This window comes from Coregonus clupeaformis, chromosome 27, assembly GCF_020615455.1.
Source record: "Coregonus clupeaformis isolate EN_2021a chromosome 27, ASM2061545v1, whole genome shotgun sequence".
Classification (NCBI taxonomy): domain Eukaryota; kingdom Metazoa; phylum Chordata; class Actinopteri; order Salmoniformes; family Salmonidae; genus Coregonus; species Coregonus clupeaformis.
In genome coordinates, this window is record NC_059218.1 from 27,811,079 (window position 1) to 27,872,026 (window position 60,948).

The 60,948-nt window shown below is 44.0% G+C and overlaps 1 protein-coding gene across 4 annotated transcripts; it reads right to left on the reverse strand.

Annotated features, from left to right (window-relative positions):
- Nucleotides 1–17,554: 17,554 nt before the first annotated feature.
- LOC121541689 (endoglin) lies at nucleotides 17,555–59,643 on the reverse strand. 4 transcript variants are annotated; one of them, XM_041850927.1, is made up of 15 exons: nucleotides 59,529–59,643; nucleotides 58,866–59,022; nucleotides 57,996–58,231; nucleotides 39,570–39,718; nucleotides 31,204–31,323; nucleotides 26,334–26,505; nucleotides 25,987–26,173; nucleotides 25,753–25,858; nucleotides 25,293–25,494; nucleotides 24,724–24,872; nucleotides 22,467–22,697; nucleotides 21,912–21,978; nucleotides 19,003–19,110; nucleotides 18,805–18,852; nucleotides 17,555–18,510 (listed from the first exon to the last, which is right to left on the reverse strand). In XM_041850927.1, the coding sequence occupies exons 3-15, from the start codon at nucleotides 58,057–58,059 to the stop codon at nucleotides 18,386–18,388; spliced, it is 1,728 nt and encodes a 575-aa protein (XP_041706861.1). In that variant the 5' UTR covers nucleotides 58,060–58,231; nucleotides 58,866–59,022; nucleotides 59,529–59,643; the 3' UTR covers nucleotides 17,555–18,385. The 4 variants fall into 4 exon arrangements, with proteins under 4 accessions (XP_041706861.1, XP_041706859.1, XP_041706863.1 ...); XM_041850925.1 differs by lacking the exon at nucleotides 58,866–59,022; XM_041850929.1 differs by lacking the exon at nucleotides 58,866–59,022 and having other exon boundaries at nucleotides 18,805–18,859.
- Between the last annotated feature and the right edge of the window lie 1,305 nt (nucleotides 59,644–60,948).

A 60,948-nucleotide genomic window follows, 5' to 3' on the forward strand; every position in this document is an offset into this window, starting at 1 on the left:
AAATAAGTGTAGAGAATTATGCTCTAGTTCATTTAAATTTCAAACAACTACTCTTGTAGGCACTATTCTTTGTCCTTTCTACCACACCATCCTTGTCTACCTGTCAGTTTAACTGACAGGCCATGGTCCTCCCTAAGGAGCCTGATGCTCCTCCTGAGGCCCTCAATCTCACACCAGGTGCTGCATGGTACTTCAGAACTCTGTAAAGTACATTACGCAATGGTTTCATGAAAACATTGATGTTACACCAGACAGAGGAAATGCTTTGAATATGAATGACTTCGTTTGTAAGACTGACCTGCACCAGTTGAACGTCGACAACCTTGTTAATTCCAAATTTGATGCAATTACCTGCATTACGTACAGAACATGCACTGCCTTAAAAAATCCACATGACTTGTACACCCCCACCCCATGAAGCCTATTCAATGCATATTGCACACCCCCTTAATCATAAACCATGTCCGAGTCAGACCTGCAATTCCCAGACAGGATTAGCCCCCCATCCATTTCTCTGAGCTCCCCAATGATGTTCTCCTGCTCAGTCTTCCAGGCCTGTACAACGGTGGGGATAGTTTACATTTACATTTTAGTCATTTAGCAGACGCTCTAATCCAGAGCGACTCACAGGAGCAATTAGGGTTAAGTGCCTTGCTTAAGGGCACAGACAGATTTTTCACCTAGTCGGCTCGGGGATTAGAACCAGCGACCTTTCGGTTACTGGCACAACGCTCTTAACCACTAAGCTACCTGCCACCTCTGATGTCTGAAGTAAGTCCCGGTGCTGATGCACTGAAGGTCGAACAACTTGAACATCCTGATTGTCTGTGTAGGCATGCAGCCGGAAAAGTGGATGGCCCTGGATAGCAGTTGCAGGCTGGCATATTCCTGTGGAGCATTCCCCGATTTCCCCAAAGTCTTGAATGGCAACATGATATCAAACGACAAATTATCAAATGTGTAAGAACTCATTTAACACTATTAGAGCTACACACTACCCACCTCAATTTGATTTTGTGCAAAGGCATTTCTGGCCAAAACACATTTTGATTTAAAAAAAATACATATGTTCAAATGCCCCTCCTGTGAAGTAGTGACGTGCGACATATGCCTAGCTTCCTGAAACGGGTCACAATTAGTGTGTGTGTATTCAATCATTATTCATACTGTATTTGTTATATCTTACCTTTTCTTTGAGTTGGATGAATCCTCTGATGACTCATCCTCCTCAGGGTTCCAGGATCGATCTTCAGTCTCAATGGGTTCAGGGCTGGAGTCCTCGCTTGATTCAGGGATGGCCATAGTGGTGGAGGGTCTGATGTCAAACAGCATCAAAAGACCTGTCTGGACAGCTATAATAGAAAGGATTATGAGACAATCTGAAACCAATTAATAGTTGTATAATGCCACATGCTTGTTGTAGTAGTAGCTAAAATTAGAATCTAGAGAGGGCTAACATGTGGCCAATCACTGCCATTGGTAATTTAGCTTGCATTAATGCAACAGTGAATGATTAAGTCACAGTTTGTACATAATACAATTCCACATAACCACATTGTGAAATATCTGATGAATGGTGTAGAGGCCTCAGGTTAGACTGTGTTCCACGCTGCTTCAGATCCAGGTAGCACACGTGTTTCACACTGCCATGTTGCTAACTTAATGTTAGACATGTCATATTAGCTAGAGAAATGTTAATATGTGCCCTCAAAGCAGCAAGGTTGTATAGTTTCCCCCAGGGCAGAAGAAAGTTGAGCTAGCTTAGCTAACTTAGCAGCCAGATAGTTTTATATTTTCTATGAAATGTGGAATTCCAAGTAGGATGCCTGCTTTTGGTAACTAAGTACTGTAGCTAGTTTGCTATCTTAACAATGTAAACTAGAATATTGCAGCTATTAGCTAGCTTCCTGGCTAATGTAGCGAGATAGCTGGCAACTAGCGACAAATTTTGCATTTAGTGTCTAATCAATAGATAGCTAGCTAAAACCCAGTGCAAAACAAGCAAATGTGAAAACTTGCTACCTTAAAGCACTATACAGAAATCGCTCCGTAATTTCCTGGTTGCTAAAATTCAAATAGTTAGCCTAATTTCAGTTTATGTGATAAAACAAGTAATTATAGTGTAGAGAATCATTGTACCATCTAAACCGCTGTGAAATATATTTTCCAGAATCAAAAATATAGTATTTTCAGATTGTTGAAGCTGGTGTACAAAACCGAAAGTAAAAGACGCAAAAACGATACTTAAGAACTGGAAGCATAGAAATAGCGCACATAGAACATATCTATCGCTTCTTAGACTTGCTTTCAATGAGAATGACAGATCTATAACTCACATTTATATGTGAATTACATATTGCAGCTTTAACAATGTAGCAAAATAGCTGCCAACTAGAGTCAAATTTCGCATTCAGTATCTAATCAATAGATAGCTAAAACCTGCTGCACTAACAAGCAAATGTGAAAAAGCTTGCTACTATCCAACTTACATTTTCTGCTGCAAATGAATTGAAACCAATCAAGCCAAAATACTTGAATGCAGATGTTTCGGTCATTAACTATGTCAACATTCACAGACAACTTTCAACAGATTATTTGTAAGCTTGAGTCAGAGACATCTAAGTGTTAATGTCTCATCTGCTTTATACATCCATTGACATCCTCAAACAAGCAGTATGAATGTTAGCGGACTAAACTCCACTCCATGGTGACGGAAATGTATGATGAACTTCACCAACAGAGTGGAGCAGAGACCAGGCTTTGTGAACTCTAGCTCCGATTACATCGATTCGCCCAAGGTCAATAAACAATTTGAATCATGAAATGCCTACCTTCTATGTCTGTCCTCTGTAGTTGCGTGCCTTTCTTTGTTTGCTGAAATCCATACTTTTTCAATATACAACCACCAACTTTTTGCTTGTTTCTGTTTCTAAAGATGGCAACTTAGCGCGAATGCGCATGTGTCAATTGAATCTCTGATGAAGTAGGTCTAGGTCTCCAAATACTCATTGTCCAGTCAAATCACACAATCTACAGATGGTGTGTCGCCCTGTCAAATTTCGCAGATCATTACAGGTATCAGTTGTCACACCAGCCTTCGTTTTGGCTCCCCCTCCTGTCCAGCTCAGGCGTTCGGCGTTGCTGGCCTGCTGCCGAACTTGCTGCTGGCAAACACCCTTCACTCATCAACAATGATAAGCTGTAGACCACACTATTTACCAAGAGAGTTTTCATCTATATTTTTCATAGCTGTCTATTTACCACCACAAACCAATGCTGGCATTAAGATTGCACTGAATGAGTTGTACAAGGCCATTAATCAACAGGAAAACGCTCATCCAGATGCAGCGCTCCTAGTAGCCGGGGACTTTAATGCAGGGAAACTTAAATCCGTTCTACCTAATTTCTACCAGCATGTTAAATGTGCAACCAGAGGGAAAAAAACTCTAGACCACCTTTACTCCACACACAGAGACGCATACAAAGCTCTCCCTCGCCCTCCATTTGGCAAATCTGACCATAACTCTATCCTCCTGATTCCTGCTTATAAGCAAAAACTGAAGCAGGAAGCACCAGTGATTCGGTTAATAAAAAAGTGGTCAGATGACGCAGATGCTAAGCTACAGGACTGTTTTGCTAGCACAGACTGGAACATGTTCGGGATTCTTCAGACAGCATTGAGGAGTACACCACATCAGTCACTGGCTTCATCAATAAGTGCATCGATGATGTCGTCCCCACAGTGACCGTACGTACATACCCCAACCAGAAGCCATGGATTACAGGAAACATCCGCACTGAGCTAAAGGGTAGAGCTGCCGCTTTCAAGGAACGGGACTCTAACCCGGACGCTTATAAGAAATCCCGCTATGACCTCCGACGAACCATCAAACAGGCAAAGAGTCAATACAGGTCTAAGATTGAATCATACTACACTGGCTCTGACGCTCGTCGGATGTGGCAGGGCTTGAAAACTATTACAGACTACAAAGGGAAGCACAGCCGCGAGCTGCCCAGTGACACAAGCCTACCAGACGAGCTAAACCACTTCTATGCTCGCCCGAGGCAAGCAACACTGAAGCATGCATGAGAGCACCAGCTGTTCCGGACGACTATGTGATCACGCTCTCCGTAGCCGATGTGAGTAAGACTTTTAAGCAGGTCAACATTCACAAGGCCGCAGGGCCAGACGGATTACCAGGACGTGTACTCCGAGCATGTGCTGACCAACCGGCAAGTGTCTTCACTGACATCTTCAACATGTCCCTGACTGAGTCTGTAATACCAACATGTTTCAAGCAGACCACCATAGTCCCCGTGCCCAAGAACTCTAAGATAACCTGCCTAAATGACTACCGACCCGTAGCACTGACGTCTGTAGCCATGAAGTGCTTTGAAAGACTGGTCATGGCTCACATCAACAGCATAATCCCAGAAACCCTAGACCCACTCCAATTTGCATACCGCCCCAACAGATCCACAGATGATGCAATCTCTATCGCACTCCACACTGCCCTTTCCCACCTGGACAAGAGGAACACCTACGTGAGAATGCTATTCATTGACTACAGCTCAGCATTCAACACCATAGTGCCCTCTAAGCTCATCACTAAGCTAAGGATCCTGGGACTAAACACCTCCCTCTGCAACTGGATCCTGGACTTCCTGACGGGCCGCCCCAGGTGGTAAGGGTAGGTAACAACACATCTGCCACACTGATCCTCAACACGGGGGCCCCTCAGGGTGCGTGCTCAGTCCCCCTCCTGTACTCTCTGTTCACCCATGACTGCATGGCCAGGCACGACTCCAACACCATCATTAAGTTTGCCGACGACACAACAGTGGTAGGCCTGATCACCGACAACGATGAGACAGCCTATAGGGAGGAGGTCAGAGATCTGGCCGTGTGGTGCCAGGACAACAACCTCTCCCTCAACGTGACCAAGACAAAGGAGATGATTGTGGACTACAGGAAAAAAAAGAGGACTGAGCACGCCCCCATTCTCATCGACGGGGCTGTAGTGGAACAGGTTGAGAGCTTCAAGTTCCTTGGTGTCCACATCACCAACGAACTATCATGGTCCAAACACACCAAGACAGTCGTGAAGAGGGCACGACAAAGCCTATTCCCCCTCAGGAGACTAAAAAGATTTGGCATGGGTCCTCAGATCCTCAAAAAATTATACAGCTGCACCATCGAGAGCATCCTGACTGGTTGCATCACCGCCTGGTATGGCAACTGCTTGGCCTCTGACCGCAAGGCACTACAGAGGGTGGTGCGTACGCCCAGTACATCACTGGGGCAAAGCTCCCTGCCATCCAGGACCTCTATACCAGGCGGTGTCAGAGGAAGGCCCTCAAAATTGTCAAAGACTCCAGCCACCCTAGTCATAGACTGTTCTCTCTGCTACCGCACGGCCAAGCGGTACCGGAGTGCCAAGTCTAGGTCCAAAAGACTTCTCAACAGCTTCTACCCCCAAGCCATAAGACTCCTGAACAGCTAATCATGGCTACCCGGACTATTTGCACTGCCCCCCACCCCATCCTTTTTACGCTGCTCTACTCTGTTAAGTATTTATGCATAGTCACTTTAACTCTACCCACATGTACATATTACCTCAACTACCTCAACTAGCCGGTGCCCCACGCACATTGACTCTGCAACGGTACCCCCCTGTATATATAGCCTCCCTACTGTCACTTTATTTTACTGTATATATAGCCTCCCTACTGTCACTTTATTTTACTTCTGCTCTTTTTTTCTCAACACTTTTTTGTTGTTGTTGTTTTATTCTTACTTTTTTTGTTTAAAATAAATGCACTGTTGGTTAAGGGCTGTAAGTAAGCATTTCACTGCAATGTCTGCACCTGTTGTATTCGGCGCATGTGACCAATAAAATTTGATTTGATTTGATTTGATTTGAACTCCGGACTTGTCTCTGTCACGGTTTCTGCCGAGGCTGCTCCTTCTCCTTGTTCGGGCAGGCTTCGGCGGTCTTCGTCCCCGGAGTACTAGCTGCCACCGTTCGTTGTTTCTGTGTTCGTTTGGTTTGGTCTGTTTTGTTACACCTGTTTCTCATTTTGTCTTGATTATGTGTCCTTTAAGTTCTCGTTGTTTCTGTCTTGTGTGTAGTTGTTCATTGTCAGCAGGTTTTTCCATGTTCAAGTTTGTGCTCATTTTCTGTAGAGAGTCCGCACTATTGTGCGTGTTTTGTTTTTTACGCTGAGTGCGTTATTTTTCTTGTGCCTCCGGCTCTGTTTGTAGCCGTTCATTCTGTGGACTTTATTAAAGTATTTTGGACTACTTCTGCATCCTGCATCTGATTCCCACACCACACCTACGCCAGCTCTGACAGTCTCGTCATTATTACACACACCTGGTTCCAATCCCCACTCACTGTATATATATATATATACTCCCTCTGTCATTTGTCTTTGTCGGTCATTGTATATGTTGCTTGTTTTCCTGAGAGGAATCTCTCCTACTATTTCCTGATTACTTTATATTTTGTACTGTGGGTTTCGTCCTGCTACTAGATTCAACCTACTTCATTTATTGCATAAAATGTCTGCACACAATGTTTCGGGGCTCTCTTCAGATAGCTCCCTAAGAGTTTGACGAACGAGTCCGTGCACGCGATTCCAGATATCTTTACCTCTGAATAAACTGCCTTTATTATACCATATCCACCCTGTCCAAAGTCTCTACTTGGTCTCAGTTCTCCAGTAAACTTGTGATTATCAACAGTTTCGTCCTGCTTTAAGCTATGGTGCTTTAATAAATTCAGAAGTTCTAAACCTGTGACTGCCTCCTGCCTACTCCTCTCTACACTCCTCTCTACACATTTGTCACATAACTTTATTGACTTGCCGCATTTTCTGTCCAGAGATACTGAGAAATAACAACTAGAGAGAGAAATCATCAAAATATACATATATATATTTTTTGTGGTTGTGTTTGATTAACATGTACTGAAAAGGTATGGATTTCAGCAAACAAAGAAAGGCACGCAACTAAAGAGGACAAACATAGGTACAAGGTAGGCGTTTCATGATTAAATTTTTTAAAAGTATTGACCATAGACGAATGGATGTAGTCAGATCTAGATTCCACAAAGCCTGGTCTCTGCTCCACTCTTTTTGTGAAGTTCATCACAAACTTCAGTCAATTTGGAGTGGAGTTTAGTCCACTATATGAATGTAAACATTGACATACAGTAAAAAGTATGTGTGTGCGTGTTTGTGTTATATCCCATGTAATGCTGACCTTCAACCACACAAAGGCGGAAAAGTCAACTTTGCAATTTACGGACCTAGGACAAATCCTTGAAGGCCACTCCTAATCGACAAATAAATCAATGTGTTCTACTTAAGAATACACTATTTCAAACTGCTCTAATTCAAAAACACATTGTTCCTTTCTTCTCATGATCAGAAGTGATTCATTGAAGACTAAAAGCACATTGCTGCTGGCTTCACATGTGGTGCTCCCTGCCATGCCTGTGAAAGTGCTCGGCCCAGCTTGCTATATTATAATTGCTCTCTGATTCTGTGTGTCTGATGCTGTGTTCATAACCTAGTGGGAATGTGGTAATTACCAGTTGTGAAGTCGTAAATACCAGTTGATTTCACATTTCTCGTTGAGAAACGCTGATTGGCTAATGGCCAACAAGCTATTTCAACCATAAACTAAAAGTACAGCTATCATGTTTGTAAACAAATTAGTGTTCAAAACCATATTAATAAATGGCTTATATAAATTATGTTTCGTTTCACAGCAGCTATGTTCTGCAGTGTTAACTCTCTTATGACCTCAACCCTGCTCTTACAGTGAGGGAAAAAAGTATTTGATCCCCTGCTGATTTTGTACGTTTGCACACTGACAAAGACATGATCAGTCTATAATTTTAATGATAGGTTTATTTGAACAGTGAGAGACAGAATAACAACAACAAAATCCAGAAAAACGCATGTCAAAAATGTTATAAATTGATTTGCATTTTAATGAGGGAAATAAGTATTTGACCCCTCTGCAAAACATGACTTAGTACTTGGTGGCAAAACCCTTGTTGGCAATCACAGAGGTCAGATGTTTCTTGTTGTTGGCCATCAGGTTTGCACACATCTCAGGAGGGATTTTGTCCCACTCCTCTTTGCAGATCTTCTCCAAGTCATTAAGGTTTCGAGGCTGACGTTTGGCAACTCAAACCTTCAGCTCCCTCCACAGATTTTCTATGGGATTAAGGTCTGGAGACTGGCTAGGCCACTCCAGGACCTTAATGTGCTTCTTCTTGAGCCACTCCTTTGTTGCCTTGGCTGTGTGTTTTGGGTCATTGTCATGCTGGAATACCCATCCACGACCCATTTTCAATGCCCTAGTTGAGGGAAGGAGGTTCTCACCCAAGATTTGACGGTACATGGCCCCGTCCATCGTCCCTTTGATGCGGTGAAGTTGTCCTGTCCCCTTAGCAGAAAAACACCCCCAAAGCATAATGTTTCCACCTTCATGTTTGACGGTAGGGATGGTGTTCTTGGGGTCATAGGCAGCATTCCTCCTCCTCCAAACACGGCGAGTTGAGTTGATGCCAAAGAGCTCGATTTTGGTCTCATCTGACCACAACACTTTCACCCAGTTCTCCTCTGAATCAATCATATGTTCATTGGCAGTGGCGGCTGGTGAAAAATATTCTCGGTGGGGCTGTGCCATACTTTTTTTTTCCTGTAACCATCGCGATATATTTTAACACAAACTGCAGGACAGCAGTGCTCAGTGAAACATTCAGTAATTATTTAATGCCAATATTAAAAGTTGGAGGCATTCTTACACAAAAACATATTACACAAACCCAAGCCTTTCATTTGCATTTAAAGTGAACTTTTCACCATTGGTAGTAAACAGGCAACGCAACAGGCATGCTGTCAGAACAGAGTGGAAAGTGGACAATAACATGAAATTATTATAAAGTTTATAGGAAATCTTACACTGTATGAAAGGATGTATAATATAGAAATGGATATCAAGTGGATGAACTCAAACCTTTGACTGGAAGAATAGCATACAGTATTTTATGATCATACTAAATGTGACTAATTGTTAATGTGCTCCAGAACTGCAACAATTAATTGATACAAAACAACATATATACAGTAATATTAGCAAAGACACTATTAAGACTTTCTAGAGTACCATATATAACTGGATTTTTTATGCTAAGGTCAACTATATACAAAGAAACATGCGGCCAGAGCTGCTCTGTGTGTGTGTGTCTGTCATCTTATTTGTACAGGAATTTTGCCCGTCTGTCCTTCTGAGTGGCAAACCTCTCAATGACCCTTTGATTAAAGTCAGGAATGTCCCTGACAAGTTTCTTCTCCATGGAGAGCATGGCCAGAGCGTTCAGAGCGATCCTGTGTCATGCTGTTTCTCAGGAAGGTCTTGATCCTTTTCAGTGTAGAGAAGCACCTTTCTGACTCAGCAGTTGTCATGGGTGTGGTGATGAGGATCTTGAGGAGGCTGGCAGTCTCTGTGAAAGTGCTCTGAAGGTTGTTCTCCATGAAGAACTGGTACAGGGGCACTGCACCACACAAGCCTTGAACTCACTGTTCTCATAGATGAGGGACAGTTTGGTTTTGAGCTTGGCCTTGTTCAACATGGGGTACGCCTCCACGGTTGTTTCAAGCGCTGTATCGGGAACTTCACACTGTGTTGTGGGAACAACTCTCCGTGCAATAGTGTTGCGCTGATGAGGTGCTGGGTGAAGGAGAACCTCTCTTTGGCATGACTCAGGATGGTATCACATACCTGTAAAAGATACATCATCAGCTTTAATTTGCAATTAAGCTATTTTGATGCAAGTGATCCTGACTGACACATGCCTATGTCCAACTCAAGTATATGATTACCAAGGTGCTGATTGTTCAGGGTTTTGGCTACATACTACCAGGCCTGAAAAAAGTTCTAAGGTGGGAAACACTGACAATTACATCACAACTTACCTCTATAGCCAACCTCTGTTGTTCTCCTGGTCCCAGCATCCTCCGTCGCTTGATGGGCTGTTGCTGCTCGTCAGATGCGCTGTCCCCACACAAAGAGGGAATTGAGGCCCTGGGTCCAAAAATAAAGTTTAATTTGATAACTTGCAATCAGACTTCTTAACTCACTGTAATTCCCCCTCAACACACAACCAGTGACTTATATATATATATATAGACAGACAGACAGACAGACAGACAGACAGACAGTGTGTATATACACACAAACTATGTCTAGTAACTGCTTTTAACCTGTGATGTACATAATTAACTGATGTTATTACGTTTTAAAGCCTTTTTCTATTACATTTGTGAGAGGGATGCAACATAATTTTGTTCTGCTGTTCACTTAGCAATAAAGTTAATATTCAATAACAACTAGGCCTCTTCTAGAAATTGACCTGGTGGACACCTGAATAATTATTACAAACTGTGTAGTACTTTCCTGCATTATTATCAACGTCTGATTGTGTCTTCTCTTTCCTTTTAAAATACTAAAACAAATATAATTGTGACGGCTCTATGATAATCACTCACACAAGCACCAACTGGCAGTGGGTGGAAACGTCAGTCGTCCGTCAGCTTGAATGGCGATAAAATCAGCACTCTTTACTTCCTCCAGGATGTAATCCTTAAGCATTGACAGCATACAGTCCAACAGCTCGTTCTGTATCGTCTTTGACGTGCCCTTAAAAACGGTAGCTGTCTTCAGGTGCTCCTCCAGCACACTGTCGAGGGAGGCAACAAAATCCACTAAGCCCCGGAAAATGCGGGGTTGTCTGAGAGTCAGTCTCCTCGTGCCCAAAGGCCAACTCAAAAGCCCCACAGAACTTCACACAATCGATAATTTTGGATAGAATGTGCCTGTTTTTATCCACCTCCTCATTGTGTTTCCTCACCGCAATCCTGTGGCCGTCATCCAGCTGCGTAGCAATGTTCACCCTTCCTAATACAGCTAGCTTTACAGAGTTGTCCATGTGTGCCCTGGTGTTCTCATGTTTCTTTACCTTCTCTGACAGGTGCTTCATATCCCTCACTCCGGTACCTGTCCATGCTGAATCTGACCCCGTCGTTTTAAAAAGCAAGCACGGAAAGCAAAATAAAGCATTAGCATCAGTGCACCCAGCTAGCCAAGCCTTCCTGGTGTACCAGCTACGGGAGAAGCCGCGATATACTGCTTCCTTTCTCTCGCTAGCCTGCTGTCTGATTGAGAGGTCAGGTTGATCTGGGCCCAGCTCTTTCACCCGAACTTTCTCTGACAAAGTTCTCCTCTCAAACGGATCTTGGAGGAGAGATTTCACCGAGTTAGGGTTGGGTCTTGGAGGAGTAACGTTTGCGTTCGCCATTGTTGTCTAGTAAAAATGGCGTCACTGGACCCCGGTCCTTATTTTATCAGGGGCGAGCTTGGGCGTGTAAAATAATCGCCCTCCTTGGATTCGATTTAAGATCGCTTATTGACTACATTTTATGTCATACATTCATATCTTAAATTAGCAATTGGCTTAACTGCTACGTAGACCCGCCTCCTCGGGGCACTTTCTGTATCGCCCAGAGCTGACGAGGCGTTTGACAGGCAGAGGAAAGGTTGCGAATATGATTTTCTATCATATCTTACACATATTACTGTGTGCATTCCATATTTCAAACACACAAATATTGACATACTGATGTTTTTATTATTATTATTATTATTATTTTTTATTTTTTTTTTTTTTAAAATAATTTTATTTAAGGGGCGGCGCCCTAGCGCCCCTCTATCGCCAGCCGCCACTGTTCATTGGCAAACTTCAGACGGGCCTGTATATGTGCTTTCTTGAGCAGGGGGACCTTGCGGGTGCTGCAGGATTTCAGTCCTTCACGGCGTAGTGTGTTACCAATTGTTTTCTTGGTGACTATGGTCCCAGCTGCCTTGAGATCATTGACAAGACCCTCCTGTGTAGTTCTCATGATCATTGCAACTCCACGTGGTGAGATCTTGCATGGAGCCCCAGGCCGAGGGAAATTGACAGTTCTTTTGTGTTTCTTCCATTTGTGAATAACCAACTGTTGTCACCTTCTCACCAAGCTGCTTGGCGATGGTCTTGTAGCCCATTCCAGCCTTGTGTAGGTCTACAATCTTGTCCCTGACATCCTTGGAGAGCTATTTGGTCTTGGCCATGGTGGAGAGTTTGGAATCTGATTGATTGATTGGTTCTGTGGACAGGTGTCTTTTATACAGGTAACAAGCTGAGATTAGGAGCACTCCCTTTAAGAGTGTGCTCCTAATCTCAGCTCGTTACCTGTATAAAAGACACCTGGGAGCCAGAAATCTTTCTGATTGAGAGGGGGTAAAATACTTATTTCCCTCATTAAAATGCAAATCATTTTTTACATGTGTTCTGCTGGATTTTTTTGTTGTTATTCTGTCTCGCACTGTTCAAATAAACCTACCATTAAAATTATAGACTGATCAATTCTTTGTCAGTGGGCAAACGTACAAAATCAGCAGGGGATCAAATACTTTTTTCCCTCACTGTACAAGTAAGTCAGCAAGGGAATCATAATAGATATCACAATAAGAATCACAAACACCTAATTTGTTTTGTATACTAATTTTATTAAGACGGTTGATACACAAATAAAACATATATACTTTTCAAAAGACCACATACAAATACATCTGGTATCATTTGAGTTTGTTCAGTGCACCATAAAAGGCACTTTAGCCGGGGTTATGGAATTCCCTGTTCCACGACAACAATGCATTTTTCGTCTATGTATAGAATTGGAGCAGCCATTTTGTTAAGATGACAGACTCTAACAACGTTGTTAACAGTCCTGAAGGGTGACATCCTGTATAGACACATTATACCCAGGCGCATACAAGCCTTTGATCTAAGGCCTTATTTCTAACACAGCAGCCCAGTACAGATCAAAATGAGGGAAATTACTTTATGTTGCTGCTTTCGCTTATAGGAAAAAAAAGAAAAATGTATTCCTGTGAATACATTTCAAGGGTTAAGATCCTTGGTCATTTTATTATTCCTGTCTGTCCAGATGAGTTTCAATGTATTCAGGTTGTATATATTATATTAGTTACAAAATATGTGATAAAACAAAAAAAGTAATCCCCTTTTTTTAATGATCTCAATTGCATATGATGCAAGAAATATTGGATGATATTTTTCTTCCACACTTAGACCTTGTACGTTTGGGAGCCTCCCAACTCAAGAGCTGTATCACTCAATAACAAAGAGCTCATAACCACTTCCTAAGTCCCTCTCCTTTCTGGATTTAAACAAAGACACCTCCCGAAAGACAAACACTCACTTTCACACACACACACACACACACACACACACACACACACACACACACAAGCACACACACTCTCTCGTAATACATGCACATACTCGCCTTGCGAGTGTCTAACATTGTGAGAAAGTGAAATGTGCCATGTGTTGAGGATTGCTTGGCTCGTATGTATCTATGAGCAGAGGAAGCCCTTGTCAGAGCCAGAGGTTGGGCCAGAATCTGCTGGGTTAACGACTGGATTAACTGACTGCCCATCTGATTTATCCTGTGTTCTGTCAGTACTCTCAGAGAGCCTAGCTCTCATAGACTGTCTGATACTGCAATACTCCATTCATTCATTGTTGCTTGCCTGTGTGGAGGTTCAGCTCAGTGGGACGCCAGTGCACCCCTCATACGCTGATTATTGTGGGTTAAAAGTTTTGGCTCACAATAGCTTCAGTGCATCAGGTTGGGTGCTGAATATTGGTGGTGGATGAGGTTAGCTTCTGTACCCCCAACACAATTTAGACTGCTGCTGGAACCTGGTCCAGTGTTACAAATGGAATCCATCAGCCCATCACACCAAAAGGCAAACAGAGGGTGATTGTGTACCCAGTGGCCGTGTCCGAATATCCATACATGCGTCCTAAATAGTAGGCTGTTTGAGTATGCGAAAAAAAGAATGTTTTATTTATATGTTTTATTCGAAAATCTAGTATACTTTAAATACCAGGATGTTATACTCATTTTGGCTCTTCATCTAGTAGAATTCGATGCACACTTTTCCACAATGCATTGGAAGAGGTTGGCTGCAAGTGATAGGCCCTAGTTCTCTTCAAGTAGCCAAACAACAAAACTAGGTGACTTTGGCTATAAATGTAGGCTAAGTTGTTTTTGTTCTCCTTAAAATGATCACGAGTATTGCATCGTCAGCTACATCTTTGAAAACATAATTTTTTAAAAGTGGATTTCTGTTCTCTTGGCCTTTAAACTAAACACAAAACATATTTTGATTTCTGAACATGTCGGCACCGGGGACTTGGGATGTGGCTGTGTTATTAATGTCATGTTAATCAGGACTTTTGATTTCAACATATGGGTTGTTTTAGTTTTGTAGGCTACCTATTTCATTATTTAATTCATGGATCAAGTCTTAGCAGTCATTCTGATCTTGCTCCCAATGATCAGTGCTTTAGTTTATTATGTCGTTGTCCAGAGGTTCTGAATTTGCGATGCACCCGACTGTCCACATCTTTCTGCGCAATAGCCTTTTGATTTGTACATTTGAAAACTTTTGGGGTGTGTACTTGGCTATTTGATTTAATGTATATATGTTACAGCACTTTGGGTTCACCAATAGATATGTTGAAATGGAACCAAATGATCTGTTTCTGTCTTCATACCTTTATAAATAGGATAGATGGGCTATATGGGCTATGCCGGTATAGGTAGAATGTGATAGTCTGCCTATAACCAGCCTGAGTAGGCCTATAACTCCATTCCTATTCTATTCAGAGAAATTAATAGAATTGGAAATTAGCTATTATTAGGCTGGTTAATGCGATTTGGAAAAATTCACCCGTACTCGGCCCCGCCTCACCTATTCAGCCAGTCAGGAGCCGCTACTGCGTTGCGGCATACTTTTTGCGGCATTCGGTAAACTTTTTACTAAACGGTACGTGCTAAATAGTATGCAACAATGAGTACAAAGTATCCAGTTTAAGTATGTAGTACGCTAGTATGGGTATTCGGACGCGGCCAGTATCTCGAATCAGAGAAGATATATTTTGTTATTGGACGGTGTGGGGGGCTTAGGGTGAGAGGAAAAGTTGAACGGAATAAGTTAGAGCATGCACACTTGCATGCATGCACTCACTCACACATACACATAGAAACACACACACACTGCATTATTAGTTAGCTACAAAATTATTACGGTGAGAAAAAAAAACATTGGTCCATTCAAAACAGTGTTTGGTTGACGAAGCTCACTTGGTTTTAAGATTGCTGCTTTTGGTGACAGTATCAAAACAAATTAATTACTCATTAATTATGAATTACTCAACAAATATACAGTTGACTCTTTGTCTCTGTACATTGGCATGTGTAATGAACAATGACTAGTACAATCATTACAATAAAAACATTACATTTCTTATACAAACTGTATACTTTTGGTACGGTATTAATGTTTCTTTAAGAGACCTAGCTGAATGGAATGTTTGAAGGGAATGTCTTTATACCCAGCAGGTCATAATCACAAGGCTTTTCTTTGAATTGTGAGAGCATTTTCAAAGAGGTAAAAAATAGGCAATACAATAAAAATACATTTACATTTGTACATTTACACACAGAATGGGTTTACACTTACGGTTCAACCGTCTATCACATCTGATTTCCATTTTTCTTGGCACTGGACATCAATCATTTCACCCTAAATTACAATAATGCCAAATATAGTTATTCCTGAGTTCAATCATTTAGATGTCTTCATCTTCATTTTCAATCTTTTTTAATTTTTTGCTTTGGTGTTGAGTTTGGTTTGCATTTAGAAAAGTAAAATGTGTCTCTCTCTAGACATAATACAATTTCAGATAAATATTATATATTTTTAAAAGGACTATAAAAACAATTCATTCGCAAAGGCAACAAAGTAACATTGATTTGCAAGGACATTTTGTTATTAATTCTACTTGTATGTAACAGATGACTCGGAGCACAACAATATGATGTAAATCAAGTGAAACGAAATGAAAGAGAGAGATACAAAAAAAATAAGCTCCAGAAGAACCCATTCTCATGCTTATGCATAACAATCTTACATCTATAGTGCCTTCGGAAAGTATTCAGACCCCTTTACTTTTTTCCAAATTTTATTAGGTTACAGCCTTATTTTAAAATTGATTAAATATTTTTTTTCCCCTCATCAATCTGCAATACCCCATAATGACAAAGCAAAAACAGGTTTTTAGACATTTTTGCTAATTTACTAAAATCCAAAAACGGAAATATCACATTTACATAAGTATTCAGACCCTTTACTCAGTACTTTGTTGAAACACCTTTGGCAGCAATTACAGACTCTAGTCTTCTTGGGTATGACGCTACAAGCTTGGCACACCTGTATTTGGGGGGTTTCTCCCATTCTTCTCTGCAGATCCTCTCAAGCTCTGTCAGGTTGGATGGGGAGCGTTGCTGCACAGCTATTTTCAGGTCTCTCCAGAGATGTTAGATCGGGTTCAAGTCTGGGCTCTGGCTGGGCCACTCACCTTCACCCCAGTCTGAGGCCCTGAGCACTCTGGAGCAGGTTTTCATCAAGGATCTCTCTGTAGTTTGCTCCGTTCATCTTTGCCTTGATCCTGACTAGTCTCCCAGTCCCTGCCGCTTAAAGACAGCATGATGCTGCTACCACCATGATTCACCATAGGGATGGTGCCAGGTTTCCTCCAGACGTGACGCTTGGCATTCAGGCCAAATAATTAAATCTTGGTTTCATCAGACCAGAGAATCTCGTTTCTCATGGTCTGAGAGTCTTTGGGTGCCTTTTGGCAAACTCCAAGCGGGCTGTCATGTGCCTTTTACTGAGGAGTGGCTTCCGTCTGGCCATTCTACCATAAAGGCCTGATTGGTGGAGTGCTGCAAAGATGGTTGTCCTTCTGGAAGGTTCTCCCATCTCCACAGAGGAATTCTAGAGCTCACGTCAGAGTGACCATCAGGTTCTTGGTCACTTCCCTGACCAAGGCCCTTCTCTCCCGATTGCTCAGTTTGGCCGGGTGGCCAGCTCTAGGAAGAGTCTTAGTGGTTCCAAACTTCTTCCATTTAAGAATGATGGAGGCCACTGTGTTCCTGGGGACCATCAATGCTGGCTAAATGTTTTGGTACCCTTCCCCAGATCTGTGCCTCGACACAATCCTGTCTCGGAGCTCTACGGACAATTCCTTCGACCTCATGTCTTTGTTTTTGCTCTGACATGCACTGTCATCTGTGGGACCTTATATAGACAGGTGTGTGCCTTTCCAAATCATGTCCAATCAATTTAATTTACCACAGGTGGACTCCATTCAAGCTGTAGAAACATCTCAAGGATGATCAATGGAAACAGGATGCACCTGAGCTCAATTTCAAGTCTCATAGCAAAGGGTCTGAATACTTATGTAAATAAGTTATTTCAGTTTTTTATTTTTAATAAATTTGCCAACATTTCTAAAAATCTGTCTTTTTGCATTGATGAGGAAATTGTTTTATTTAATCAATTTTAGAATAAGGCTGTAACGTAAAACAAAATGTGGAAAAAGGGAAGAGGTCTGAATACTTTCCAAATGCGCTGTACATAAATTAAGAGGTAGCCTTTTCCCAATCTTTCCTAACTCATATAAAGACAGATACCCCTTGGCATTGGAGGATAACACTGGATATTTTAGCTTTGTTGATCTCTTTGTTGATCTGTCTGAAATCTTCAAATCTGACATGGTGTCTTCCAGCCACCCATATACAGTAACACAATTTTAATTCAAACTACAGTCAACATGATAGAACAGATGTCAGTCCAGAATCTATCTCTAAATTGTCTACAAAAAGGGGCCTTGACATTTCCAATCACAACAACTGTGGATGTCGAGAGACAAAACAGTTTCTCTAATAATGTTTTTAAAAGTCAATCTTTTGTCTCTTTTCCCCCCTGACTGACTCTTATTGTGCCGCCATCAGAGAGGCACAATTCATTGAGAAGAATGCAGTGAATTTCCTGTTAGTTCTTGGGGGATATGCTTTGTTTTTCCTGTTGCTGGGAGCCGGGGCCTTTTTTTTCACCCTCGCTGACTTCCCGTCTGGAACTATTGCTGGGAGGCTGGTGAGGTGAATGGTAGGAGCCTGGACTAGACTACAGCTGCCACCTGCTCCCCCCACCCCTCCCCGCCCCTGACCTCACCACTTTCAGGTGGGGTCACGGGTGAGAGAGGGTGCGTGTTTGTGGTGTGACTAAAGAGAGGGGGGTTATGCTTTCTTAAGCATGGTGAAAGAGCGAACAAATAGCACGAGGCCCCTCGTGTGACAGAAAGGGGAGACAGTGGTGCTGATGATCTCATGCCATGCTGCTGGTTGGCGTGCTCTGAGTGCTGCCAATGCTGGCATTGGCACTACTGTTCTCAGAGGGGGAGGGGTTTGTAGAGACGGGTTGCCGTTTGCTGGTCAGAGAGCAAGGACATCCTGGGGAGAGAAGAAACATATTTTAGATTTATGGCAAACCAAATTTCTGCTTGCAAAACAGTTGCCTCTTGGGTGCAAACCAGTTGCCTCTGCCTCTAATAACGACTAATTTACTGGTTGGTTGATTGATTGCATAAATGACTGAGGGAGAGAGATCATGAGAGAGATCAGAAAAGGACGGGTTTCCCTGATCTATAAGCGTTGCCTACATTACCATTCCCTCTTCATGGAAAATATAGCTCTTTATGTTTAAGTGTAACTGGCATCAACCAGAAACAGTGACTAGCATCTTACCTGAGAGGTTTACTGCAGTCGACCCTACATCCAGTCCGGTGGGGTATCCTAGATCCCATAAAACAGAATAAAACAGTTTTAAAATGAAGTCAAGGTAAAATTAAGAGAGAACTCAAATCAAGAGAAAAATACCTCTAAAAACACTTTTGTAGTATGTCAGTATAACACCACAAAAGAGATTGTGGGACTCCGACTCACCTGTGCGGATCTTGATGAACCACAGAGCTCCAATAAGCAGAACTCCGATCAGGAAGCCTCCGAAAGCGATGCCCAGCACGGCTGACAGACCAAAGTCAATACACACAGCTAGAACACACAGAATAAACACATTAATGCATGTCTCACATTGGGGTATTTAGTAGTATCGTTGGATGTCAGCGGAATCACAGAGATTATTCCTCCTATGATTTCCTCATTTTCAGCACACTTCATAGGCATACAACCAGTTAACATTACAAGCTCATACATTTTTTTTTTGTCTCAAGCACATTGCACAATTGAGGCCAAATCTGTTTGTGGAAGCAAATGCTTATCGCTGTTGTGTACTCGTGAGTTCTGGCTTTCTCATCATGCGATGTGAAGTTAAGTTTGCAGTCCCAAAGCTTGGCCCTGGCAGTGCTCCCTGGGCAGCCTGTGAGTGTCATGGTCCCGCACAAGCCGTTCCAGCAATTACAGACATAGATGCAAACAAAACAACTCTGGAGCCAATGGCTGAGGCAGAATTGCTCTCTCTCGACAGAACTCTAAAATCAACTGTCAGAAAGCAGGCCCTGGCCATGTGCTGCACTGACACAGGCCTCTGACACTAACACACACACACAAACATGTGTGCATCCTAGCATGTGAGCATATGTGCACAAATGCACACACACCAAGGCACACACACGTTTCCCTGCTTCTGCTTCCTTACTAGTGAAAATTTCCAACATGGATCCTGAGAATTTGGGAGGAAGCTAATCATCAGTCCCCTGGGCAGAAGCCATCCTGTGTCTTACCCTGTGCAGTTTCTCTCACCTGCCACCTTAAGCTTCCTGCATCCTGTGCCACTGCGCTACATGCTAGGCTCAGCGCTACGCTAGGCTACAGACCGCTCTCTCTTTTCCTGAAGGACAGGAAAGACAGGATGCAGGAAGGGTGAGGGACGACATTCTGTTTGTTTGGCTGCACCTCTTGCCACCATCCTGCAAGCCATGTGCATCTGGTTAATTTTGTTATTTATGGTGTCAATGCAATAGTCTATGTTCTTTAAATAATATTAAAGATCATTCATCCCCTCACCCTATTAAAATCCCTTAATCATCACTGCTCTACTGTCACAATATATTGAAACCTTTGTGTGCCATTGGAATTAATCTAATGTGGAGGCTACATCCTTCAATAAAGTCTAAAGAATTAGATTGTAAGTGATTAAAGTTATCTTTATAGGAGGATAATTAATGATCTACTACTGTACTAACATTACAGACTCAAAGGCCCTGTCCCAATTCATGTCTAAACAGAAACCTATTTTACAGTCTTTCTTTTATTTGTTTTCCAGAATGGGCCGACATGTTATTTGTGTGTTTGGGTTGGACAGCAAAGCTGAACAAACAGAGACAGGAAGCAGAAGCCTTGTTGTAGGTGGGGAGGAGGTGGAGAGGACGGACAGCAGCAGGCCTGTACTACGACACTACTACTCCAAAGAGCCCTCTGGGGGACAGCTACCAAACAGGAAGGACAACCGAGGGGGAGCCACATCCTGGCCAATGAAAGCAGGCGGGACCCCCAGCAACAACAGCAGCAGTCAGCCTGCCTCAACTGTCAGAAAAGCCAAATTCCAACACTCTGGCCAGAATTCTGAAGCAGAACTGAGAGCCCAGAGAGTTGGCTGGCTCCAGTTGTTTGGTGTGTGCACTGTGTAGTCACTTGGCAGGCGTGGATAAAAAGGAGCGCTTAGGTCAATGAGGTTTAATGCAGTTTAATGGGAGGAAACGTTGTTCCCTTGCCACTGATTCCCATTCAGCCATTCTCCATCACAAGTCCCTGAGTCCCTCCACACACTCACATCACCTTTCCATTACATAAGAACCAGAATGGGCTGACCAATAAAACAGGATGCAAAAACAAAAATGAGCAGCGAGGGCCTGGCTGTGTCGCCTCCAACCCCATCATCATCAAGCCGCTGATGCTCCAACATGTATCCTCTTCTTCTCCTGCGTGAGTAAATTGCAGGAAAAAAGTAATTTTTGGCGAAAGCTGGGGAGCTATGTGCCAAGCCAAAACATGAACCTGAGGTTTGTCCTCTTTTCTTTTTCACCCCAAAATAATGGGCTTCCGTTCTGGGCTTGCAGACGGTTGAGGAATGCAAGGTTTGTTCCTGACTCATCTGCCCAGAGATTGTCCTCCCCTTTGAAGAGTGACACCTTCCATTCTTTGTTTTCGGGGTTTCTGACAATAGCTCCAGTTATTTTTCGGGACGTACAGCCGAGCGGCCAGACCTCGGACACAATGGATCCCCCCGAGGGTCATTACTGGCTGATTGTGGCCACAAGGTCAGGCTGCAGGCCTTCCTAAGGAGGAGGCCTCACCCCACCTCGCATCCCCTCTACGACCCCTCTCTTTCCGTATATCCTGAATTCATCATCGCCATGACAACGGGCCCAATGTCAAAGTGGGCTCGATGGAAGACGGGACGACCGAGACAGACGGACAGACTGCCAGCAGCTGCTGTGGCTGGAATGAGATGGATGATGGAATGTTCTGAGAGGGGAATTGCTGAGGGTTGAGGAGGACAATGCAGTGGCTCACCTATTGTTGCATTTGACAGCAGTGTTAGTGCTGATTTCATTTGGCTATCTTGTGGTTTTCCAAAGGAAAGACGATGGCACAGCATAGCATAGGGGAAGTTGGGGGTCATATCAACGACAGAGAACAGTCATGTTTAAAAATACACTAAATTAGAATTTATGAATTCTGTCATTTAAGGGCCAACATTGGGGTTATCATGTGTACTGTAAATGTTGCCTGATACCAAAGCTGATAAGATAAAAAGTAAGGGTTGAGTTGCCAGAAGGACAAACTACACTATTACAACAGAGCTGGAAGGATTTGGAGTTAATTGAACTCACTTGGTGGTGGGATGTATGTCTGGGTGACCTCCAAGTTCCTCTTCACTCTTCCTCCATCTCCACATTTCTACAAGAGAATACCAAGAGAGTGAGACACATCCTTAAGTGTGCTTTGTTGGCAAAGATACTAAAACCTACTAAAGTCAACTCAAAACATCAAAAATGCTTTAAGGTGAAAGGGAAAGTTCACTGAAGATTTGGCTTGTTGACTAAGCTACAGCTTAGAATGAACAATGTTTAGTGAACAACAGTTGGCACACACTATCCCTTGAAGAATCTTCTCTGTATATGATATTTCATATTCAGTTTGGCTCTAAATGAACACTTTCTGGAACCATAGTTGCTGTTATGATGTTGAAATCAAATTGTCAGAGAAAAATGTTTTCAAAGCTCTATGAAAAATGCTCAAGAATGAAAGAAAGCATACAAAAAGAAGAAAAGGCAACACATTTTCTCATAGAAGTAAAAAAAAGCAATACCCCCCAACACGCACACACCTACATGCACACATACACCTACACACACACCTCCTCCCCCCAACACACACCTACATACCTCACTGAAGCAGAGTTTGACGGAGCACTCCAGGTCCCAGCTAGTGGACGCCAGGTCTTGGAGCAGCTCTAGGGAGAAGCTAACCCTGGTACTGTTGGGGCACATGGTGGAGGAGCACGCCTCTGGCCTGAAGGGCATGTCCCTGACCACCGGGCATGAGCCCTTGGAGCGCACCGAGCAGTTGATCACCTTGATGGTCAGCACAATCTCCCCCAGCATCCTCCCTGAGATCTGTAGGAGAGGAGAGGGATGAGAGGGCATAGGAATGATTGTAGTGCTGGAAATGTTTGCATACACTGCAGTATGGGTGTTGTTTTGTAGCCTAGAGCAGGCCTGGTGGGAGATGTTGGGGGATGCATTTGCTCCCATGTACATACTGCATACTACATTGTATGGTCCCTCTATATCATACACTGCTCAAAAAAATTAAGGGAACACTTATACAACACAATGTAACTCCAAGTCAATCACACTTCTGTGAAATCAAACTGTCCACTTAGGAAGCAACACTGATTGACAATACATTTCACATGCTGTTGTGCAAATGGAATAGACAACAGGTGGAAATTATAGGCAATTAGCAAGACACCCCCCAATAAAGGACTGGTTTTGCAGGTGGTGACCACAGACCACTTCTCAGTTCCTATGCTTTCTGGATGATGTTTTGGTCACTTTTGAATGCTGGCGGTGCTTTCACTCTAGTGGTAGCATGAGACGGAGTCTACAACCCACACAAGTGGCTCAGGTAGTGCAGCTCATCCAGGATGGCACATCAATGCGAGCTGTGGCAAGAAGGTTTGCTGTGTCTGTCAGCGTAGTGTCCAGAGCATGGAGGCGCTACCAGGCGACAGGCCAGTACATCAGGAGACGTGGAGGAGGCCGTAGGAGGGCAACAACCCAGCAGCAGGACTGCTACCTCCGCCTTTGTGCAAGGAGGAGCAGGAGGAGCACTGCCAGAGCCCTGCAAAATGACCTCCAGCAGGCCATAAATGTGCATGTGTCTGCTCAAACGGTCAGAAACAGACTCCATGAGGGTGGTATGAGGGCCCGACGTCCACAGGTGGGGGTTGTGCTTACAGCCCAACACCGTGCAGGACGTTTGGCATTTGCCAGAGAACACCAAGATTGGCAAATTCGCCCCTGGCGCCCTGTGCTCTTCACAGATGAAAGTATGTTCACACTGAGCACGTGACAGACGTGACAGAGTCTGGAGACGCCGTGGAGAACGTTCTGCTGCCTGCAACATCCTCCAGCATGACCGGTTTGGCGGTGGGTCAGTCATGGTGTGGGGTGGCATTTCTTTGGGGGGCCGCACAGCCCTCCATGTGCTCGCCAGAGGTAGCCTGACTGCCATTAGGTACCGAGATGAGATCCTCAGACCCCTTGTGAGACCATATGCTGGTGCGGTTGGCCCTGGGTTCCTCCTAATGCAAGACAATGCTAGACCTCATGTGGCTGGAGGTGTCAGCAGTTCCTGCAAGAGGAAGGCATTGATGCTATGGACTGGCCCGCCCATTCCCCAGACCTGAATCCAATTGAGCACATCTGGGACATCATGTCTCGCTCCATCCACCAACGCCACGTTGCACCACAGACTGTCCAGGAGTTGGCGGATGCTTTAGTCCAGGTCTGGGAGGAGATCCCTCAGGAGACCATCCGCCACCTCATCAGGAGCATGCCCAGGCGTTGTAGGGAGGTCATACAGGCACGTGGAGGCCACACACACTACTGAGCCTCATTTTGACTTGTTTTAAGGACATTACATCAAAGTTGGATCAGCCTGTAGTGTGGTTTTCCACTTTAATTTTGAGGGTGACTCCAAATCCAGACCTCCATGGGTTGATAAATTTGATTTCCATTGATCATTTTTGTGTGATTTTGTTGTCAGCACATTCAACTATGTAAAGAAAAAAGTATTTAATAAGATTATTTCATTCATTCACATCTAGGATGTGTTATTTTAGTGTTCCCTTTATTTTTTTGAGCAGTGTATATGGTGTTATACTGTATATACATTTGACGATACTATCAACATATATATTTTTTTAAGTCCTCTCCTGGATGTAGCTACATCCCCAAACTTTAATTCCTGTAGATTGCCATTCTATTGCAGAGACTTTTGCTTTGTGTGTTAGGAGTCATGCAGATGTGAAGGTGTGCAGGGCTTAGAGGGAGAATTTGGGCACGGCAGAGGAACTGGGAGAGGATTAAAAAGAGCAGGAAGGTGTCGGAGTGAAATAACTCAAAGGGCTCTCACCTCTGCGTAGATCCTCTTGTCGCTCTGCACCTTGACGTTGGGGTCCAGAGGGGAGCGGTAGTCTGGAGAGGTGTACAGCTGCATGACCAGAGGCATCTGAGGGGGGCTAGGGGGCGATGGGGTGGACTCGGTTGGTGCAGCCTCTGTGACTGAGACAGCAAGACACAACGTTCACCTGTCAGTAAGAATGCATTTATACATGATACTACAGGATAGGTGTACCATATATTTGTTAATAAAATCATAAATAATAATAATAATAATGTTGGCTAAGATAGGAGCCAGCAGGCAACAGTGGCATAGTGTTAGCTACCAATTACTGAGAAAGCTTGCTAAAGCATATTTTTATTGCAGTATATACACCAACAGTATGATCATTTATGATTGTAGAATTGGTCACTCTGTGTCGGAATTTGCATTTACTTACATACATTCATTAACTAATCAGAACAATTGTCAAATGTACAGACAATTGACAGGAACTGTGTCTTAACACAACTCCATAGTCATGCTACCCTTGCTAGCGGCTAATATTTACTATGCTCACTGTGACTGTAACTGTATCTTACCTGGAGTGTGGTCCTTATTCCCCAGGACCAGTGTGACCATGTTGCCCGCGGTTCGGATCTCAGAATAGCTGGTGATGGTGCTGGCTTTGAAATGTTCAAAGGCCTTCTTTTGTACAGCAACGGCACTGTCTGTGGTGATAGCGACCGTGGGAGGGATCTTATGCATCATGCTGGAGACCGCAAGCATGATCACGTTGTTAGACTGAGAGAGAGAGAGAGAGAGAGAGAGAGAGAAACTTAATATTATTATTATATTATTATTATAATATAATAGAGAGTACTGTATGGTTTTTCCCAATTTATATAGGACACCTTTGTCAGTCATAGAGCAAAATGCATACTGATCTGGGCCTGAAATGAAGACCAGACAAATGCAGGTAAAATGTCTGAGTCATTGGTGATTCACTTTCAGGCATTGATACTACAATTGAATTAACTGTAGATGTTATCCAGTGCTTACACAGAAGCTGGTGTGCTGTGGGTCATGGATGCTCCACATGGTACCCTGAGGTCCCCTTAGGAACAGACTGATCTGCCTCTCACTGATGACGTGCACAGAGACATTGCTGGAACAACAAAATAGTGTTGCTTTACCGTTCAAGAGCACAAACAACCATTACAATAACCTGTATAAGGCCACTATCATGGAAAGTGTTGCTAATGTTTTTAGCCAAGAGACTCTTCGGTGTCTTACCGAATGCTGACATCCTCAGGGATGTTAACGATGTATAGTTCTTTCTCTGTGTGACTGTTGGGAGGCTGGTTCGAGCAGGACTTGATTGATGAAGGTATGTTTGATTCTAACGTCAGATAGTGCTTGAGGGAATGCCATTCATTTTCAAGAGTACAGTTGTTGGAGCCAGTTGGAAGGAGTCTTGTTCCTGTAAAATCATTAATATTTATTATTCAGATTTGTTACATAATCTGCCATTCTTCGGTCACAGTTTATATTAACAAACCCAGCAAAAACGGACAGGTTGTGGGAGTTGTGTAAGCTTGAGGTACGTTGTATGTATCTGATTGTATCTGACAGTGTCTTACCCTCTCTCCCTGTGGAAGTGATGCTCCTTGGGTTCTGGACAGTGGTGAAAGACGTCACCCCACCAAACTCCTCGGTGGCCCATCTCACTAGATCTTTGTTGTCTGTGGGCAGGGCTTTTTTCTGGATGTCGACATTTGAACCAATCAACATCATATTGGAGTCATTGGCCACCTGGTGAGTAAAGGAAAATACATTAGACATTTCATTTCAGGTCTCTTTGACACTCCATCTATTGTATGTCAAGTTATGATACTATGGGTTCAATTCAATTGAACCTGTATTGCAATAATGATTCACAGTAGCGCTTTGTCCTCTGGTCAAACTAGATCACAGAATAGTATTTGAGAGGCTAATGTAAAAATGTACAAATGACTTATTAACTACTATTCTCAGGTAAACTCCCCTCACAAGTAGATTCTTAAGAAGAGGTGTGTGCTTAGGCAGTAGTTCATAAACAAATGTACAAGGCAAGTTTGATTGAATCTGTCTGTTAACACGATCCACTCCATTATTTTTAATTTCCTTTATGTACGTGGAGGGATTATTGTTAATATACAGTACAACCCTAAGTCATTAAGCCACTCTACCTCTAGGAGGGTCAGACAGCTCTGTTTGTCTGCTCATTGTTACCGTGGCATCAGGTGAGTCAGCGCCTTATTTAGAGGCTGCTACCTCATGTTTGCCCAATGTGTCTGACAACAGCCACATTAAAGCATGCCCCCCTCCCTCTCCCTCCCTCTCTCTCTCTCTCTCGCCCTCTGTCTCTCTCTCTCCCTCTTTCTGTCTGTCTGTATCTTCATCTCTCTCTCTCTCCCTCCCTCCCTCTCTCTTTCGCTCTCTCTCTCTAGATCTCTCCTTCTCTCTCTCTCTCCATCTCTCTTTCTCTTTCTCGCTCTCTCTCTCCCTCGCTCTCTCTCTCTTTATTCTCTGAGCAGAGCAGGGCCATTTGAAAAGGAATGTTTATTATGCTAAAGTGTCTACAAGGCCGGTTGCACAACCCCGTTGGAGCCAAGGTCTTTCCTTCGCTTCCTGAGTGGGGCCGGGAAATGGGGACCTTTTTAACTCTGTGCGTCAGTGGAGTCGGCTGGAATCTGGCTCCATATGGGTATAAATATATACATCCAGCCTAGTGCATGCATACTACAGCACACATTCCCCTGTTTCCCGAACAGGCCAGGGGAATAATGGAATGTACATGAAGCACTCAAGTAGGTGTTCTAATGTATCGGTTACGTGCCATTTCGGTGTAACCTAAGAGTCGCGCCCAATCTGTACTCATTTGCTAATCAAATATTGGTTTAAAGACAATTATACTTCTATAAGCATATAAAAAAACAATTAGATCATTAGCCCAAGATCTTGAGAATAGAGTCCCTTTATATATTATTCAGAGCAGATGGATGGAGCAGATATCCATTTCCCTTTGGATCCTGTCTCAACAATGGCTTCATTTTCTCCCCCATCAATGTTCTCATCACTATTCCCGTTGCATTCCAGCTAATATAGCACACAGATGGACAAATTGTTCTGGACTGGGGGGACTTATATAGGTCTGATGTGTTGTTACAATTAATTTCATGATAATGGATCGCATAAAAACAACAACAAACAATTAGCTACGCTGCATTGCACAAACTCACAGGAGGTACAGTATGTGCTCAGTGTTTTGCCAAGAAGAGGCTAGGGAAGGGGGAGAGAGCAGCAGCCCTTGTGTTGGCAATGATTTTGGTGTTTGAGGAATAAAGTCCATATATTTCCTGGTGGTCGAGGTCTTAAAGGACTGGAAAGAAGACCACTGATTGTTTTCTCTGTGGACCTCCATGTTAGCTGTCAGTGTGTGTGTATGTGTGTGTTAAGGCCTGCCAGCTGCAGCCAGACCCCACACAGCCAGCCAGAACGCTCTGCTGAAAGCCAAGTAAACCTGTGTGATTGATTGGTCCTTCTCATGCGTGTATATTTTGTTTAATGTGGATCGAAATAGAAAGACGCATCCTTCTCTCCTCTACTTCTCTCCTCGCATCTCCTCTCTTCTCCTCTTCTCTCCTCTCTTCCTCCTCTTCTCCACTCCTCTTCTCTCCTCCTATATCCTCCCCTCTCATTCTCCTCACTTCTCTCCTCTTCTTCTCTACTCCCCTCTTCTCCTCTCGTACTGCCTCATTAACCCCGTGGAGAACCCTGGCGTGACAGCTAGGTACCATATCGCTCAGATGCTGTGTAGACACTCTGTATTGTGTGTAGCCATGACACTCATCATTGTGTGTCTGTGCCGTTGCTATCACCGAGGAGTCAGGGGGATTTAAGTCACTGTCAGAGAGAGCTATCTGGTGGGCTGTTTAGAACAGGCACCCATCCAAAATAGATTAGGTTCGAGGTCAAGGCCATTCGCCTATCTGTCTGTCTCTGTCCCCTTGGCTCCAAGGACGCATCGTGAACTGTCTGCACGAGGACGTGCGGGGGACTACGCCAGAGGGGTCATCAACTCTTACATAACATAGTCTTCCTCAATATGCATACTACCGTGCTCCGCACTCTCATGCTCCGAGTGCATTCTCTGACAACGTTCTCTTGAGTATGTTCTTGTGAGGACAAGAGTGTGGAGAATGCATAAAACATAACATTTGAGAAGCACTCGCACTCCCTTTACTGTATTACCTCACGCTTCACCTCCCCATTCATTGAACCTCCTTCCAGCCAGGACAATTGCAACAATAGACGAAACAAGATATACACAAACCAAACGTTTTACTTCATAACTAACAGTAGTAGCTAGCCAGTTAGCCCTATTTACTTATTATGGGCTTGCGATCTACGGTACGAAGGCAGGTAAACATTTCAAAATTAACACAGTATGTATTTATTAATGTATCAAGATAAAATATTGTAGTCAGACAACATATGAGATGTGAATAGGCAACATTTCATTCTGAAGTCGGAGTGTATTTTCTCTCTCTTCAGCTCAAATAATGGCCGCCATTGATTTCAAGAAATGTTATGTCATTTTTTACGTGGTTGCGTCATATTTCTTTGCATACTTTCCGTTGAAGCTTGCATCGATGCATGCTTCAAAATATGTAGAAACGGAGTACGCATTCGAGAAGTGCCCTCCGTGCTCCGTTTCGCATACTTTGATTTGGACTCATACTCCGAGCCTCCCGTGCTCCAATTTGTGTGCTCGGAGCGCGGTAGTTCGCATTTTGAGAAACACCCACTGTGTATCATGTCTTGGTGTGAAGCTAAATTACCACCCCATATTAGATGGAGAACTAACGACAAGATCTACAACAGTGAGGATGGGAGGAGGGGCAACTGAGGATGCGAGACCTTGAACCTTGACGATGAACCCACAGGTCGGTGGCCTTTTGTGAATGTACGCAAATGTACTCGGTCCCATCTGAGTGTGTGGTGACTGTTCCGTGTCCCGGTCACAGCTGGATAGAACACTGGGCATGTACCCAGCAGATCTGTCATCCTCGTGACGCACTTCCTCAGACAGACACCAGATGCTGTTTTTTTCCATTAAAATGGCAACACTCCCAGGTGATCCACTACACACCATCCTCCCATCCCACACAAACATCCCCTCTTCATGTAAAATGTTCCCCCTCTCTGCATGACATGATAGGCTATCCTACTATCACAGACTGCTGACAGTGTTGTAAACATTGAATCATCCTATTTATTGTGGAAGATTATTGATTTTTAACAGCACCTTAATATGGCGAAGTTTAAACAGAGGATAGAGGGTCGAAATAGATAAAATATAATGTTATTTATTTTACACTTTGTGTGAGGAGCAGAGCTCAAGAGGAGGATGCTTGGGCTGTGGACATGGTCTGAACTCTCAACTCAGCTTGGTACTTGTGTTCATTGTGATAAAAAGCAAGAGTTCTGTTTCAAGAGAATGGGTGCCTACAGACAAGGGGTGGTTTGAGTCCCAGGCAGGGATCCAAAATCAATAACACTATCATTTACTGTCAAACTCCCAAAGAAAACATCCTATCAGTCCCTTCTGCTTCATTTCCAAATTTCGGTTGACAAGACGAAACCCTTTGAGACACACCATCTCTCTTCTGAAGGAGTCCTTTCTTTCTAAAACCTCACTTGAAGTGTGTAAATCTAGTAGATAGGTTGAACAACACAATACTCAAGTTAATGTCTCCACTATAACACTATACATCCCCAGTGTCTGACAGAGACTATTAACTTGTTCCCTACTCCAACACACTTTAAGCTTCTTTTTATAATGTGTACCAGATATGAAATACACACAGGTCCTTGGGGACTGGCAAACTAAACAAACAAGGGTAATTGCTTCTCCAAACTGCCCCAGGGGCTTGCACAGCTGTGGCTGGTTCTATGTCAAACATCTGGCTTGGAGGGCCCATCTGGGCCTGCAGAAAAGCATTTCTCCCCTGATTAACTATGGAAGTAGGGAGGCCTGGCAGTGAGGCTCTACCCTCCCCTCCCTCCCCGGCTCCAAACACTGGAGCTGAACAGAGCAGAGTAGAGTGGAGCAGCTCAGCTGGCAGGAACAGGAGAGCTGCCAGGCTAGACTCCCAGTCCTTGCCAAGCCCCCATTAGCCAGCTATCAGGCAATGCAGCCAGCTATCTATCAGGCAATACCTATTGAGAGTCCTTCTCTATTTCTCTAGGCAGTTGGGCATTAAAGTGTAAGTCTAATATAAGTCAGCATCTGCTTTTCTCCCGGCTAGGATATACTGTAATTCCTGGAGTATAAATTTGCATATAACTTTTTGTGTACTTTTCATACACTGACATACTGTAATGCCCTTACACTAACTGATAAACAACCCCAAGGAAACAAGTGGCAAAAGGAAACACTTAAATGAGAAGAGGTGCTATACTTACGTATAAGCTGACATCCATGTTAGCATTGGCCGCAGAGTATATGACCTGCTCTGAGTCTGTGGTGATGATGAGGTGCATTGGCTTGGCAGTGGTCATGTTTAGTTCAAACATTGTGGGAGCCTAGAGAAAAGGACAGAAGAATCAAGTTAAACTTCAAGAAAAATACATTCAAGTTTGTGATGACTGTAAATGCAAAACAGCATGATATTATCATGTTTATCACAATTCACCCCAAGTTTTTTACTGCAAGAAAAACCATTCTTATACACCCCCAAACCCCCACCCCACCATCCATCTGAGTGTACAGTACACATCAACTTAATCACCACATCAACAATGGCTGTACATTCAAAACAGAGCCATGCATGGTATGTTCAGTAGCTATAGCATAAACAACATGTGGCTGGCAGGGGAAGTGGTGGTGGCTTTAATTCCCACAGGAACTTTGCTGTGATTAGGAAGAAAAAAAATCAAGAATCAAGCGGTATCATTTTTGGGGGGAAGAGGTCACACAGGGGTCGCACAGAGGGCAATGTCTACTGTAGGATTCTGAGAGCTAATCTGTTTGGTTACCTTATAGGCCTATATGCAATGTCATTGTTTATGAGTGTCTCTTGATAAGTTGTGAGCTGGCATAGATGCTAAATGTACTGTATGACAAATTATAGGATGAGGCTTACTGCTTCCATGTTTGTCTGACTGACTAGCATATAATGCACGCACACACACACACACACACACACACACACACACACACACACACACACACACACACACACACACACACACACACACACACACACACACACACACACACACACACACACACACACACACACACACACACACACACACACACAAACACACAAAACCTGGTGCCCAATCTATTCCCCTAACACGTATATGGACTCCACACCTCCATGCTGAAAGATCTACTTCTCCAACAGTGTTATTACATTTCACTGAGTCAGTGCACGGCGTCATCAAAATACAATGACTCCACACTGCAATTTAATGATCCTGTGGTGGGGTAACACATGGCGTTCGAAATTTAATCTAACACCTTCATTTACTTTGAAGGGACCAGGCTTGGGATTGGATTGTCGCCTGACAGCTCAACACAAGAGTTTCTATTGTGTTCTGTCTCTCCCACAGAGTAACTCATTGAGAAAAGCGCATTTCTGTTCCCTTCCAGAGGCATCACATCAGCACAATACGTGTGAAAGATCCAAGGACGGCCCACATGCTAAATTATGTACCGCTTTCCTTACTTCTTCAATTCCAGAGACGACAAGATTCAAATAATTCCGTTGATGGTAGGTCACTTGTGTGATTTGATAGAGACAGCTGATATAAGATACATAACATTATTATGTGTCTCTCTAGCAATGGGAAAAATATCTACTATATGTCACTGTGTAATTATGGCATAATGTGAAAATATGACATATTCATCCCAAGTGGCAGGTGTTGGCAGACAGACAGTTCTGACTGGAGCTGCCAAGGAGTTTATAGCAGAGGAACAGGCTACAGCAACACCTGTCCAATGCTACAGTCAAACGAGCACAACACTAGCAGAACCAGCTTATGAAACCAGTCCAACACCAGTCCAACACCAGTGAATCCAATCCAACACCAGTCCAACACCAGTGATCCCAGTCCAGCAACAGTTCCTGCTGTGAGGCATGAGGTACCAGGAGGAGTGGAATTGAGAGGCTTGGGGTACCAGGAGAATTGGAGTTGAGAGGCTTGAGGTACCAGGAGGAGTGGAGGTGAGAGGCTTGGGGTACCAGGAGAAGTGGAGTTGAGAGGCTTGGGGTACCAGGAGAAGTGGAGTTGAGTGGCTTGGGGTACCAGGAGAAGTGGAGTTGAGAAGCTTGAGGTACCAGGAGGAGTGGAGGTGAGAGGCTTGGGGTACCAGGAGAAGTGGAGTTGAGAGGCTTGGGGTACCAGGAGAAGTGGAGGTGAGAGGCTTGGGGCACCAGGAGTGGAGGTGAGAGGCTTATCCATATCCACTCAACTAATCTCTTCTCCCCTCTCCAGTGACAGCAGAGTCAACATGTCCACCTGGCCAGACTCATACAGTGGACTCCCAACCCTGACAGAGAGAGGACAGGATGTGCATGGATGCCCTCCTGTAGTGCACACTATCTGCCTCAGAGGTCCTGGAGGAGGTTAGATAGCCACTATCTGAGTGGCAGTGGCCCCGACACATGCTTAGCTCACAAAAGAAAAGCTCCACTAGGCAGCTACAGGATTCAGCAGGCTGGTAGCCAGCTGTACAGAGGGGCAGAGAAGCCTATTCTACACTGAACAAAAATATAAATGCAACATGTGAAGTGTTGGTCCCATGTTTCATGAACTGAAATAAAATATACCAGAAATGTTCCATATGCACACAAAGCTTATTTCTCTAAAATGTTGTGCACAAATTTGTTTACATCCCTGTTAGTGAGCATTTCTTCTTTGCCAAGATATTCCATCTACCTGACAGGTGTGGCATATCAAGAAGTTGATTAAACAGCATGATCATTACACAGGAGCACCTTGTGCTGGGGGCAATAAAAGGCCACTCTAAAATTTGCAGTTTTATCACACAACACAATGCCACAGATGTCTCAAGTTTTGAAGGAGCATGCAATTGGCATGCTGACTGCAGGAATGTCCAGCAGAGCTGTTGCCAGATAATTTAATGTTAATTTCTCTACCATAAGCCACCTCCAACGTCATTTTAGAGAATTTGGACGTACGTCCAACTGGCCTTACAACTGCAGACCACATGTAACCATGCCAGCCCAGGACCTCCACATCCAGATTTTTCACCTGCGGGATCGTCTGAGACCCGCCACCCGGACAGCTGATGAAACTGTGGGTTTGCACAAACGAAGAATTTCTGCTCATCTGCGTGCTTGTCGTCCTCACCAGGGTCTTGACCTGAAAGCAGTTCAGCAGCGTAACCGACTTCAGTGGGCAAAAGCTCACCTTCGATGGCCACTGGCATGCTGGAGAACTGTGCTCTTCACGGATGAATCCCGGTTCCAACTGTACAAGGCAGATGGCATCGTGTGGGCGAGCGGTTTGCTGATGTCAACATTGTGAACAGAGTCCCCCATGGTGGCGGTGGGGTTATGGTATGGGCAGGCATAAGCTACGGACAACTGCATTTTATCTATGGCAATTTGAATGAACAGAGATACCGTGACGAGATCCTGAGGCCCATTGTCGTGCCATTCATCCGCCGCCATCACCTCATGTTTCATCATGATAATGCACGGCCCCATGTCGCAAGGATCTGTACACAATTCCTGGAAGCTGAAAATGTCCCAGTTCTTCCATGTTCTGCATACTCACCAGACATCACCCATTGAGCAGCAACTTCGCACAGCCATTGAAGAGGAGTGGGACAACATTCCACAGGCCACAATCAACAGCCTGATCAACTCTATGCGAAGGAGATGTGTCGCGCTGCATGAGGCAAATGGTGATCACACCAGATACTGACTGTTTTTCTGATCCACACCCCTACCTTTTTTTCAGGTATCTGTGACCAGCAGATGCATATCTGTATTCCCAGTCATGTGAAATCCATAGATTAGGGCCTAATGAATTTATTTCAATTGACTGATTTTCTTATATGAACTGTAACTCAGTAAAACCTTTGAAATTGTTGCATGTTGTGTGTATATTTTTATTGAGTGTAGTTCAGAGTTCATACCACAGTGAACAACAGGTGAACAGTGTTGGCCTTCAGCTTCCGGTTAAGTCAAATATGTTCTTGTAATTATTGACCACAGTCAAGAATGCGTTATAAGCTAGTGACGTTTACAAAGATAGAGATGAGGGAGACAGGACATTTATATATTCTCTTTGAACTTCCCAATGAATTACCATACATTTATTGGCATTTACTTCCTTTGGGTATCAGTAGGGAGGAAAGGAAGGTGAAAGGTTTGCAGTTGTGAATCCCATTGTGTTGTTAGAATATTGAAGTAGAGGAAAGTACTTAAATACCTCTAAAACACAGTTCTGAAGAGGTGCTTTTGGGGAATTAACTATTCATATTTTATCCCGACGTAGCGCATCTGAAAACGAAAAAATAATCTCTAATCTCTTGCTTGTTTTGGAGCTGGATTTTCTTGGCTGCTGGCTTTGTTTCTTTGTGTGGATGAGTGTGCTTAGGAACACAGTGTCTTTTTGTTCGTATCTACTCGCTCTTATTAAATTGATCGTCTGCTGCGTGCTGCTGACAGCATGAGTTCTGACAGGGCCACGCTGGGCTGAGGCGAGGGGCCGACATGAAATAATCGGACCCCTGATGTTTGGAGCTGGTCGGAGGAGACCACCAGTGTATTGTCTGAGGCCTACCACAGGGCTAATACACAAGGCCTCTGCAAGGGCCATGTTCAACACACACACATAAACAGACAGACAACACACCACAATAGCTGCTGTCAACAGGCCATTAGAAACGCCAGGCAGGTTTGCGATAGGCTCAAAACAAAACTCTCAAAAACAACTTTCTATTGCTGGATATGAGCATGCAACCTTTGACATCAGAGGCAGATGCTTTCAAAGTGTTTAAGGTTAAGTTTAGGCATTATTTCTAGATTTTTAAGGTTAGGGTTAAAGGAAAACTCCACCCAAAAACATTATTTTGGTATTTGTTTCATTACTCCATTGTTGACATAGTCCCAAAATGGGCTGATTTTTGTCTTTTGAAAGTTACATATCTTGAAAACTTGATTGCTGACAAGCAAAACATTTTGGGACTATGTCAACAATGGACTAATGAAACAAATCCCAAAAATTTGTTTTTGGGTGGACTCTGATGGTTAAGGTAAGGGTTAAGGTTTGGGATAGGCTTAAAACAAAAATCTACTTTCTATTGCTGGATTTGAACATGCAACCTTTGGCACCTGAGGCAGATGCTTATGACTACCCACCATCCTTGTCCACAGTACCCTAGCAAAATCAAAACCTACTTGAAGGTAACAGCGCTCACTGTTGCCCCTAGTGGCCTGTTTCCACGTCGTCTCCCGACGTCCTCGGACATGGATGGACGTCGAATACTGACTTGTATCACGGGTGACCTGGCTGCTGTGTGTGTGATAATAGCAGGGACAATGAGTCAGACAGAGCTGCTGGTAACATGTCTAACTGATTAAATGATCAGTTGCCCTCGCCACTGTCTTTTGTCACAGAGCATTAAAGCACACTGCTTGACTAGTCTTTTTAGTAGTGTCAGAATATGTTTATCATCGAAACTCCCTGAAGAATACACTGAAGAATTACTCAATAATCAGTCAGCTGAAAGATACATGTCTTCTTTCTTCTTGGGGTTTGTGATATAAATGTACCTCTAGTTGCCTCAACAAGTGAAGTGGCCATTGCTTAGAAGACTATGTACTTTGCTGACAACTAGACTGTACACTTCCCGTTCGATTAAACATAGTAGGGTCCTAGGTGTGTTGTTATCCTGGTTGGAAATAGGTTGTGGTTGAGAATCCTATTGCTAGGAATCCTATTGTTAATTGATGAGTGAGTTCTTGAAAAGCACACAGTATACAGTAAATGTGTGACAAATGTTCCTGTTATCTGACAGTTTACCAGTCTGGTACGGGCAAATAATTCACTATTGACTCAGTTTGAGTCAATAGAGTCAAGGATGTGTCTTTGACTAATATATGAGTCGATAGGATTTACTCTTGCAAATCAGCTGGGAAACAGTAATTTCACTTTAAACCAAAACTCAATGTCCTTGAATAAAGAACTGTCCTCCCTCCGACGGTCCAGTCTCGGCTGTGAGCCAAGGCCCTCACACCCGTGCCTGAATGTGACATCAATGTGGTCTTGACAAGCGCCCTCCCTCCTGCCTTCCACCCCCCTCTTCCCTTCGTCCTCTGTCCCTCCACCCCCCCTCCAAGGCTGAACCCATACACAGACCGCCTGGCAGCCACACTTCCTATATGACCCCACCCTTCCACAAACACCTTTGTCACCACCTCCCCTCTTTAGGGGGCCTAATATTCCATCATATTTGTTTACAGTGCCTAGTGGACATTGAGGAATGGTCAGAGTTGAATCCTGGCAGGGGGGAGGGGGAGCGGGGGAGGGGGGAAGGTCATGTGAACTCTTGTTTAGGAAGGAGTGATTTGTTTTTCTGTCTGTGTGGAGTGCATGCAGGTGAGCACTGAAATACTCTGCAAACAGAGAGGGGGGGAGAGAGAGAGAGCGAGAGAGAGAGACAGAAGGGGGGGGACAAATAACTCTATTCTCCATCCACTGGTAGTTCTGCACACAGTTTATTGGTTGTGTGAAAACTACAGATGCTCATTCTGTTTTTGTTTGATGTTAATAGGCCTGTATTTTTTGCATGTTCACTATGAACTATGGAACCTACTGCAATGACATCTGCCTGTATGAAAATCTTTGCTGCTAATAAATGGGCCAAATGAACACTTGCAATCTCACCTTTGCTAGAGTAGCTATCAGGAAGGTTAGCCGCCACCCCACACACACACGCGCGCACACACAGCACAGAGTGTAGTCTAAAGCTTCCGTATGCTGCCCAGTCGAAACAATTCACGCATAGACTGAGTGTACAAAACATTAGGAATACCTTCCTAACATTGAGTTGCACCCCCTTTTGCCCTTAAAACAGTCTCAATTCGTCGGGGCATGGACTCTACAAAGTGTTGAAAGCGTTCCACAGGGATGCTGGCCCATGTCGACTCCAATGCTTCCCACAGTTGTGTCAAGTTGGCTGGATGTGCTTTGGGAAACTGTTGAGCGTGAAAAACCCAGCAGCGATGCAGTTCTTGCCACACTCAAACCGTTGTGCCTGGCAGCTACTACCATACCCCGTTCAAAGGCACTTAAATATTTTATCTTGCCAATTCACCCACTGAATGGCACACATACACAATCCTGTCTCAATTGTCTCAAGGCTTAAAAATACTTCTTTAACCTGTCTCCTTCCCTTCATTTATACTGATTGAAGTGGATTTAACAGGTGACATCAATAAGGGATCATAGCTTTCAGCTGAATTCACCTGGTCAGTCTAAAAGAGCAGGTGTTCCTAATTTTGTGTATATTATGACATTTCTTTATATTTTTTTTCGTTTTGGTGTTCGACAGCATTCAGCAGGTTTTTTCCAGCTGTTCGAGCACACAACATATTCTCTTGAGGCTTGTCGAAGTTCGGTAGCCGATGTCTATGCTCCTTCATCGGTGATTGGTCAACAGTAGGGATTCTTCAATTAAGTTGTCATTCAACGACAGATGACTAGTTTTCATGCACATTATTTCACTTCAGAAATACTGCACCAAACATCTTAGTTAGATGTAAAATTGCGCAACTAAGACCTCGGCAAAAACGTCAAAATTAATTACAGATTTCTTGAGTTATCTTAGAGTAATTAAAACTATTTTGAGGAAGTGTACTGGCTACAGCATCTCAAGAGGGACAAACAGTCAATGAGATGAGAGAGAAAGTGTTTGTGTGTGTGTTATAGGGAGAGAGCACTGATAAGAAATTATGAATACGTGCTGACCAGACACTGTCAAAGAATGAAAAATTAAGTCTGGGGTGAAATAGCAGTGTAGGATTACATTCCTCCTAAGCACCGATTTTGGCTCAGTTACGTAATTTAACTCCCAAATGGCTATAATTTGAATTAAATATAGTTATACAATTTGGGGTACAACTTTTATATCAACCTGTATTCAGCACACATAGCCCCATTCCCCATGCAGGCTGTTGGATGAGGGTGTGTTTTCACACCCCAGTCACCTCAGGGGAGACCCCGGCTCCATGTTATGTCTGGCATGTGTTTGTACTTATCAGGCTGAGCAGAGGAGGTGTCCCTCATGTTGACGCTCAGCCATATGGGAAAGCTAGCTAATTTATCTGGCATCAATCTCATTTGTAAGCTAGTTTAGTATGCCAACGCTCATCTGGTATCAATCTCATGTGTAAGCTAGCCTAGTGTGCTAACGCTCATCTGGTATCAATCTTACACAGACACTCTCCCAGAACAACGTTTTCCCTGAGGAACGGGCCAAACGTTCCAGCTATATGGAGCTAGCTAGTCACTATATGGACTCCTGATACGATGTGGGATATACAAACTGAATGTAATCTAACAATTCAGAACATTATGAAAAGTTAATTCTGTCCAATGTAGGGTGTTATTTGACAACATATTGCTACAATAAAATCGTATTACCTCACATATCACTGTACTGCACATTAGAACCTGTGTATTCAATGTACTGGAATATTCAGCGTACTGTATGCTTCTAATTCTAGTGGAGTGCTTCCACAGTAATTCAGGACAGACAAACAGTATGTAGATTGCCTTACCCCAGGAAGGTAGTGCAGGCTGAGGATGTGCACCTCTTTACTGTCCTTAGTGGTGTAGCTGGTCCAGCAGCCTGTAGGCATCTCCCTCACCCTGATCCAGGCATTCTGGTTGTCAGGGACCTCCACTGGCTCACATGTCTGCTGGGATGCTGGGGGAGAGACAAGGGCAAAACCTGGTTAAGCAAAGTAGAGAGGTCACACGTTCTAGGACCATACACTTTTATTTAACCTTTATTTAACCAGCCACGTCTGTTAAGAACAAATTCTTATTTACAATGGTCGCCAATGATGGCCTGGCAAGTGGCTAGAGGGTTGAATGCCATGTTTAAACTTGCAAAACAGGCCTACACTTACGAATAGGTTTTCAAAAGGAGGGTATATTACTGGAAACTTTCTAAGAACAAAATTACACCGATTTGCCAGACGGTGGTGCTATAACAAGAGATTGAAAATGCAAACTTTGAAAGGTCACGCCCCTCACCCCGTTTGACCTAAAGTAATGAAATTCGGTACATAGTTCCCTCTCCTCAGAAGGAACAAATGTGCCTTACGGACCCATAAGGTCCGCCATGATGGATTTTCCACCATTTTACATTTATTTTGTGAAAAACACTTAAAACGCTACTCTTCTGGCAACAGTCGGCACGAAACTTGATATGTGGCATCTATGGACGAAGGTCTCTCAAATAATATTTTCCAGTGTAGTACCTAAAACAAAATGGCCGCTATTTACCAATAAACTTTCACGCACATAAATGCATATAAATCAGTCAAAGATATTCGTATTGTAACAAAATATGGTACACATGTTGCAAACACTGTCAAGACTTAACATAAGAACATTCATAATGACCCACAGTGGCACTATTACATTTGACATTTTAGTCATTTAGCAGACGCTCTTATCCAGAGCAACTTACAGTTAGTGAGTGCATACATTTTTTCATACTGGCCCCCCGTGGGAATCGAACCCACAACCCTGGCATTGCAAACACCATGCTCTACCAACTGAGCTACACAGGGCCATAATGGCCACATGTTTATATCTCTTGATCTATTTGACTCAGAGTGATGAAATTTGGCATACTGGCCCGATTTTGATTCAACATGGGTGAATGATGCGTCTTGCCATAGAGATCTGGCATTTACAAAATAATACACTGATTGGCCCAATGGGGGCGTATAGTAATCAACTTTGAGTACGTTAGTCACACGCGATATCTCAGACACCACTGGCCCAATTTTGACGAAACTTGGGTGAGTGGTGCGTCTTGCCATAGAGATCCGTCATTTACAAAATTACAATGATTGGCCAAAGGGGGGCGCTGCATCATTCGTGGGGAACGACATGTTTACTGTTGCCTTGCTTTACTACGTCAGTATGTATTTGGTGTTAAACTGGTGGCAGTTGTAAAAAAAAGTCAATAGTTGGACGAGTTGCAGAGTTAATTGAAATTAACTCCATTGTTGATTAAATGCTTTTTTCATTAATGAAGCTATTTTGTCTTGAACAAAATGGTCTATCTACTAGAAACGTATGGACAATATGGCAAATTACTTGTAGCTTTGCAACCCTATTTAAAAATAACTCCCAATGTGAAATGCATTAGGTACAAGAACATAGGTACAATAAAGAGAGAAAACCAAGGAGAGCTGGTAGAGCTATTATGACCATATAAATATGAAATGTTTTATGCATCAACCATATATACATTAAAACACATGATATCATTAGTAAGATATATTCATACACATGTTAGGCAACATACAAAGAGCTCGGTAGACCCTATTAAATCACCCTCTTGGCTACAGCCTAGACTAGCCTATGGAGGATGTTGCTTTCCTGTTATATTCATCTCTGATTCCTCTACATGCACTCCATCACTCCTGCTTCAGTGACTGTCTATAGGAGTGGAGGAGGGTTGCATGGCGGGTCATCTGGAAGCAGTGGTGCCGTGTTTTCTAATCAGGAGATAAAGTAAGAAGTATGGATGCTAAATAGGTGGGAGGGGCTACCGGTCTGATCGGCACGGCTGATAGGTCAAGTTTATCTGGGACCTCACGGCCACATGGGCAACATTAAATCAAGTCCACTCCTCTCCTCCCTACTATCCCTCACTGCCAGACTGCACCACGTACCGCAGGGAGTTTCCTCCCCAACCTCTGCTCTCTGTCACACAGACACAAGGGCAGCTGATTTATTGCATGTGAGGCTGTGTGAGGTTGTGTGTGTCAGGGCTGAAGATGAATATGAGTGTCTGGTTAGGGTTGGAGAGGTGTGAGAGTGTGTGTGTGTTGGAAGGGGTATTGGGTTGTGTGTGTGTGTGTGTGTGTGTGTGTGTGTGTGTGTGTGTGTGTGTGTGTGTGTGTGTGTGTGTGAGGGGGGGTGTCAGGTGGGTGGGTGTGGGTGTGGGTGGGTGTGGGTGTGTGTCGGGTGGGTGGGTGTGTGTGTGGGTGTGTGTGGGTGTGTGTGTCGGGTGGGTGTGTGTGTGTGTGTGTGGGGGTGTGTGTGGGTGTGTGAGTCGGGTGGGTGTGTGTGGGTGTGTGTGGGTGTGTGTGTCGGGTGGTTGGGTGGGTGTGGGTGTGTGTGTCGGGTGGGTGGGTGGGTGTGGGTGTGTGTGGGTGTGTGTGTCGGGTGGGTGGGTGTGGGTGTGTGTGTGTGATAATAGTACGGAGGGAGTCGGAGCGAATGGCATTGTGTGGAGACCTCAGAGGGAACCGTTGAAATAATGTATTTGCTTTTTTTATTCCTTTTACTTTGTGCCCTGGGGGAGTATCCTGTTGGTGCTCAATAAATATTGCCCACCAGTAAACAGCCTCCTTCCTCAGGAAGAGCAGGGTCAGGTGTCGCGTCCTACCCAATCAACAGTCAGCACTAGGACCAAGTCCAGCCCAGCCTAGTGAGAGATGGGAGATCTGATTGGGGCCCTGATGCCCCCCACCTCAGACTGTCTGTCTCCTGACCCTGTAGGATGTGACTCAGATAGTATCATAGGACTGATACAGAGACAACCCTGGTCTGAGTGTCTGAATCCCAATCAGTAGACACACACCTAAATGGAATACAATATTACCACTGACACCCATTATGGAAAGGGCTGATATTATTGAGCGCAGAGGCAGTGGTGGAAAAAGTACCTAATTGTCATACTTGAGTAAAAGCAAAGATACCTTAATAAAAAATGACTCATTTAAAGGTGAAAGTCACCCAGTAAAATACTACTTGAGTAAAAGTCTAAAAGTATTTGTTCACATTCCTTATATTAAGCAAACCAGACGTCACGATTTTCTTGTTTATTTATTTACGGATAGCCAGGGGCACACTCCAACACTCAGACATCATTTACAAATGAAGCATTTGTGTTTAGTGAGTCCTCCAGATCAGAGGCAGTAGGGATGACCAGGGATGTTCTCTTGATAAGTGTGTTAATTGAAACATTTCCTGTCCTGCTAAGCATTCGAAATGTACTTTTGGGTGTCAGGGAAAACGTACAGTATAGTGTAAAAAGTACATTATTTTCTTTAGGAATGCAGTGGAGTAAAAGTAAAGGAGTCAGAAATATAAAAAGTAAAGTACAGATACCCCAAAAGTAGTACTTTAAAAAGTGTTTGTACTTAAGTACTTCATACCACTGCACAGAGGACAATCCTCTTTGAGAAAACTGATGAGAATTTTCAGCTCGTTATGTGCTGATTGGTGCTTAAATTCCTCTCATTGAAAAATCAAATTTGGTATGAGTCGGCAGTAAAGATGAATCCAATACCTCCCCATTTTATAGAGAGATCAGTTATAATTTGTCTGATACTATTCACATTGACAGAATTACATTCTCTGATTTAGACCCGTATAATAGCTTAATCTGAGAACCTATTACAAAAGATTAAAACTGTTATGAACACCTAAGAGACAATCATAGCTTCTCAGTTCCAGGGTCCGTTCCTATTCACAAAGCATAACAGAGTAGCAGTGCTGATCTAAGATCAGGTCACCCCTGTCCATATAACCTTATTCATTATGATCTAATTGGCAAAACGAATCCTATATCAGCACTCACACACCGAGACTCTTGAATACGGGCCCACGTCTGCAGACCCAGGATTTTCCCTATCTACTGTAGCTACAAGGTGCAAAGCATTTGGGGGAGGGGTTGATAGTTGATGAGCGCCATGGAAGGATGGACGGACGGACGGACGGACGGACGGACGGGGTGAACAGGAAACAACAACTTTCGTGAGGGCAACAGGAAATGCCCTGTTTAGACGGCTGGCCTGATGATGACGGAGAGCCCAGGCAGAGGACATTGTCGTCACCACGAGGGGGAGGGATGGAGGGAGGGAAAGGAGAGAGGAGAGAGAAGGGGTAAGAGGAAAGTCAAGCCAATGCCCACCACACAAACAGCTCTTTCTTTCCAGCCTCTCATCTTTTCGTTAATGAACTCTTTCTTTCTTTCCCCACTGTGCAGTGAGAGATCCTCCCTCTCTTTTCTCATCATCCCTCTTCTTCTGCTCTGGTCAAGGCCCAGTTTCCTGTTATTCTGCCCCTGTGGTTTAATGTCCACTCAACAGCCAGATTACCTCCCATAAAGAAGTCTCATTCCACTGTGACAGAGTCAACAGCCTGTGTAAATCACCCCCTGGTGTCTGCAAAGCACACATGCACACACACACACACACACACACAGACACACACACACAGAGACACACACACCGATATTCCCCTAATCCTATTTACCGGTCACTAAGGATATAAACTATAGTCACACTGACCCCTCTGCCTGACCCGGAAATGCCAAGTGCCTCATTAAGCAGTTTGCTGGTAAATGAGCTATAGAGAAGCGCCGTTCCATTCCTCCTCTGTCTTTATCTATTTTTATCAGCAGCGCCTCCAATTTTATTTTCCACGATGGTGGTGATTCCCATATAGATGTGAAGGGGAGTCAGGGGGGTTTTGAAGGAATGCATCATAATGATTCTAGATGATAGAGGATGTATAGGAAATGATGATGAGCCTCATGCTTCATAGTGTTGTGTCACAGTGTTTATCTGAGTATTTAAGTCCTTGGCTTGAATCGCGTCTGGCCATTCATCCCTCTCCTCCTCCCTTGTACTGTTTTTTGCCTGTCTGTGTCTATCTCTGGACTGTCCCTTCTTGTCTCATTGTTCTGGTCAACTCCCAAACCTGATGCTGAGCCAAAGAAAATGCCCAATCAGGCATGTGTCTCCTGTCTGATGCAGGGGCGGACTACGGTGGGGGGTGCGGGGGCTCGAGTTAAGAGGGCGAGATTTCTCAATGCTGTAAAGTACACAAAGTTATCCCTCTGATGCAGCTTGGTACATTCCAAGTCTACCATCTGTGCCTGTGAGTGTATGTCTTCTTAGGACATAAGACCACTGTTTATTTTATGGGACAGAAATAGTTTGTTTAATATTAACGTTTATACCTAACATTGTGATAAATGTTTAATATCTACAGATGTCCCTGACGTAGTAAACAACTAAACAGCAAAAAATATTTTCATTATTACTGGCAATCTTTTTTGCAAAAGTTTTTTGCAACTCTTCAAGGCATATTGTAGGTGTATTAAGAACAAAAACATCACGGAGCGGAAAAAGCCAGCGTGGCTCCTTCCTATCAGCAGAAATACTAAACGCATGACTTCATCAGCCTCATCTGACATGGATCGGACTACCAGTTCTTGTTTGGGGGGGTGAAAGGTTCATCGTCAGTATTCTGTAGGGTGGATCTATTTCAACTGGTTCCAATAATGGTGTCTGCATCACATCTAAACCCTGCCTTATCTGGAAATCTAGGGTAAACCCTGGCAAACACAGAGCAGTGTCAGGGGCTACTGTCTCCCTGAGGCAGAGAAAACTGTTTGCGTCCTGGGTCGGGTCGGAGGAGCCATGATGGTGAGGGGGGGGGGGGTCTGGTCTGCCCCAGCCTTTCTAGCTCCACACACCTATTGTCCTGGTGTTTCCGCGGCCACAGACCGAGGCCTGACCATCCACAGGAAGGTAAACAAGCTCTTATCAGCGTTCTGCAGGGGCCCGCAGTGTCCCCTGGCCTCTCACCCCTACACTGCACAACACTACACTGTGCCTCACCTCTCTCCTCCTCTCTCCACACGCCAGCAAAATCCCCACAGTCTATCAAAAAGTCCCTGATTATCACTGTCACTTTTATTACTACTTTATATGTGGTAGTGGGGGGAGGTTGTGTGTGTGTGTGTGAGATCTTCTTTAGTCGAGCATTAGCAAATATATATAATGTATATACACTTCATGACCAAAAGTATGTGGACACCTGCTCGTCGAACATCTCATTCCAAAATCATGGGCATTAATATGGAGTTGGTCCCCTCTTTGCTGCTACAACAGCCTCCACTCTTCTGGGAAGGATTTCCACTAGATGTTGGAACATTGCTGTGGGGACTTGCTTCCACTCAGCCACAAGAGTGTTAGTGAGGTCGGGCACTGATGTTGGGCGATTAGGTCTGGCTCGCAGTCAGCGTTCCAATTCATCCCAAAGGTGTTCGATGGGGTTGAGGTCAGGCTTCTGTGCAGGGCAGTCAAGTTCTTCCACACCGATCTCAACAAACCATTTCTGTATGGACCTCGCTTTGTGCACGGGGGCATTGTAATGCTGAAACAGGAAAGGGCCTTCCCCAAACTGTTGCCACAAAGTTGGAAGCACAAAATCGTCAAGAATGTAATTGTATGCTGTAGCGTTAAGATTTCCCTTCACTGGAACTAAGGGGCCTAGCCCGAACCATGAAAAACAGCCCCAGACATTTATTCCTCCTCCACCAAACTTTACAGTTGGCAATATGCATTCGCGCAGGTAGCATTCTCCTGGCATCCGCCAAACCCAGATTCGTCTGTCAGACTGCCAGATGGTGAAGCTTGATTCATCACTCCAGAGAAAGCGTTTCCACTGCTCCAGAGTCCAATGGTGGCGAACTTTACACCACTCCAGCCGATGCTTGACATTGCGCATGGTGATCTTAGGCTTGTGTGCGGCTGCTCGGCCATGGAAACCAATTTCATGAAACTCCCGATGAACAGTTATTGTGCAGACGTTGCTTCCAGAGGCAGTTTGGAACTCGGTAGTGAGTGTCGCAACCGAGGACAGACAATTTTTACGCGCTACACGCTTCAGCACTCGGCGGTCCCGTTCTGTGAGCTTGTGTGGCCTATCACTTCGCGGCTGAGTCGTTGTTGCTCCTAGACTTTTCCACTTCACAATAACAGCACTTACAGTTGATCGGGGCAGCTCTAGCAGGGCAGAAATTGGACGAACTGACTTGTTCGAAAGGTTGCATCCTATGACGGTGCCACGTTGAAAGTCACTGAGCTCTTCAGTAAGGCCATTCTACTTCCCTATCCAACCTGAAAGAGCTTGAGAGGATCTGCAAAGAAGAATGGGAGAAACTCCCCAAATACAGGTGTGCCAAGGTTGTAGCGTCATACCCAAGAAGACTCGAGACTGTAATCACTGCCAAAGGTGCTTCAACAAAGTACTGCGTAAAGGGTCTGAATATTTTTTATTTTGAAGAAATTAGCAAACATTTCAAAAAAACTGTTTTTGCTTTGTCATTATGGGGTGTTGTGTGTAGATTGATGAGTGGAAAATAACTATTTAATCAATTTTAGAATAAGGCTCTAATGTAACAAAATGTGGAAAAAGTAAATGGGTCTGAATACTTTCTGAATGCACTGTATATATTTTTTTGGATTTTCTTAGGATTTTTTTTATGGCACACGAAACACCTTTGTGATTCACGCCCATCTCAGTGAAATAATCCATTGCGGAGGCCGCGGGATGGCACAGTCCAAGAAGTGTAGCTAAAATGCACAATGGACGTCTCTCTCCAGAATGCACTCTCTCTCGCCAATTTGTGCACATTCTGTCACAACATTCTGTTCCTCCGAAGCTGCCTCCTCTCCTTGTTTGGGCAGGCTTCGGCGTTCGTCGTCACTGGCCTTCTAGCCACTGCCGCTCCTCTTCTCATTATTCCATTTGTTTTGTCTTGTTTTTTACACACACCTGGTTCATATCCCCTCATCAGTCCCTGCATAAGGATTCCCCCATGTCTTTGTGTGTGATTGTTTCCATGTGAAGGTGTCGATAGCTCAGTGGAGCATTATGTACTTCATCACCGGGATATTCACCCGTGTGTTTTGTTTTTCCCAGTGCGCCGTTAAGTCGCACTGTAGTTGTTTTACGCATTGCTGCGAACCGCTGTATTGGCCAAATAAACCATTAATCTTTGATTTACACCTCCTGCGCCTAACTCCATCCAAATCACCCGCTACACATTCATTGTTTGCGTTTGATTGTTAGTGTCTATCTATTCCCGATTACATATATCACCAGTTGTCACGCTCTGGCTCCGGGACTGTGTAGTTTGAGCCAGGGTGTATTCATTTGGTTGTGTTGGGTATAGGGTGTGTTCATTTGGTTGTGTTTGGTTTTGGTTGCAGTGTCTTGTCTCGTCATGTGACTCCCAATCGGAGGTAACGAGTGTCAGCTGTCGGCTCGTTATCTCTGATTGGGAGCCATATTTAAACTGTCAGTGTTCATCTTAGGGTTGTGGGTTTTTGTTCCGTTTCAGTCTGTGTACTGAGGACTTCACTATCCGTCATTGTTTATTGTTTTCTTGTTCGTGCACTTTAACTTTAATAAAGTCATGTTCGCTACAAACGCTGCGCTTTGGTCCACTCCTTCCGTAGACGGCCGTGACAGAAAAACCCACCACAAAAGGACCAAGCAGCGTATACAGGAACACCCGCAGGAGAGAACGCTGGTGGATGTCCTCCTCGGCTGGGGACATATTACGCAGGAGGAGGCCGTCCGGTACCGGAGGGCGATGAAGGGGGAGAACCTGGCAGGAGAGGAGCAACGGCGTCAGCAGGGCCATCGTCGGAAGGACGAGAGGCACCCCCAAGAATTTTTTAGGGGGGGGCACACGGCATGGGCGACTGGGCAGCAGGAGGCTGCCACAGGGAGATGTGGAGAGAAGGATATCGGATTACGGGAGCCATTGGCGAGTAGAGGGAGGGAAGTTGTTGTGGCACGGCGTGAGAGACTGATGTGTGTTACCAGTCCGGTCCGGCCCGTTCCTGATCCCCAGTTAAGGCCAGTGGTGTGTGTTCCCGGTACGGACCGGCCTGTTCCTACTCCACGCACCAAGCCCACGGTGTGCGTCGCCAGTCCAGCCCGGCCTGTTCCTGCTCCACGCACTAAACCTACGGTGTGCGCCGCCAGCCCAGCCCGGCCGGTTCCTGCTCCACGCACTAAACCTACGGTGTGCGTCGCCAGCCCAGCCCGGCCTGTTCCTGCTCCACGCACCAAGCCTACGGTGTGCGTCGACAGCCCTGCCCGGCCTGTTCCTGCTCCACGCACTAAACCTACGGTGTGCGTCGCCAGCCCAGCCCGGCCTGTTCCTGCTCTACGCACAAAGCCTACGGGGTGCGTCGCCAGCCCAGCCCGGCCGGTTCCTGCTCCACGCACTAAACCTACGGTGTGCGTCGCCAGCCCAGCCCGGCCTGTTCCTGCTCCACGCACCAAGCCTACGGTGTGCGTCGACAGCCCTGCCCGGCCTGTTCCTGCTCCACGCACTAAACCTACGGTGTGCGTCGCCAGCCCAGCCCGGCCTGTTCCTGCTCTACGCACAAAGCCTACGGGGTGCGTCGCCAGCCCAGCCCGGCCTGTTCCTGCTCCACGCACAAAACCTACGGTGTGCGTCGCCAGCCCAGCCCGGCCTGTTCCTGCTCTACGCACAAAGCCTACGGTGTGCGTCGCCAGCCCAGCCCGGCCTGTTCCTGCTACTCGCACCAAGCCAAGGGTGCGAGTCGTCAGCCGGATCCAGCCTGTTCCTGCTACTCGCACCAAGCCAAGGGTGCGAGTCGTCAGCCTGGTCCAGCCCGTTCCTGCTACTCGCACCAAGCCAGGGGTACGAGTCGTCGGCCTGGTCCAGCCCGTTCCTGCTACTCGCACCAGGCCAAGGGTGCGAGTCGTCAGCCTGGTTCAGCTCGTCCCTGCTACTCGCACTCAAGCCAGGGGTGCGAGCCGTCAGCCTGATCCAGCCCATTCCTGCTACTCGCACCAAGCCAGGGATGCGAGTCTTCAGCCTGGTGAGGCCTGTTCCGGCCCACGCACCAGGCAAAGGGTGCGTATCGTCTGCCAGTTCCGGTCCATTCCTACCTCACGCGCCAAGCCAGGGGTGCGCGTCGGAGGTCCTGATCCAGCAAGCTGGGTCAGATCGGACCTGGGGCACTACGGGGAGTGAAGTGGGGTGGTGGTCAAGCCCGAGCCGGAGCCGCCTCCGAGGAGCAACACCCACCCAGCCCTCCCCTATTTTGGGGTGTAGGCGCGGTCGGAGTCCGCGCCTTTAGGGGGGGGTACTGTCACGCTCTGGCTCCGGGACTGTGTAGTTTGAGCCAGGGTGTATTCATTTGGTTGTGTTGGGTATAGGGTGTGTTCATTTGGTTGTGTTTGGTTTTGGTTGCAGTGTCTTGTCTCGTCATGTGACTCCCAATCGGAGGTAACGAGTGTCAGCTGTCGGCTCGTTATCTCTGATTGGGAGCCATATTTAAACTGTCAGTGTTCATCTTAGGGTTGTGGGTTTTTGTTCCGTTTCAGTCTGTGTACTGAGGACTTCACTATCCGTCATTGTTTATTGTTTTCTCGTTCGTGCACTTTAACTTTAATAAAGTCATGTTCGCTACAAACGCTGCGCTTTGGTCCACTCCTTCCGTAGACGGCCGTGACACCAGTAGTACATTTACCATTCATTCCTATAATTTCTAATCTACAGTGTTTGTTTGGTTACGGTCATTTATGTTAATGCATTCAATATATTATTATTCCAGTCTTTTGTTGTTCTCATTGTCGGAGTGGACATGTTGTTTGCAGAGTGCACAAGCTATGCTACACTTGTGAGAAACAAGTTTAGGTTTATTTTATTCCATTTACGAGTTTTGTCAATTTAGTCATTGTCTTTTGTTTGGAGCGCTCCTGTCAATGTTGAGTAAGGACACGCACCTGATTACGCATAGGAGTAGGCCTATAGGCTACCTGGCCTGCGCGCAAATGTAGGAATATAAATGTGCCCATTTGGGAATCTGATAGTATTTCTGATTGGCTTAACGCACCACCAATAGTTCCTCAATGTATTTGAAAAATCTTTCCAGCTCTCTCCCTTTCGATAACCACTCAGCGTGAAAGGGAAACATTGTATGCTCTGATCCAGTGGAAACGTCATGAAATAGGCCTATCTGATTACTTCTTATCACTTGTGCCAATATCCTACAGCTGTGTCTGTCCCGAGCTCACTGGCACCGGAAACTCTGAGGGCCCAGAATATTTTAAACAATGTTGCAAGTTTGCTAGCAGGAGCTTAGGCCAGACTCAAGGTAATAGTTGATACAATGTTTCAAGTTCATTGCAAGCCATGTGTAGCCAATGTGATTTATAGGATATTTATTTTCATCAGGATATTTTCTACCTGCAGGCTGCAATGTTTTTACATAGTTGGCAATGGCAATAGAAGTTACCTTTTAGGTTTGTATACTTTTCATTTAGATTTGGATAGAATTTGGATTAACCACGTGACAATGATTTTGAGATACGAAGACCATATTATAAATGAAATGAAACTGTTCCATGAAAATGTGCACATGAAAACCATAACTGGCACGCAAATCGGTAGAAATGGTAAGATAAACTAGCATTCCACATGAGAAAGGTTGCCGATTCCTCGTGTAGCTTATTACCGGCAACTTCAGCAGAATAAAGCCCAAATATGCGAAAGCCAGTAGGAGCGGGAGGAGGATGATCGGGTCAGATTAAGATTTTTTATTCTTGATCTCTGGCTCCCTCAAGTCATTTGTGTCTTATTTCATCAAACAGTGTGCTCAAAGCATCAGACAAGCTCAATGCATTGCCTATATAGTTGATTTTATTAAAACACATAGGGTGTCTATATATGGAAAAATACACCTTTAAAAATGTCGACCAATCAATTGGTTGAAAGAACAGAAGACTTTTGGACTTTTGGATTTATTTACGTCGGGGACAGCCCTAGTGTGTGTGTATGCGCACGCGTGTGTGTGGTTATTTAGGTGTGTTACTGGCATTGAGCAGTGGTGGAAAAAGAACCCAATTGTCATACTTGAGTAAAAGTTAAGATACCTTAATAGAAAATTACTAAAAGTGAAAGTCACCCAGTAAAATCCTACTTGAGTAAAATTCTAAAAGTATTTGGTTTTAAATATATGTAAGTATCAAAAGTAAAAGTAAAAGTATAAATCAATTCAAATTCCTTATATTAAGCAAACCAGACGGCACCATTTTCAGGAGCACGCTCCAACACTCAGACATCATTTACAAACAAAGCATGTGTTTAGTAAATCCGCCAGATTAGAGGCAGTAGGGATGACCAGGAATGTTCTCTTGATAAGTGTGTGAATTAGACCATTTTCCTGTCCTGCTAAGCATTCAAAATTTAACGAGTACTTTTGGGTGTCAAGGAAAATGTACGGAGGAGAAAGTACATAATTTTCTTTAGGAATGTAGTGAAGTAAAAGTAAAATTTGTCAAAAATATAAATAGTAAAGTAAAGTACAGATACACCAAAAAAACTACTTAAGTAGTACTTTCAAGTATTTTTACTTAAGTACTTTACACCACTGGCATTGAGGATGTGAAAGCTGGTCTGTAGACAGCTTGTCTTCATATATAATGACTCTGTTTACACCTCTTGTCAGACATCTCCTCATGTCATAAGTAGTACAACAAATCCATGGAGGGCGTATGGCTCACTCACACACACACACACACACACACACACACACACACACACACACACACACACACACACATTTATCTCTTAGAAGCTTGAGAGCTGTCTCTCAATTAATCTTCATGGTTTGTCTGTCTGTTGCTGTTCCTAAGGCAATCTGATGCTTTGATGTTGAAAAACTGAGTGTGCTCTTGTCATTCACTATACTAGCAGTTCTTTCCTAGAATGGTGATACAAGGAACTTTAGATATGATGAATGTTAAATACATTGCCGTTCCCCACTGATACACTACATGCTCTCTCTCTATCTCTCTCTCTGTCTCTCTCACAGACACACACAAACACACACACATACAGAAACATCTATCTGTCATATTCCAGGCAGCATCAGCGAGTGCAATGTTTCCGTTTCATTTCTTTGGTTGCCTCTTCCTTCAAATTCACAAGGTGTTCCATAAACACTTTATTAGCTCTCAGTCTTCAGGTTGGTCCCAGTGTGACCAAATTAATTCATCACTAAACGACGAGACATTGTGAATTTGCTCTATAGTGAGAGTCTATTCATCTTCCAGGCATTAATTAGCAAACGTGGCTTTTGGAGGGAAAGACTAATTTAGCGGTCGCTGTGCTAACTCCGTTCCACCGAGCAGATGGAAGCGGCAGAGATGCATTGCACACTGGGTGCTTCCAATCATTCAAGATTGATGTCGCTTTGCACAGCATATGTTCCTCATAGAACCAGCAGATATTACCCAGTTTTTCTCCACTGATTTCTCAGAAAATATTAACGAGCCCACTTTGGGTTCGTCGCATCATAGATAGCATAGCTATGAAGGTTCTGATACTTTTCGACACGTTTGAGAAGTTGAAGAAGTGGAGTTAGGTAGAGTCTGAAGCAAAGACAAAAAGATTGTGCTGCTTTGCAGTGCTGAGTATTATTTTTCTTCCTCTAAGAGTAATGAAATTGTCTGAGTGCGGAGAGCTGTCAACAAGCTTGACTATATTCCCTCAGGAAGATAAGTACAGACTTTTAAGAGCCCTGAGCATGGCTTTGGGAATTGTTGGAGTCATATTACTAAATGACAAACATCTGCACTCCTGGGCCTTTAATTAAAGCCTATCCCTGGATCACACTTTCTACTTTTCAATGTATTAATAATGGGAAAAATTACATCAAAAGCGTTCTATCAAATTCAGAGGGACTCTCTATAACCCTAAATGTGGCCCCTACATAAACACACCAACACAAACAGGAGCACACTCACTTAAACAGGCGTGCAGACACACGTGCACACACACACACGGGTGCACACACACAAGCACACATACCATGTTTGTCATAAATCAAAGAGACATTTGAGGGCTTCACCACATGAATCCAGAGAAAGCAGCATGACACCTGAATCAACACGAAGGTTAAACTTTATACACCCAGGCCTGCATAGCTCTACCATTAGGGTCAAATAACAAGTGACTGTAGCTACCCTACGTTGTTTCAATTCTGAACAACATTGAGTCGCGGTTTTTAAGATTTGTGAGACACATCGCAACAAGCTTCAACTAAAGCCTATGACACCTGTCATTGCTTCAAAGCATCAACTGTTCAATAATAATTTCCTGTCCTTTAGAAGCTTCGCTGACAAGCCTCTCTGTTCTGCCTGAAGAAAGCAGCACATCAACATAGCATACTAAATAGTTTATGAATTTGCATAGTGGGAAATACAGAATAGATACCAAATAGCCAATCCAAGTACTACTCTTTCTGGGATTTGGGTAAGATAAAAAAATGTAAGGGATGGGTACAAATCCCCTTTCAAGACTTCTTCTGATTGGGCAGACCCTTGGCTGAGTATGGGCAGACTGGCCAGAGATAATAGCTACACAACGCCATGCCTTATCTGTCCACAGTGCCTAGACGGCCGCCGCTGGCATGGGCACAAGGCGGTCACCATTCTGATGAGGAGTTTTATCTCAGTGCCATGTACTAATGAGCCATTCAGGTCTCACGCCACCGCCAGCCGACCAACCCGACCTGGGGGAGCTGGGCCTTACCAATCCCCAGGGATAGTGCACCACTGGTGGGAAAGACAGGCAGGTAAGGTCCAGGCCTTGGCCAGAAACAGTGGCTGAAACGAGTGGACACATAAATATCAATGACTGTTTTTGTTTGACATGGTCATCTTTTGTTAAAAACTAAAATGACAGTTAATCAAAGTGATGCATAAGTACTCCATGTAAATAATGATGTGTGTATTTGTTAAAAGCTCAACGGAACTAGTGCTCTCTGTCTCTCTTTGCCTCACAGCCAAGTAATTGAATAATTACTGAGGCTCAAGCATCTCCTTGCAGATGAGAAACGATTGTGTATGTTAGTCGCAAAATGTTTTTCCTAGATATGAAATATTAAATAGGTCTTAAATGAAATGGTTTCTGAGATTAAAGTGTGCCTATCAACATTAGGATATGCATAGCCTAAATAGAGTGAGCTAGATGTGTTTTACAGTGCTTTGATATATGCCTTATTGCATGAGGGGGGTGCCTTGTTAACAACTTACTTCAAGAAAAACATAACTCACAAGCTGGAAAAAATCATTTGGCTCTCTAAACATTTTACATGACACTGTGGCCCTGCTTTACTCCAGAGATAAAGTGAACCATCACACATCATTCATAATCTATATACAAACAGGAAAAGTTATCCGGCTGCAAACATTATCGTAACTCATCAAGCGCTTACTCTCCCTTTTAGATACAACAGAGAGAAATAGAGAGCGAGCAAGAGAGAGAGAGAAGTGAGCAACATACTGTAGCATACCCACTGGGCACAGACGTCAAATCAACGTCTATTCCACGTTGGGTCAATGTAATTGAATTGAAAAGACGTGGAAACAACGTTTATTCAACCAGCGTGTGCCCAGTGGGTAGCTAGTCCCGCTCAGCACTGCTAGAGTCAAAGAGAGAAAAAGAGAGGCAGTCAGAAATGGATTGTTAATTGCAACAGTGAGATAGAAATCGGTCTGCAGGAGCGACAAGTGGTCGCGTCACTATGTCTCCCTGGTCCTGCCACCCAGTCTGGCTGCAGTGGGGGGAAGTGGGCTATTTACACTCTCAACGCCATTTTTAACAGAGGCAGCAGTTTTTTGGTTTTGTTATTTCCCTCTGCAAGGCCCTACTAAGGAGCTGTCTGTCATCTATTTTTATCCCTCTCTCCTTCTCTCTCATTTCTCTCTGCATCTTGCCATAGTGTATTTCTCTCACACACACAATCTCGCTCTCTCTTTAGTCCCTCCCCCTCTTTCTGTCTCTCCCTCTCCTTAGCATCATCTTTGTCTCTGTCTGTCCATCTCTCTGCCACATCCCTCAACACCCCCGTTACTCTCTCTCTCTCTCTCTCTCTCTCTCTCTCTCTCTCTCTCTCTCTCTCTCTCTCTCATCACTTTCATCCCTTTCTCTCTCTCTCTGCACCCCTTTCCCAATCAACCCCCACTGTGCCACTGATGTGTTCTTGGATAGTTACATAATCCACCCCCCACCCCTGACCACCACCACCATCATCTCCACCCCTCCCCACCCCCCAGCCTCCAGCATAGCTTCCTCAGGATATGGGTCCTAGTGGCTCCCCCGCCTGCTGTTCTGCTACTCTCCTTACCTTTCTTCCCTCCATCTCCCTCCCTCCCTAGTCTGTCAGCTTCGACCAAGCTCTCTTTCAGGCTCCCCTCCCTCTACGGCAGCTGCCTAATCGCTTTTGTACTTTTCCTCCAGTCTGTGGAGAAGGACCCGGCTGGGAGGAAGTGCAGCGGGAGGCCGACAGTCGACAACCGTCACGTCAGGCTCCCACGGGGAACTAACTGCAGCGGGGAGCCAATGGGGCCTACAGTCAACCTAGCCCCCCATAGGGACACCTCCAGAGAGAGGCTGTACAGCTGATGGCCCCCATGGAACTACAGAACAGAAGTCTGGAGCCCAACTACCGTCTGGAGCCCAAACGGAGGCCCCCAACAGGGACAACAGGGATTTAATCCAGTAAGACCTAAGCAGTCGACACAGATCCCCAACTAGAATCCACTGCAGAGGGCTACACTGTCGACAGACTGTCACAGTTGCAGCCACAACCTCAGCCACTCACTAGTGATGGGTGTAAAAAATGCTGTGTTCAGCAACATTGCTATAGTGTTCCTATTTGGAAGTCTCACAGAATACTCCAATAAATGTCTTGGCATGTCTCGGTTATGTTTCAGTTTCAGTTTCAAGTTTTATTAGTCGTATGTACAGGATACACATGGTACATACCGTCCAACAAAATGCTTATTTGCTGGTTCCTTCTCTACAATGGTACAACATAAAGAAATAATCAAAAATAAGAATACAAAAAGTTTTGGACTGCTGTCCTTTGTCTGCTAGAGCCAAATACATCAAATGTGCATGTTCAGTCAAAAGTACCACTTGAGCACAAGGAGGATATCAGTGCATGAACCTGAGGGTCCACTGGAATGGCATGAACTACACTTGCTCTGTCTGACATAACCATCTGAAAATAAGCATCACTCTAAGGATCCACACCTGTCAGCGGCCAGAGCATAACACAAGACCTGTCAGAGCATAACTGAACATTGCAGATACTCTTCCATTTCCTACATAAGACTCCGGCTAACTGCCAACTAACCACTGCAGCCACAGAGAGCAATAGTAATTGCGCCTTTTTGTAGGAACTAATGGAGGGTACCACCATTGCTTGTTGGCCAGAGCCTATGGGGAAATGAATGGGTTTTTTGTAGGGTTTTGGGATAAAATATGAAAATAAGATATGTGGTAAACATAGGCTTAGGAGATCTAATAGAGCATGGTGTTTGCAATGCCAGGGTTGTGGGTTCGATTCCCACGGGGTGCCAGTATGAAAAATAAAAAAATAATGTATGCACTCACTAACTGTAAGTCGCTCTGGATAACAGCGTCTGCTAAATGACTAAAATGTTAAATGTAATAAGTTTTGTTCTATGACATCAGCTAATGTCACTTTTTGTGAATTTTTTAACATTTATGTAATCAAAATAAGCCCATAAAGCACATAAAGGCTTCATAGGTCATGTTAACTGACTGATATTATTACAATGTTTTTATATATATAAAATCTCCTCAGCCTGTGTTAACCTCAAACCTTATTTTCTGCATTTATCCCAAAACCCCATTCTTTCCCCATTGATTTCCCCCATAGGAATGGCTGAACGAACCAGAGGTTTAATTTCCGTTTTTTAGGACTACAAGCTGGCGAGCTCTATTTATCATACCTACAGATATCTATACCTAAACGATACACCTCTATATACAGACTCATCCAATCAACTGGTAATCCTGAGAGAGAACCACTGAAAACAGATGTGAAAATAAAGCCCTAATTGTTTTTTTTTAAAAGAGATGAGGTTAGAATAACAAAGTCATGAGAGGTCAAATCAAGGTTAATTTTTTAACTTTGCTTACACAGAAGGAAAGACCCTCTAGGCTTCAATTCAGCACCAGTCTCCAAGTCGAGTCTAGCATACTAGCCGTCAACCAAACAGCTCTTCACTAACACAACCATTAAGAAGAGATGGTAGTTGGAGGTTCAACCAACCATTGGTCTTACCTGAAGTGGCGATGGCAAGGCACAGTAGAAGCAGAGGTAAAAGCGACATGTTGCTGCTCTCCATCTCTAAGTCAGATATCTGTGGGAGTCTCAAAGAAGAACTAGCCGGTGTCTAGGTGCTCGGGCAGCGAGAGCAGCGTCCTCGTCCAATGGCAGCACGTCTGTGACTGTAGTGGCAGTGGTTCCGCTCCAGAGGGGTGACCACACAAATCCAGCCTTGATAGGTCAAAGGTCAGCTTGGAGAAAAGAGGCGGGACGTCAGTAGGAGATAGCCAACTGCCAAGCAAAGTCATAGATGAGGTGAATACTGAAAAGATCCAATCAATAAGGAATAGTGTATACCTCTGATATAAGTGATGTTGCACATTTATATCATTACATCAGAGTAGAATCTATATAATTTCAATGCATATTAATCAATGTAATACTCATCCTCTACACTCAATGCTGGCAAGCTTAACAAATCCCCTCAAGGAACCTTTCCCGTTGAAAATTAAATTGTGAGATGGTGTTGCCAAGATTATAAACTGCATTACTTTCTTTTTTTCTGTCTTTTATCTGGAACAGTGCTATCTGAGATTATTATAGGATTAAATTTTCTCTCCTGAGGGCTTGTTCCTAAATGTCTAGGATCAGATGCAGTACACTGATTAACATCTATGTTGGTGATGATTAACAAGGCCATTTCTAATAAATGTATGTACTGTACCTCTCTCTACTCAGCTACCCCCCATTTTCTAGGTGCTTGATTATAACTGTTGCTATGATACCAAATTCAGATGAAAAATTGGATAATCAGTTAAAACTTGACACATGACATTGCCATCAACTACTGCATGTGCAACTAATGATAGGCTACAAATGTATTACCTTTATACTTCCAATGGGATTATCTGTTCTTGGATAGCCTAGCATATTCGTTGGGGCCCAGAGCTCTAGGGTTATCCAGTGGTCAGTAACTGCTGGCCCAGTCTGCCAGGAAACGGTATGGCGTCGCTTTCTTTAAATAATATTACAATGAGGAGATCTGATAAGCAGGGGGAGACTGCTCTTGTTATATGATTCATACAGTGCGAGGGGAAAAGACTATATAAACTGTTTATGCAACCAAAGCAAACCAAAAGTAACTTTGGCTACTTCCTTAACCAGACAAACCCGAATTATTGAGTAAAATGCCTAATAACGCTTTAACTATAGAAAATGGTCATCAGAAAGTAGTTGAATATTTCAGGCAAACGGAAGACAGGCTATTAAAGTGAAATAAAAGCAAAACCGTTACTTTTTCATTTGACTGAAATAAATAGGATGAAAAAGTGAAACTAGTAGTTCAGAAATGTACGATAATACGGCTATAGGCTAGACGTTTTTCTGACAATAGCTCACAGTTCACAACTTTGTAATACTTTTTAACAAGTTTCTCACCTAATTGTCACCTATCATTGGCTTCAAATAAACAACACATCAAGGAAATACATTGTATCAGGGACAACAACTAAAGCTGACAGCAAAGGATTGATAAAAAAAAAAACTCACATATCAATGGAGAATGTAACTTTTAAATTGCGGGTATAATCCACGAGTGCGAAAGAAGCATCCAGTCATGTAAACGCTCATAAACTTTCTACTGTAGCTGGGCGGGTGGTGAAGCGCAGATTTACCACTCCCAAAGACCAGAGTTTCGCGCGCTGGTGCTAATGCCCGTCACTGACGTCAATACCCGCACTGCTTGTCAGCACAGAACATTGTGAAAGAGAAACTAGGGATTTCAATGAGATTTTGCATTTCAGGTGAATCGACAGCAATGAGATATGGTCGACAGGTAGCAGCCTAAGGAATGAAAATATATATAAATCACAGAAGCATGAGTTTGTTCTTTCCATAACCCATTCAACATGGTTTATTACATTGAAACACCATAGTAATAACCCAAAATGTCATGTATTATCAAGAGTAAGGGGTTGTGTCCTTATAATCTCAGATGGGATGATGATGATCCCTGGGTTTTGGAAGAATCTCACCTCAGTATAATATATTATTGTCACAAACAACTTGGGACCACACCGCCCTCTTGAGGCCAATATTGCTCCAATCATTATTTGTCGCTCTATAGAAGTTGTGACTTGTGACTGTACTCTCTCTCATCCTCAAGACTGTTTTGTTTATGAGAACAAATTGATATCTTGTAACCAGGAATGTAATTTCAGAGTGAAAATAAATAATAATTATGTATAAACATATTACTAATATAGAATGTGATGCAGACAATTACATTGATGGAAGTTACAATCTATCTGCAATATTAAAGCTGATCTACCCCCTTAAAAAATATATATATATTATGATGTGATGATGATATCCGACAATTGTCCTCTTGTCAAATCTCTTATTTGATAGGCTAATTAATAAGTTATCTGGTTAGTTGTATATTTGTGACCAACTCACAAACACCTATGTGGTTGCTATGGTGTCATAGGCAGAGAAGCAGACAGGGCATAACAGGAGACTGCAGTGAAGGACAAAATACACATTCATTATTTCATACTGCAACAATAGCTGCAGCCTTCATGGAATCACACGACAGGATCTTTATTAAAAACATATCCGGATTACAAGACTATCATTGTCATGTGTTTGAGCTTTGAACATTTATAGTTATGATGTGATCTGGTAACGACTTGATGGAGACATAATGTTTACAAGCCTGTGCCATTTATGGAGTAAGAGCAGACATTTTGATATTGTTGTTGCTAAGAACACAATAGGAATACGAATTTTAATTAATGTGTTAATTACTTTGCCTACTGTTGGCCTGCATGCAGATGAACATGTTTGTAAAAGTGATGCATGCTACCTTTAAATGAATTTTTTATATTTTAAATGAAAACTTATAAGAATTGTCAGTACAGCACAGGAGGTTGGTGGCACCTTAATTGGGGAGGACGGGCTCGTGGTA

Excerpts from the sequence above, each read along its gene's own strand:
- LOC121541689 (XM_041850925.1), bottom strand. The coding sequence starts at position 58,059 with ATGGAGAGCAGCAACATGTCGCTTTTACCTCTGCTTCTACTGTGCCTT. Across the intron at positions 39,719-57,995 it reads CCTTGCCATCGCCACTTCAG|CATCCCAGCAGACATGTGAG; the intron begins GTAAGACCAATG and ends TCTCTCCCCCAG. Across the intron at positions 25,495-25,752 it reads CACAGCACACCAGCTTCTGT|TCTAACAACGTGATCATGCT; the intron begins GTAAGCACTGGA and ends TCTCTCTCTCAG.